This window comes from Miscanthus floridulus, chromosome 15 (genome assembly GCF_019320115.1).
Source record: "Miscanthus floridulus cultivar M001 chromosome 15, ASM1932011v1, whole genome shotgun sequence".
NCBI classification, from domain to species: domain Eukaryota; kingdom Viridiplantae; phylum Streptophyta; class Magnoliopsida; order Poales; family Poaceae; genus Miscanthus; species Miscanthus floridulus.
The window spans coordinates 40,126,771-40,195,184 of record NC_089594.1 but is presented as its reverse complement, the minus strand read 5'-3'; the positions used below and the strand labels follow the sequence as shown (position 1 = coordinate 40,195,184).

General features: G+C 42.5%; 2 protein-coding genes, 2 non-coding genes and 1 pseudogene across 4 annotated transcripts; 1 reads left to right on the top strand and 4 right to left on the bottom strand.

The window, feature by feature from the left end:
* Positions 1-15,820: 15,820 nt before the first annotated feature.
* LOC136508219 (uncharacterized) lies at positions 15,821-17,140 on the top strand. Its single transcript, XM_066502864.1, has 2 exons — positions 15,821-16,737; positions 16,843-17,140. The coding sequence occupies exons 1-2, from the start codon at positions 15,821-15,823 to the stop codon at positions 17,138-17,140; spliced, it is 1,215 nt and encodes a 404-aa protein (XP_066358961.1).
* A 5,901-nt stretch (positions 17,141-23,041) lies between these two features.
* On the bottom strand, positions 23,042-28,899 carry LOC136508785 (disease resistance protein RGA2-like; annotated as a pseudogene).
* Positions 28,900-30,171: 1,272 nt separating this feature from the next.
* LOC136508570 (coatomer subunit delta-2) lies at positions 30,172-36,360 on the bottom strand. The gene is made up of 12 exons (XM_066503279.1): positions 36,224-36,360; positions 35,154-35,214; positions 34,929-34,968; positions 34,401-34,624; positions 33,757-33,999; positions 33,161-33,326; positions 32,059-32,363; positions 31,488-31,674; positions 31,258-31,411; positions 30,762-30,824; positions 30,574-30,670; positions 30,172-30,482 (listed from the first exon to the last, which is right to left on the bottom strand). The coding sequence occupies exons 2-12, from the start codon at positions 35,154-35,156 to the stop codon at positions 30,393-30,395; spliced, it is 1,572 nt and encodes a 523-aa protein (XP_066359376.1). The 5' UTR covers positions 35,157-35,214; positions 36,224-36,360; the 3' UTR covers positions 30,172-30,392.
* Positions 36,361-57,564: 21,204 nt separating this feature from the next.
* On the bottom strand, positions 57,565-57,670 carry LOC136509774 (small nucleolar RNA R71). Its single transcript, XR_010772514.1, has one exon. It is a non-coding gene; the product is annotated as a small nucleolar RNA R71 (small nucleolar RNA).
* A 1,924-nt stretch (positions 57,671-59,594) lies between these two features.
* On the bottom strand, positions 59,595-59,703 carry LOC136509699 (small nucleolar RNA R71). The gene has a single exon (XR_010772447.1). It is a non-coding gene; the product is annotated as a small nucleolar RNA R71 (small nucleolar RNA).
* Between the last annotated feature and the right edge of the window lie 8,711 nt (positions 59,704-68,414).

The window sequence follows — 68,414 nt, the reverse complement described above, 5'->3', positions numbered from 1 at the left end:
ATGAGCGCGGTCGGTAGCCCTATCTGACATGCCATTGGTAGCAGTATCATGGCCGTCACCGGCTGCTCTGTGACCTCTGAAGGTGACCCTTGAACACCTACGTCCGCCCGTCCCACCGAGGGCACAGGCACCACCATGGGCGGCGCCTGACCGGCCAGCGACGCGGTCACACTGGCGCCGCTCCCACCCAAAATGTGCACGACACCAGCCGATGGCCGCTACCCCATTTGGAGGGTGATGCTCTTCTTCGGTGCCAGCACCAAAGGATTCCACTGCCTGCCGACGCTGCAAGGGACAAAAAACATAAGTCACAATAAAATCTGACTAAAACAGGAAAAAAAAACAGAGGAATTGATAACTCACCTCAGTGCCGTAGGGCGGTAGATACATTTGGGGGATGAACCCCCCAACCTTTGCTCTATCTCATCAGAATGAGGCGGTTTCGAGCCTACCCCCTGCTCCTAGGCAGAGGGGCTCACCCCTGGTAGCTCCTAGGGCACATTGTCGGAACGCCCCACTCCCCTTGGCTCTTAGGGCACGATGGTGGAGCCACCTGCCTCTGCTGGCACCTCGGGCGCAATGGCAGAGCCACCCACCTCTATTGGCTCTAGGGGTAGGATGACGGTATGTCCCTCCTCCATCGGTTCCTGGTGGGTGTCATCGGAACTGCTCGCCTTCGCCAGCTCCCTAGACGTACCCTCCCCTCCATGGAATGGGAAGGGTCCCGACACCTGCAAGAATGAATTGATGCCTGTCAGCGCATCCTTGTTCTCTAGGTTGTCCCACTCAATATCATCGGCTACCATTTCTTCTTCCTCCATCACCTCGTCATCGTTACCATCATCATCCTCATCATCGTTGTCAGTGTCCTCCCCTTGTTCTTACGCCTGTAGCTTCCGCTGCTTCTTCCTCTTCTTGTCCTCATTCGCCTTCCTAAGCCGCTCGCCCTCAGCGTGATTCACCGCCCTCACAGCTGAATCCCTCGATAGTGGCACCGGGTGATCCATGAGGATGAGGTCCCTCAGCTGGTCCTGCCCCTCTCAAAGTTAGTTTCACGGGATCAGGAAATCAATTAAAGAGAAGGCAAGAGAAAGGAAAACTTACAAAGACAACATAGCCTGGCTCTGGCCGCATCAGAGGATTCCCCGGCACTGGGTAGACGAAGTCAAGGGCGGCACCCACATCATCCCGCAAAGGCTTCATTGCCTCCTTGCACGATCTCAGAGTTGGGGAGCATTCCCTCAGCGAGCGCCATTCCATTGAACGACGCCTTGGGCGCCATCGCATATAGTGGGAGCGCGCGTCATCAACGACGCCACCCTCCTTGCGTGGTAAGCCCTGATGACACCTGACCCTTTTTAGGCCGTTCTCCTTCAGGATGTGGATGGCAATGATGTGGTCTCGGATCTTCTTGTCCTTCTTCGGGACACCCCACTTCCTCCACTGCTCTAGGGCCTCTTCGATCAGGCGCCCGGTGAACATCGATAGAGGGGCGGCGGCATCATTCTTGAGGTAGAACCACTGTGAGTGCCACCCCTTGTTGGACGTCAAGATCCACATGGATGGGTACTCGCTGACCTGATTGTTCTGAAGTTGGATGCCGGCGCACCCCATCGGCATGTGCAACTCCTGCCCGCTGCCCTTCTCCCTCTTCTTCTGGAGGTTGATGGCGAAGAAATGCCTCCACAAGTCGAAGTGGGGGCTGATCCCCAGGAATCCTTCGCACAGCGCGACGAACACCGCCATGTGCTGGATCCCTTTGGGATTGAGATTTTACAACTCAATCTTGTAGAAGTGCAGCAGCCCCTAGAGGAATTTGTGGGCGGGGGTCACGAGCCCACGCTCGTGGAAGTGGGTGAATGACACCATGTAGCCGTCGGGTGCCGACAGCGAATCCTCGTCATCAGGTAGCAACCACTCCTCGGCCGAGGTCCTCCATGCGCTGGAGGGTGATGTCAGAATGGCACCACGGATCCATTAGAGGTGGGGGCAGATGGATGCGAGCTCAACGGTGGTGGAGATGTGGAGGTAGGAAACCTAAGCGTTGGCAGTGGCAGTGTGGCTTTGGATGTAAGGATGCAGGTGTGCGTATGAAACATGTAGGGCTAACCCTTTGGTTTTGTAGGGGCGATGGGTGCGAGGAAACCAACCGCCTGTCGAGATCTCCGTGCCTACCACGACCTATCACCACGTCTCGTCGCGGGGCATGCGCACGCAACCTATGGCCATCCCATCAGAAAATATGCCGAACGTTTCGCCTCCTCAAACGGGCCACGACCCATCACAGGTAAGAGGGATACGGAGCTAAAAATGGTCCTACGGCCCGTCTAGGCCTAGGAGTTCAAAGGTGGGCCCACCATCAGGTTCGACAACCGCTCCGGGCACCTTTAGAGTGAGGGGTGGGAAGTGATGGGCCCACTAGCGGTTAGTACCCGGGTGCACAAGCGTCGCGGGCATCCCAGCCCACATTCGAGTCTCGGCCAGATATGATTCATGGTTTTTCCTTGAAGAAAGGCAGAGAGCCCTCGGGATCGGTCGAACGGACCCGAGAACTATATGGATTGACCGCTGAGAATCTGAAGTCGGTCACCGGCTGACCCAAGCTGGACCCCACTCGGACTAGCCCGTTAACAACTCACCGATCACCATGATTCGTCCATAGAGGAAAATCATGACATGGCTCAGCCCCTCCATTTTTATCGAAAAAATGCTTGAGGGAAGACAATCACAAAGAAGAGCCGACCTCTGACCAAACCCCTGCAATGGGCGGGGACTCGAGGAAAGTTGGACTCGCAAGGAGACCGAACGAGCGGTCGCAGAACGACAGATCCCCGTAGGGGTCGGAATCAGGAAAGACCTTTTCCGACCCACCAAATCTCATGGCTATACCTCCGAGGGGTCCGATCACGACTAAAGGGAATCACCGTCCCTAGGACACGCCGTGGGCGACCAAAGAAGGCCAAACCCCTCAGAGTCCTCCTATTCGAAAAAGCCTCCGAAGGAGTATTCTACTCCTCCGTAGGCTCTGGGGCTACTGTCAGGGACCAATACTAGGGTACCCAAAGAGGAGGAGCTAATGGCCATCAACATTAATTCATCCGAGCAGTCAAGAGCACGACTACAGCTCCAACCAACCCCCAGGTGCTCGGGCTCCACCTCGCCCGACCTCTGGGGCGGGCTCTGTCTTGCCCGACCCCGAGGCCGTGGGCTCTGCCTCGCCTGACCCCGAGGCCACGGGCTCTGCCTCGTCCGACCCTGAGGCCCGACCCTGAGGCCGTAGACTCCACCTCGCCCGACCACAAGGCCGTGGGCTCCACCTCGCCCGACCCCGAGGCCGCGGGCTCCGCCTCGCCCGACCCAGAGGCCACAGACTCCGTCTCGCTTGACCCTTGGGTTTGTGCTCCGTCTCACCCGACCCCTCGGGCGTGGGCTCTGTCTCGCCCGACGGGGACCCATACCGCCGCCAACCACTCCAGGTCCAAGCGTATGTGCCTGGGTCAAAACTCTGACACCGAGAAAGAGATCGACATGCCCCGATGTAACCCGTGGCCATGATGGGCCATACCTAAGGATTCACATCAAGAACAACATCGGGCGTGCCGGTGCTGTTCTGCCTAACCCTCGTACGAACGCTGATAGGCGCGTCAGTTCACCACGACACCCCCGGGACGGAATGGGACACCATGACCAGCAAATGACGCCTGCGCATGGCGCCAGTGATGAACAAGTCCGCGACGTGGGGCCGTCCCTATTGATATCTACAGGGTCGGTGGGACCCGCATGAAGGAGAATAAGGACCCGGTGATCCTAGAAGCCTTCCTCTTTCTGGTTCTTCTCCTTTTCCTCCGCTGTAACCCACGCTTTCCCTTAGCCTATAAAAGGGAAAGCAGGGCGCCCCATGAGGGAGATCCATATCCGCACAGGACCGAACCACGAGATAAAAAGACAAGAGCACGACACGAGCACACGGCTGAGCAGCGATTGAGCTCTCAGCACCCGCTCATTCCTTTCACCAGAGAATTGTGATAATTTCCCTCTCTTACCCGTTTGTAATCCCTACTACAAACTTTCAGTGCTAGTAACACAAGCAGCAGCGACGAACTGGACATAGGGACTTTCTGCTCGAACCAGTATAAACCTCGTGTCCTCTAAGCACATCATCCGAGCCAGACGCACAATACTAGAAATTTACTCGTCGGTGGTAACTCGAAACACTGACATATGTGTTTTGGTTTCTTTGACTTTCTAGTGGAGTCCTGCTAAAGCTAACTGTATGAACACTTTCATGAGAGGGCAAAGCCATTTTTTACAGCAAAGAAGACACCACCTAAAAGTGCCTTTTTCGGCTTCTCTGGCTTCTTGTGAAGCCGATTACAAAGAAGCTCTACCAACCATGTCCTAAAAAAGCTTCCCAACAAGATGATCGGTGCTGATTATCATTTAACACTTCAAGAGGTCTTGCTAGATGTCAACCCAACAAGTTCAAAGTTTGTGAACACGACATCACATAAATATGGCCTTTCTTGTTTAGCTTGCCCCCGCATGGGGCAAGGCAGAAGCATGTCATGGAGAATTCCAAATGTATTAGGGTCCGATTGGTTACTTGTATTAGAATAACATTGCATTAAGAGTTATGCAGCTTAATCTTAACCTGGATAAAGCTTTGCAATTTGTTGTTGCTTTGCACGACTCAAGGAGCTTGCTGATGCAGGCCCCACACGCCCCCAAGTCAACTTGTGCTTTTCCAGACTCAGGTGTGGCGAGTTCCCGGGCGAAAAAGCCTTCGACGAAAACCTGGGCTGCGATAGACTTTGCACCAGCTCGATTGGATAGGAAACTCGGCTGCGACATCCTTTACATGATCTCTTTTATTCCAGGAACGTTAACACCCGTTAGTTCCCAGGTATTACGAAGGATGTTGTTTATTAATTTAGCACTTATGGCATCTAATCTCCTTGCATGGCTTGACTTTGTAAGAATAGGATTTTAAAAACAAAGCCGTTCAAGGATCCCAAGCAGCGGTGGACTTGTTCCATGCATCCCTTTCGTATGATTCAACTCAACCAGTTAATATCAAATTAAATAAATCTATTTTATAATGCAAATGCGAAAAGGAAAGCAACAAAGCACCTGTAATAACAGCAGGTAAAATACCCACTTAGTTTGAAGGCCCTAATAAACTACCTGCAACCCAGCTATTTGTCTGTCTACCGTTAAATGGCTAGCACACAACATGCATGTTTGGTCTCGATCATTGCCGGAGAAGGCTTGCGATGTAATAACCCTTCTTCATCTGGTTCACAGTTTCATTTATACATGCCGGCCCCTCGTGGTTTCGTTTTAAATGTCGTATTTTCAACAAACCTTCAAACATACTCAGTTTTAAAACACAATCTAAGATCAACAAAACTAGCCAATACTCGGAATCAGCTAAGTGCAATACATGCATAGGCACGAGTGTTTATAAGAAGATAAAGTGTTATCAGACTGTTAAGTACTAGTATCCATCTAATAATTCAAATATTTGCTTAAAATATACTCAAACACCATGCCAACACATATTAGCACCGGAGCATACTTAAGCATCTTCTCCACCTGATAAGCACTTAATTGGCGTGCATGTTATGCTATGCAAAAAAACCAAACTTTTTACCTAATAAAAACATGGTTAACAGATCCATTGTACATGCCTTTTTTTTGCCACACAGCAGGTTTATGCTTGGAGCATCTCGGATCCAAATGCTTCTTAAAACAACTCCTTAATTCATTTTTTGGTAAAATAGAAAAAAAAAACAGTCTCTCTATAGTTTTGTGTGAACTCTAAATCTCCCTCTGAACTCACAAACATGCGTGTGCATTCCGTGCTTGCTATTTGTCTAGGCGCCTTCCTCCGCCGTGTTTTTGTGCAGTTTCTCTAAACCCCCCCCCCCCCCCCCCCCCCCCCCCAAAAAAAAAAAAAAAATCCACCCGGTTTTTGGTCCTCCCACTTTTTTTTGAGTTTTTAGGAAGCTAACTATTGAACAAAGATAAAAACGGAGCTCTCTATTTTATTCACTTGGTTTAATAATTGGTTTACCAAATATTTTTTAAGAAGCTTTCGAGAGATGCTCTTACAATATAGTTGTGAGCAAACTTTTTATCTAAGAAAATGTTGCAGGATTTGATAAATATTCATGCAACTGCTGAATTGGTTCATCAGTACTCAGTCCATGAGCAACGCACAACAGCAAAGTTTGCCCTAAACACGACAGAAACAGCTGGGTCATGCATGCCTAATAAATTTGGACCAGGGCAACGAATGATTGTTGCAGCATGCATCATACTTCAGTATTCAGATATGGAAAAGTTCATTCCGGCTAAAACAAGTATCTGAGAGCAACACTAGTCTTCTTGAGCGAGTAAACCAAGTGTGGCATCACTACTGGAAACCGGCACTTTACCGAGTGCCGGAAGCTTTGCCGAGTCTATTTTATCGGGCACTCGGCAAAGACGGCTTTGCCGAGTGTTTTTTCGGCACTCGGCAAAGATGACTTTGCCGAGTGTTTTTTTCGGCACTTGGCAAAGATGTATTTTGCTGAGTGCTATTTTTCGGCACTCAGCAAAATGCGTCTTTGCCGAGTGCCTTTTTTCTGGCACTCGGCAAAGATGTATTTTGCCGAGTGCTATTTTTTGGCACTCGGCAAAATGCGTCTTTGCCGAGTGCCTTTTTTTGGCACTCGGCAAGAGGCATTTTGCTGTGTGCATTTTTTTTTTTTTGCCCTCGGCAAATCATTTTTTCAAAGCAATTTTTGAGGCCATAAATGAATTCAAATGAAAAACTTTTCAACTACAAAGTTGTATAACTTCTCAAGATCTATAAAGTTTATTTTGATCATTTCTTCATTTGACAAAGCGACAATAACGTTGTTCATAAAATCTACATCTCATATCTCTCATATTAGTTTCATGAAAGTAGAAGAGAGAGATATAAGATTTGTGAATAATATTACAACCACTATGTCGGATGAACAAATGACCAAAATAAACTTTGTAGATCTTGAGAAGTTATGAAATTTTGTAGTTGGCAACATTTTGATTTGAAATCATCTTATCATGCAAAAACGACGTTTGAATTTGAAAATTTTAAAATTTGAATTTTTCAAAAGACCTCGGATGGAAAAACTTCCTAAATAAAAATTGTAGATCTCCAAAAGTTACGAAACTATGTAGTTGACAACTTTTTGATTTGAAATCATCTTATCATGCAAAACTATGTTTGAATCTCTCAAATTTGAAATTCGAATTTTTCAAACGACCTCGGATGGAAAAACTTCCCAAATGAAAATTGTAGATCTCGAAAAGTTACGAAACTTTGTAGTTGACCATTTGTTTATTTGAATTCGTTTAGGGCCTCAAACAAGCAATTTACTCTCGGTTTAGTATAATATACGAGGATAGATAACGAAATCTAGACACAAGTGACAGTGTAATGTAGTGGTAGAGCCGTAGACATGCGAGGGAGAGGTTGTGAGTTCGAATCCCGCCGGCCGCGTTAGCCGCGAATTTTGCGCAAAAAATGCAGCGACTCTAGCCGGTGGTGGCCTTCCTCGAAAAAAAATATTTGCTATTATTTTTTGGTTTTTTCGTATTTTCATTTTGCCGAGTGTAAATCTTTGCCGAGTGCTTTTCCGGCACTCGGCAAAGGCTTTGCCGAGTGTCTGACAAAAAACACTCGGCAAAGGCTTCGTTGCCGATTAATTTTTTTGCTGAGTGCCCTTTGCCGAGTGCGGCACTCGGCAAAGACTCTGCCGAATGTATTTCGGGAGGCACTCGGTAAAGTGCCGGTTTCCAGTAGTGCATTAAGAAACAATTTGAGGGATAACCAGAAATAAAAAAACAAATGACCAACCGCCCTGAGCAGAACAAGTCCAGTGTAAACAACACATCAATCTACACCTACAAATGGCTCCACATAAGCGAGTACAAAAAACCGCTGTCCTTAATGCTTTTTTTAGACGATATAGGACAATACAAGAATCGAGAGAGGGAATGTTTCAGAAAGGTTCATTTCGCAAATTAACCGCATTATTAATTAAAATAATGAAATATACTGGATCAAAGAGGTGACAAAGACAACAAGAAAAACAAAAACATACAAGTCTTATTCATGCATCCATGTACTAGTAGTTCACCAATAAGAGCTAGGTCAATCCCTAAATAGATTTGAAGAGTTCAGTGATCTGGTGACAAGGCCTACTACTACCAGCTGCATACAAAAGAAGTTTAACTAAAATAACTGATAGTATGACTTCATCAAAACCAAACAGGGTGCAACACAACAAGAGCAGGTTAAGAAAACATAGTATCTTGCTTTAGCCACCCTCCTACCTGAAGAAATGATAAAAACTGTGGAATTTGTAATCCGTCGCTATTAGAGTGACTTAATCTAGATAGCCAGTTAGCAAAACTAAGTAACATAAAAAAAAACACCTGCAAATGCAAAACGGATCAAAGAACAAGTCTCTGTGATTTGGTAGTTCCATTTTTAGCTCTCACTGTCCTTAGACAATTCTTTAGGAGTTCATTTTTTTAGATAATTTAGTAGTTCATTTAAGAACACCTTAGACAAATGAATTGATGGCATACGAAATTGTATACTAGTAGAAGACTATTTCGTGCACTGCTTCGACTTCTAGAGGCTGTAGAGTCTAAGTTAAAGTTTTAAACTTCATAACCTTTTCCGTGCCGGCTTCAGGAGAACGATCAGCCAGGCGCTGAGGTCACTGAGGTCGACATGCGTGCAAAAGGTAGGGGTCTAAGAGCATCTCGGACAGTTCCACAATACAGCTCCCCCAATAAGATGGTATTGGAGCGGCTCAATATTATCTTTTGAATTATTGAGGAAGATGCTACAACATACTACTAATAATCTCTCTCAAAATGTGGGACCCACCCGTCTCCCTCCCCTCGATTTAACTTCTACCGCTTGGAGATCGCATCGACGCCGAAGCTCGAAGGTGTCAGCCGTCGCCGTGGGATTATGGCTCTAGCCGGCGTCCTCCGCGGGTGGCGCGTCCTCCGGGGTCGTCCTCTGCCACGGGATCGAGTGTGGGCCAGCGGCGTCGCCGCGGGTGGTGCGTCCTCCGCCCTGAGATCGAGCGCAGACCGGCGCCATCGCCGCGGGTGGCACGTCCTCCACTGGCGTTCTCCGCCTCGGGATCGAGCGCGGGCCAGCGCCATCGCTGTAGGTTGCGCGTCCTCCGCCACGGGATCGTCGGCATCGTTCTCCGCCCCGGGATCGAGTGTCAGGTCTCCGACTCCACCATACGCGAGATCTCCGTTGGCGCGGCAGGTCTCCGGCTCCAGCCCCGATTCCAGCCCCGCCACGCACCAACCCTGATCTGGAGCGCCGCCCTTGCAGATCAGCCTCGAGTTGCAGTCATGGCACAAGGCGAGCTCTGATGTGGGTAGTGAGCAGAGAGGTGGAAAAAGTGGTAGTTATTGTGGGGCCTAGCATATTGGAGGAGATGGGCAAGATATTAGTGGCTAAAAAAAGAGCTACTGGGGACTGCTGGAGAAGAAAATGTGAGCTATCTCCCCTAAGAGCAGGTTCAATAGTTGAGACAAGTGCTTGGCTATAAGATAAGTCATAAGAGACAAGCTATACAACAATATTCTTTTTCTTGTCTATAACTATTTAATGTATAATTCTTAGGCCTTGTTTAGTTCCGGGGTGTAAAGTTTTGGGGTGTCACATCGGGTGTTACATGGGGGTGTCGCATGGGAGTGTTCGGATACTAATAAAAAAACAATTTACAGAATTCGTTAATAAACCGCGAGACAAATTTATTAAGCCTAATTAATCCATCATTAGCACATATGTTACTGTAGCACTTTATTGTCAAATTATGGCCTAATTTGGCTTAAAAGATTCTTCTTGCTAAGTAGTCGCAATCTGTGCAATTAGTTATTTTTTAATCTATATTTAATACTCCATGCATGTGTCAAACATTCGATGGGATATGATATAAACTTTTAGAAACAAACTAAATAAGGCCTTAGTACTAATATGGACCCACCCTTCATTCTTTCCATACTCTCTTTTTTACCCTTCTTCTCACATACTCCCTCTGTCCCGTATTGATTGTCGCTCTGGCACACTTCAGCTATGTCCACGTTCACACCTTCTTTTGTGCATCTGGAGCATCCCTTTGTCCACATTCACAGGTTTTGTGCTGCACCTTCTCAAAAGCTACAACGACACTGATAAAGGGACAGAGGGAGTATGCATCAAAGGCAGCGACTTTCCTTTTGGGAATTCGTGATCAGCTAGTCGACTGCAAGAGCGCCGAGCAGTCTCCTATTTTCTCTCTCTTTCAGATTGGACAAGATCTCGACATGCTTGGCGATACGACAACTATTGTATACCTGCTATGACATGACTGTTTTATGGGGATGAGAGGTGAGATTGGACGACCGCTCCGCTGGAGATGCTCTAAACATATAATATAATACAAATATATAATTAACAGCAAACAATTCTAATGGTGAGCGCCGTCGCCGTACATTTTCGAGCTTTGAAATCCGTTACGGAGTGCAAGAGAAACAGCAACGCGCCATATAACTTTTGAGTTAAAGTCTGAATTTGAACTTGAGAGATTTTAACAACTATAGCAAACGCCCATAGGCCAACTACGGCCCATCTTAAAGGGCACCAGGCAGCGTTGTATCCTATCCGGTGCCTGGGCCGGGCTGCAATCCAGGTCCAACCCAGGTATATAGCGCCAAGTACATCAGTCGTTCACCAATATAAGTCCTCAAGGCTAGAAAAAAAAAGGCCCAGCGCCACTTCATTCTTTTTCTCACGGATAAATTCTTCTGACCTCCTCTAATAATCATTTTTATGGTTTGATTTATACTTTTGAACTAGAAAACCAGACATTTTGGCTCATGCAACCACTGAAATTGGTTGTTTTTGCTCCTTAGGTGGTCTAATCATCTAGATATTTTAAAAAAAAAGTTATGTAATTAAACCTTAAAATCTGATGTAATCTTATAAATTCATAGGAAATTTGTTTTAGTACAGAAAAATATGCTCTATATTATGGTATTTTGGAATTATTTAAATCATATATAGTCCCCTTTTGGTGTCTATTTGCTAGTACATAGTTTTTAAATAAATTGGGTGGTTCCTTAGTTTAGCTTCAAATGAGTTAATTGAGAGGACAATACTTGCTTAGTTTTAATGAATTGGGCGGGTTGTCACATATACGACATTATGACAACAAAATTGATTCAAATATATTTATGAATTTCTTTCCTAATGTTATATAATACTAATTGGAAGGACTAATAGTGTAAAATACTGCCGAAGTCTCTTCCCAATGAAACAAAATATACCCAACATTTTTGGATGGACAGATGGAGGAAGTAAGATGTAGTATTGTTTGATCAGTCTAATGCTTCCCAAGATCATATTACATTGGGAAAACAAAAAGAAATAGTTTTGGTCCATGTCCATTTAGATAACAATAGGTAACATACTCCTTATGTCCAAGCATAACATTTATGGGACCTAACGAGCATGGACAAAAAATGGGATGGACTCATTTTTTTGACACAAGGATGGACTCATTATTGTTAAACGTTATGAAAAAAACCTGGCTCATTAAACCGTGGATACTTAAGGGCTAAATAACAATTGACGTGTAGTGGCAAGCTACCTAAAATGTCTTGTTAGTCCCATGCGGGAACTCTATAAAAGGTGAAGGAGCAAAGGACTTTGGGACTTAGGAGGCCATCCTTTCATACTTCTTTAGTTAGGTGCAATTAGTTATAGTTAGATTTGATAGTAATTTTTAACATTGATTAGAAGGAGTAAGCTTTTTGTATATTTATGTTTATACTATTTTGATTACTCCATATTTCTAATGTTTGGCTAAGATTTATTGTTTCTTCATGTCTATTGGGTGAGGCATATCTTACTGGGGATGGTGGAAGAATGAGATACAAGTCCGCCCACTAAGATACTGAATCGGGGGCTCATGTTCACAATAGGATTGCATTATGGTTTCATTTGTGACACTTGTAATTATGTGTGGTGGTGGTGTCTTCATGTGTGTTATCCTTGTAGTAGAAAAACGGCCCTTTCCGGTGCAATTTCTATTCCAATTTACTCATAGAAAGGGTGCAAATGGTTCCAAATATTATAATTACTTATTCCGATTTACTCATAGAAAAGGGTGCAGCAACTCAGCTACTTCTTCAATAACTATGTATCTATTGACTATGGATTCATCATGTGATACCTCATAGGTACTTCATCTCTTGTTCTCTATCTTCATCATGAAATATTTTTCTTTGATTTGAAACAAGATTCTATTTAGTGGTAAATTTTGTAAGCATGAGCTTTAACTTTTCCTTCATGAAGTAAGAAACATATTGATAACCACTGCTTTCACAAAAAAGTCATGCACTTTGAACTTTACTTTTTGGGTTATACAATATGATAAGTTATCTTTAGTTTACAAAGCATAGGTGGTCATCACGAAAGTTGTTGATTTTGTTTGTATCATGCATGGCGTAGTCTCTATAGCTAGCATATATAGCCAAAATACACATGTAAAGGAATCACATCATTGTTACAATAACCATGAATACAACACAAAGGAGATGATGTAGGATAAATGCGTGCATCATCTATGAATAGATGAAAACAATACCGGAAAACACAAAGGTGCACTATTTTATTGTTGATTTCATCTTTTACAGTCACCTCAGGTGTAAAGGTATGTTTTAAAAGGTTACCTTTTATATCTTTACATCGCAAGCATACATCCAATGTATTAGTTTCAATAAAAGAAGAAACTTTTCTCTACCCATAAATAAACCACCAGTTAAAATTTACCTAAACCCACCCTAAATTACCTGCTCCCTAGAGATAACCTTCACAACGTCCATCCAAACTTGTGCACTCAGAAATACAACATTCTAAAAACGTAAGCACATGATCTTCTCTCAGCCATTCTCTCTCCTTACTCAACCATATCCAACGGCCATTGTTGAATCGATCTCCATCTCCATGAGACGATCTCCCCCTCCCGCAACCCTACCGCACATATATGCAGGGGCGTGACGATTCAGTTTCCCCTTGCACGTCTTCACAATGTCCATCCAAACTTATGCACTCAGAAATACAACATTCTAAAAACGTAAGCACATGATCTTCTCTCAGCCATTCTCTCTCCTTACTCAACCATATCAGTTTCACCTTGCACGTCTTCACAACGTCCATCCAAACTAATGCACTTAGAAATACAACATTCTAAAAACGTAAGCACTTGATCTTCTCCATCCAAACTTATGCACTCAGAAATACAACATTCTAAAAACGTAAGCACATGATCTTCTTTTAGTCATTCTCTCTCCTTAATCAACCATATCCAACGGCCATTGTTGAATCGATCTCCACCTCCATGAGCCGATATCCCCCTCCCGCAACCCTACCGCACACATATGCAAGGGCGCGACGATTCAGTTTCCCCTTGTGCGTCGCTTCATCTCCTGAGTTTGAGTCACGTGCCGCACATCCTTTCTTTTCCCTTTTTCTGCTCCATCCTTTTCCTTCCCTCTCTCTCTCTCTCTCATTCCCATACAGATTCGGGAAGCAGGCCGGTCGCGAGGGGGCGCCAGCCGAGGGCGCGGCAGCCACGGGTGCAGGGCCACTACGAGTGGATGTCGTCGCCGGCTGCGTGCTCAGGGTCGCCAGCTCGGGCTGGCGGCGAGGAGAGGCCGGGCTGGCCATGGCGCGGAGGCCGCAGGCCATGGATGCTAGGCCGCTGGCCACAAGCGCACGGAGGTTGTGCGTGGCCATGGCACGAAGTAGCCAGCCGCCTAGCTGATGGCATAGAGGCCACACGGGGCTGCTGCCCACGGGAGCCCTTGGCGCTGGCTCGCCGGCTATAGGTGGGCTCACTAGCCATGAATCCCGTCGCCTAGCCCCAGCGAGGAGCCGACCCAGGGCCGAGCAGGGCCGTTGGCCGCTGGACTAGGCAGCAGGGTTGTACCAAGAGCGAGGAGCCGATGCGCTCCTTCCCTGGTGGTCTCTCTCCTCCCACAGCCGTAGCACCGCCGTGGCACCATGCCCTGGAGCGGCGCGGCGTTCAGCGGGTGGCTGCAAGCATCCGTGGCGGTGCGCGCGTCGTACGAGGCCAGGGTAGGCATGATGGCGACCAAGGTGGGGATGATGACTTGCTTCGTGCCGGAGACGGGAAAGCCGGTGCCGGTGACCATCGTCGAGTTTCGGGAGGGCGGGACGTGGTGACGCAGGTGAAGATGGCCGCCATAGGCAGGTACGATGCCGTGCAGGTCGCTTTGCAGAATGATATTTGAAAAAACATAGCTAATGAATATCATCATTATTGCTTAATGTTCATTGTTGTCCTAACTTGTTGAATTTTATTTACTTGCATTTAATCTTAACATGTAGCACAAACGATGAAACAATAAACCATATTTTTGTTGGACGTGACTCTTTACTTGTTGGGGGATTGATTTTTTTATGGTATATCAATTAATTATTTTTTCGATAATGATATCAATTAATTGTTGGATCACCGGAACTGTCTCAGATCATGTTTTTGATATTGTCAAGATTGTTTTGCTATTATCTTTGGCATGGATTATGTTTTTTGACTGAAACAATTATATTACCTTTTTTATGCAATGTAATTTGGTTGTTTTAGTGCATATATTTAAGTTCTAACTTGTGTACACCCGAATGTTGTCGTAGTGTTAGCACGAGTAGTATACTAATTAATACATAGATTTACATCTCGAATTATTGGAAAAAAGATATAAAATAAATGATATAAAAGTGCACCTTTTCTATCATTGGTGCACTTTAAACTATAGGAAGAAATTTAGTGTAGTAGTGCCAATAAAAAAGTTAACCTTTTAAAAGATACCTTTACACCTCAATTGGCTAGAAAAGATAAGACCAATGACAGAAAAGTGCACCTTTACACCACAAACAGACATCCATTGTGGCAGTTTCGAGTAAGAAAAAGATAATTTAAGGAGTATTTATAGTTTGCATGAAAATCGGCTTCACCTCGAACCATGTATTCAACATGCACCTCTCCGGTCCATAGCACGAATCCAGGTAGTAAGATACTCTCACCCACTTTATCATGTGAGTTGTCATCCATAGTGCACAAGTAATATCTACAAGTACCAGAAAGTTGTTGGATCCTCCTTTAACAAAGCAACCGTCAATAGATAACAAAAAAAATATGGTTAATGACAAATAACCTCTAGCAAGAGGACATAAAGCAAGGAGCATGGATATACTCAACCATGAACTCATGCGTGAAAGCATGGACAATGCAAATAAGTGGCAAACATGCTTATATATTTAAAAATAATAGCAAGAATTTAGAAATCAATCAAGAAGCAACAACCTCATAATTTTAGCGTGTCTTTATTTTCTTTCCAACAAAAAGGTGATCCTTTGGTTTCCTATAAAAACCACTGTACATATGGTACCATCCTCAGAAACAACCAATAGTGCTATCAAAGTATCACATTCAATGCTTTCAGAGTTCTAATCTAGTAAGGTACAACATCTATCTTGTTGTTCTTGAAGTCTTGTATCTTAAATCCTGCACTTTGCGAAAGCATGTTGTCTTAGCAAATTTATCTCATTTTTTCATTTACAGCAGAATAATAGAAGTTGTTTGTTAAATTAATAGTAATTTCTGCATTACAACATCAATTGTAAGAAATAACTATATAATTGTTTCATATCTAGGTGCATCTATCACGGCCACATAAGAAAGAAATGGACCATCCTGATGGTAACATTTCTACACCACAAAGGATGTCCATGCCATCATCTGAGCAACAAACGATAGATGAATTTTGGAGGAAGAAACAAGATGAAATTGAGGCAATTGAGGACTTCAGCAAGCGTGTGATTCCCATGACCTGTCTAAAAAAGGTCCTATGTGCCGAGAAGGGTAAAATGATGATGACATTTGACACGCCATCCTTCGTCACAAAGGCATGTGAGATATTTGTGCAGGAACTTTCACTTCGCTCTTGGATGTGTGCCAATTCCCACCATCGGGATATCATACTAGACTCTGATATTGCTGAGGCTATTGCCTCCATGGAGTCATATGATTTTCTGAATGATGTTCTATGCAAACATCAGGGAGAACACAACTCAGCCCATCATCCAAAGTCTATTAAGAAGCGTAATCACAATAGGTTGACAGATCAACCACAGACATCCGGTCATCGTCGTTCTCCTAAGTACCCAATGCCACAATTTATTTCTCAGTCTGCAAGGTATCCCCCCTTTGCTCTTCCTCCTTTGCCACCAACAAATGATTACCATGTGCCCCTACCCTTGCGGTTCCTACCACAAGAAGCATGCCCCTTGATGGCAACCACAGTCACACGGACACCAGTTCTGGGTGGACCAATACATCATTTGCCTAATATCGCAAATGAAGGCTACATGAGCACAACTCCTTCGATGGATACATATTATGTTGAAAGTGCTAGCAAAAATAATGTTGTCTCTCAAGATGGAGATGTGACATTCCATTACCCTTTTGTTCCTCCTGTTGCATGGGAATTATCATCTATTCCACTAGTTGCTAATAGTAATGGCCCTATTTCTACTGGAATCACTGAGTTGAATCATACAAAACTGTTGGTTGCGCATACTGGAAATACCACACATGCTTCTCATATTGTCAATGCCAACGATGGCATTGATCCCAAAGCTACTATCAGTGTTAACGATGGAGAACTGCAAGGACAACCAGAAATAAGCAATAGTATTGTTGCCCATCATCTAAATGTTATGCGTGGAAGGTTAGACACAGAAGTCGTTTCTACTACAAATCTGAATGGGAGGAATAACGGACATATCAATTGGGATGAAACTGATTTGGCTGACGATTCCCTACTGATGGAGTTTTGGGAGGACGTCATGATGGATGAAGACCGATCACCTTTGCCAGACACTACCTCCACTGTTGGTATTGTTCCTTTTCCTTGTGATAAGCCAGAACTTGAGGGATTTGATCCCGAATCATATCTTGTTGATGACATCATCTCCGGTGAAAGTACCAGCAAGGAGGCATAACTAGCTAGAAGGATTGTGGTGATGGGAAGCAAGAATAGAGATGTAGGGACAAGTGTTTTGTACCAGGCTTATCTCTATATATGTAAGGGAAGTAAAATAATGTATGTCTTTTCTTGATTGAAACCATTTCTCTATATATTTCCTTGTTGCGCCCGAGTGAAGTTTTTTTTACTTCAGATTTATGAAGAACATTATTTTAAGGAAGCCAGCAAACGTTGAGTATTGTTTTTCTTTAATGTCCATCTCCAATGACAGAAAAGTGCACCTTTACACCACAAACAGACATCCATTCTGGCAGTTTCGAGTAAGAAAAAGATACTTTACGGAGTGTTTATAGCTTGCACGACAATCGGCTTCACCTCAAACCATGTATTCAGCATGCACCTCTCTGAGATAAAAAAAAAAACATGCACCTCGCTGGTCCATAGCACGAATCCAGGTAGTAACACACTCTCACCCACTTTATCATGTGAGTTTTCATCTATAGTGCACAAGTAATATCTACAAGTACCTGAAAGTAATATCCAGCAGTACAATTAATGTCTTACCAGAAAGTTGTTGGATACTCCTTTAACAAAGAAACCGTCAATAGATAACAAAAACAAATATGGTTAATGACAAACAACCTCTTAGAGGATATAAAGCAAGGAGCATGGATATACTCAACCATGAACTCATGCGTGAAAGCAGGGACAAATAAGTGGCAGAGATGCCTATATATTTAAAAATCATAGCAAGAATAGAAAGAAATCAATCAAGAAGCAACAACCTCATAATTTGAGCTTGTCTTTATTTTCTTTTCAACAAAAAGGTTATCTTCCCAAGTCGCCAAGCCTCGGCCGATGGGAGGGGAGCCTGAGCCAAGACTGATTCGGTCCCCAGGCGTTCGGGGCCAAAACGGCTTCCTACCCCTTCTGACCGCCAACCCACATCGGCGAGTATGATGGGGAGAACAACCACAACCACCGGCTCGAGGACTACCGGTTCGTGATGAGGGCCGGGGGTCGGACGATGACTTCATGGTCCAGTACCTGCCCTGCTCCTGTCAAGCTTAGCGAGGGCATGGCTCGAGTCTAGAGCTAGGCCGACCTCCGCTCGACCTTCATCAGGCACTTCCAAGGTACTTACACTCAACCTGGTAACTCTTGGGATTTACGCAATTGCAGGCGGAGGTTGGGCGAGACCCTCTAGGAGTACATTCAGCGCTTCTCCAAGAAGCACAATGAACTCCCCAATGTCACGAACGCGGCCGTCATCAATACCTTCACCTGTGGCACCACCTGCGAGGCGCTCATCCATGCGCTCGGGCGTGAGGCCCAGCGAACGACATGGGAGCTGCTGGACGTCGCCACCAAGTACGCCACATGAGAAGAGGTTGTCTTAGCCAACTTCAGCTGCAAAGGCAAGGCCAACGCCCACCACAACAGTGGGAACGACAACGATGAGGCCAACGTGGCTGGTCGCCATCGCGATAAGAAGGACAAGAAGCGTCGTGAGGAGGAGATGGTGGCCTGGCTGACCGCGCACACCCGACCCCTGCCCAGGGGGCCAACGCCTTGAGCACTTCAAGAAGGTGCTCGAGGGGCCCTGCTACACGGCGGGTAGGCCAGGCCCTCCTCAAAGACCGCGGGATGATGAGGAGCTACATTCGAGGAACCCTTGACCTAAAGGGCAAGGATAGAAGCCTGCCCACAAGGTCGACGTGGAGACCGACGACGGACAAGAGGAGGAAATCGAGTTCCTCAAGGCCGAGCAGTGCCTGATGATCCCTAGAGGCTCCCAAGCCTACGAGCAAGAGGTGAATGTCATCGACACCATTGTCGCCCAGACGTGGCTTCGATGGTCGGAAATGGCCATCACCTTTGATCGGGACGACCATCCCGACCACGCCCTCACCCAGGGGCCGGGAGCTACCTGCTCGTGGTCAGCCCGATTGTGGGCACCACACGCTTGTCCAAGGTGCTCATGAATGGCGGCAGCTGCCTCAACATCCTCTACGCTAAGACCCTCGACAAGATAAAGATACCCCAGAGCAGCCTCCTCCTGAGCAAAGCGCCATTCTACGGGGTTATCCCGGGCAAGCAAGCCGTGCCGCTCGGGCGCATCCGCCTGAACGTCATGTCTCATCCACCCTTTGGTCCCTTGGTCCAAGCCTTCTCATCTGCCCTTCACTGCTCTCGGTTCATCGCGCCTAGACTCCGCATCTAACCTTCCCATTGTCGTCAACCGTTTTTAGCACACCCAACACCTGCACAATCACAAGCTAAGAGACATGCTGCACAACACACATGGCACAACTCAACATGACACATCCCATTAGCCATTAGCATAATCAAGCACATTTAAAATATGACTCAACTGGTAAGCCTCAGACCTCTCAACTCCTGTGCCATTCATTCATCACACGCACATAGGCATATCTCCACCATGTGTTCACATCAATGTATAGTTTAGCGGGTGTAGCCTCATTTTAGCCCTGCTATTGACCTACGGCGGCTTACAGACATGGTGGAGGTCTTGTCTTCCTCTTTGGCTGTGCAGCTGACCAGCGTGTATTTTAGGAGAAGGGAGGTTCTAGTTTGATGATGCTTTGTGGAAAGAAGAATCATATGACGGTCATCTATTCAGTTGTTTCGGTCACTTTTATTGCTATGTGGTCACGTTCTTAGAAGCCATGTTCCCACGAGGGAATGGGAACGGGAACGGGAACTTTGGATGATATTTTATAACGTGGGAACGTAAATGTTCCCGAATTGGGAACGTCCACGTTCCCAGAACGACATTCTCGGAACCAGGAACATGGCCATGTTCCATGTTTCTGGCTGCTTCCTTGACTCATGTTACTAAATGACCGGTTGGCGAAGAACAGGCAAACTTTGGAGACATATAAGATGCTTAGATGTACCGTTCATCACCTTGTTTTGTAAGACGACGATGGTGTTTTAGAGGCCTTGTCTATATCACTTCATGGTACAATAGAATACAGGTCGATAGACCAGTTGCCCGTGTCAAGTTATTTGTACATAGTTGGATTGTAGGTTGATACACAGCTTAGAGCATCCTGGGTCTCATTCTTCTTTCTTTCTTTCTTCTTATATTGTAATAGTTGTGTGTAATACGTACCTTGTTACACAGAGGCCAGAACTTTATTTTAATAAAGCTTCCTTCATCAAAAAAAAAAATTGTTGGAGAGGCTCTCCACTAAAACCATAGCTAGAGATTTAAAACACTATTTTCTAAAAATTATGTCACTCCTCCTGGTCTAAGCGTTGTTCACACAAAAGCAAAGCAACAGCTAAAACCTCAAAACGCAAAGAGTATGATGTACCAGAGCCATCGTACAAGAAGAATCTAGTAAAGACATTAGCAAGCACAACAATAGTACCCCAGATTTGAATTACTCGGAGTGAAGCAAGCTTATGCTTCAATGATTTATTGATTACTTCCTTCACGTATAGTCAGTGAAAATCAGTGGCTATGTAAGTTCTGGGTGCTCGTGGTAAATCAGTGAATATCAATGGCTATATAAGTTCCCAAGGCTAGCACCTAAAGATCAACCAAGAACGACCCAAAACCTTCAGCTCCAATATGTTCAAGAAAGTCACCAAAAGAGGCTAGAAAAGAAGAGTTTTGGGGATTGGGGCCCTGTTCACTTGAACTTATCAGCCGTACCGTTTCAGCGAAATAACAGTATTTTTTTTCTCATAATAAATCAGCATCAGCATCAGCCGTTTTTCCAGTCAGCCGAACAAGGCCTGGAACTTTGGAGATAGGTGTTGGGCTTCAAGCCATAATTTGAACAAGTTCCAAGGGTCCCAAAACACCCCAAAATAGATCCTACAGTTCAGCAGATCGAAAATCACAAAAAAAGGCTTCGAAAATCCCCCAAAAGACAAATTTCAGATTTGGAGAGGAACAACTTGAGCACGAATTCAATCACCAAGAAGGATTGGATTAGATCAAGATAAGCCGGTCAAAGTTTTGGATGGCAAAAAGCTTAAGAACAACTCTCCTCTCTCTATCACTGAGAAAAACTCTTAACTAGCCAAATGAGAGCCTAATCCCCAAAGGCTTCCAAAGCCTAATCCCCAAATAGGCAGTTGGCTATTTTCCAAGTTGCCTTTAATTACATGAATCACTTAGCCTAAATACCCCATAGGGGTGCGAATTGATCATAGATCAGTTGGTTGGGTTCCTTGTGGTGGAACCTGCCCACCCGGATTCAAATCCTCGACTTGGCACAGGTGCTCGTATTTTCCTAGACTTATTCTAGGATTTAACGGCACTATGCTTTAAGTGGTAGGCAACGGCCCCGTCGATAGTGAGGCGCTCGTGGTGACTTCGTGAATCTCGAGAACTGTCGGCTCAGTCCTTCAAATGTGCTCATAGGGGTATGTTTTACGTACGTGTGTTCATAAGGGTGAGTGTGCGTGCATGTTGTGGGCGTCTACATTATACTGTATATTTCTCTACAAAAATACCCCCTAGGGGTAAATACATCCACGTTTTTCTTCAGCAATCCAATGGACCGGACATCTTCTTGACTTTATGTTGACGCAAGCTCCAAGATTCCACCACGTGTCTGCCAATCCAATACTCTCCGGTTTTGAGGTCCAAACCGGTCAAACCGTCCATGCTTGGTTCTGAGGCCCAAACCAGCAAAGCCCTCCCCAATGGTTTTGAGGCCCAAACAACCGTCCATCCCCGGTTTTGAGGATGATCGGCAAACCCTCATCTATGCCTCACAAGGCGTGACTCACCGATCTTGACGTATATCTGACCTCCGTCAAGCTTGACACCTTAACCTTCCTTCTTGACTTAACCGATGCCATCTTCATCATCCATGTAGATGCATATCCGGCCTCCACCAAGTGCCACGACACCATCGTCCTCCTCCTTGATTTTGGTGTCATCTTCACCACCCATGTACTCTTGCTCTTTCTGTGCCCAATTAATGTGAGATGCACATGGTATGTCGTATGGTCTTTGGTCCCTCAGTCCAAGCCGTCTCATCCGTCCTTCACTGCTCCCGGTCCATCGCACCTGGACTCCGCATCTGACCTTCTCCATTGCCGTCGACCATCTTGGCACACCCAACAGCTGCACATTCACAAGCTAAGAGACATGTTGCACAACTCAACACAACACCTCCGGATAGCCATTAGCAAAATCAAGCATATTTGAAATATGACTCAACCGGGGAAACCTCAAACCTCTCAACTCTTGTGTCAATCTTTCATCACACACACATGGGCATATATCTTCACCATGTGTTCACATCAATGTATAGTTTAGCGGTTGTAGCCTCATTTTAGCCCTGCTATGTGCGATGTTGATTGTTGATAAACCTGCGGCGGCTTACAGACATGGTGGAGGTCTAGTCTTCGTCTTTGGATGTGCAGCTGACCAACCTAGTTTGATGAGGCTTTGTGGAAAGAAGAATCACATGACGGTCATCTACTCAGTTGTTTCGGTCACGTTTATTGCTACTGGGTCATGTTACTAGATGACCGGTTGGCGAAGAACAGGCAAACTTTGGAGACATATAAGATGCTTTAGATGTACCGTTCATCACCTTGTTTTGTAAGACGACGATGGAGTTTTAGAGGCTTTGGCTATATCACTTCATGGTACTATAGAATACAGGTCGATAGAGCAGTTGCCTGTGTCAAGTCATCTGTACATAGTTGGATTGTCGGCTGATAGACGGCTTAGAGCATCCTAGGTCTCATTCTTCTTTCTTTCTTTTTTCTTATTGTAATAGTCGTGTGTAATACCTTGTTACAGAGACCAGAACTTTATTTTAATAAAGGTTCCTTCATCTAAAAAAATAGCTGTTGCAGAGGCTCTCCACTAAATACCATAGCTGGAGATTTAAAACACTATTTTCTATAACTTATGTCGTTCCTCCTGGTATGCACTGTTCACACAAAAGCAAAACAACAACTACAACCTCAATATGCTATCGTGCACAATCACAAAGATTTTAAAGTACCAGAGCTATTGTACAAGAAGAATCTAGTAAAGACATTAACAAGCACAACAATAGTTACCCCGTATTTGAATTACATAGTGAAGCAGGCTTATGCTTCAATGATTATTGATTACTTCCTTCATATATAGTCTCTTCACTGCATTCTTTTCCATAGATGAAGTAATAATCACCTATATAAGTTTATGTTCAGTCATTAGATAATAGGTAGTAAAAATAAGTAATGAAAATAGAGTATTTAAGGTAAAGACTGCAGCCTAGGAAATTCCTCACGAGTCCACTCTACTTTAAATTTCATTGCCTACAAAGAAGCCGGCTTCTTGGTGTTCTGTTTTTCTTCCCCTGCCCCCCGCGAAAATAGTTTATGGTAAACGTTATCCGGACATACAATCTACATAGTATTAGGTACGGATGCAAAACTGCCAGATAATATTACCCTACCAAGATATTTGTTTAGTTTCCGCAAAAAAAAAAAAAAGATATTTGTTTATCCTTCAGAAAGAGAAACAAAGCTTAGATAACATTCTAAAACATAGGTAAATCACAGGCCTATTTAGTTTTTAATCTCTCTACACACATGGCATAGAACAATGGAGAATTGAAAAACTCAGCATTCGCATGTAAAGCAACTGTGTATGCGGATCAGAGAGATGCATATATATACCATGAAAAATATGACAAGACTGAACAGTCTTGGCAGCAGCTATGTGAACTTTGGGAATTGTGGAGATCTTTTTCCATTCAGGGCTGTCCTTCACTCTAATCTGGGTCACCAACTCTGGACAGCAGCCTATGACATGGAGCCATCGCAGGGAGGAGGGCATGTCTGGAAGTGATGTAAGTTTCCCAGCTCCTGACAACAACAAGAAGTTGAGCGCTCTCAGGTCTCGAATACTTAGCGGCAGAGACTCCAATGAACTGGCACATAACACCTTCAGTGACTGGAGTTCTTTGTGGTTCTGCAGAAGCCATTGCTCTGGCAAGCTCTCCAGTTGAGTTCCGCCTCCAATTACCAATCCTTTCGTGTGGCAAAGATTACTGAGAGGTTCAATGTTCAATACACATGGGAGATCAACTTCAAGGTAATCTATCTGCAAGGAACTGACAGGCAACACCGGATTTTCCTCTTCTATAACATCATCATCATAATCATTAGCCAGACCAGAAGCGGCACCACCCAATACAGGTGGAGCTGCAAGCTTACTGCAGGAGCTAATCTTCAGCTCAACAAGGGAACAAAGGGAACTGAGTCCACCAAATGATGAGAGATCCTCACACCCAATTATCTTCAAGAACTTCAGCGACGTGAGACTCTTGCACACATCAGCTGACGGAAGGGATAGAAGGCCGGGGCAATTTTCTAGTACCAGCTCAGAAAGGTTAACGAGACCATGCAGTGACTTAATCAGAAAATGCACTAGATCACCACACTGCTTGATTATAAGCTTTTTTAGTGATGGCGACAGGTTCTTGCCTTCAGTTTCACTTGATGCCCTCAGCTTCGGGCAATTTCTGATACTAAGCTCCCTAAGATTTATCATTTCATCAAACAGGGGTGCAGACTCCAGTTCTTTACAGTCACTGATGTGTAGGACATGGATCGTTCTGATGTAGTGTATTTGCAACAGAAGGCATCCTTTAGGTAAGGTCAAACTTTCGCATTCTTCAACACTGACAAACTGCAATTTAGATGGCCTGGTTTCAGTACTCTCACCATGTAGGTTGCCTATCCTTGGGAATTCGGTCAACCCGACCTTACATATTTCCATATGAACCAAGCTGGGTGGTAGGATAGGTAACTGCTTCAGTTCTTTGCAACGTCTTACAATCAACGTGTCAAGATGTGGAGGAAGGTATGAACCAATGCATCTAATGTTGGAGAGTTGAGATGGATGACCAATCTGTTGTAGGCTAGGAAGGCACTCCAACCAAAGTTTCTTAAGACAATCTAATTCTCCGAGTGAAGGCAGCTGTTCCCAATATATGCATCTTGCTAACTCAAGTGACACCAGGTTCTTGACACGGAGGTTTTCAATCCAAATAGGAAGTCTTGCACCACAATATCCAGAAATTTTCAAGTTTCTAATGTGAGCATGTGGCTCAAGGTGATCAAGAATCAAGTCATCTTTCCCATTTTCTGCATCAGCACGTCCTGACCACGTGAGAGATAGAGAGTTGAGATACGGTTTTTCTTTTAACTTGGCATTATCAGCTTCTTCAAGACTTTCAACATTCTCAATGCTGAAAACCTCTAGTTCGCGGATAGCCTTCAGGTTCTTGATAGCACTTATTTTGTTACCTTTACTTCCTTGTACCCGGTAGTTGTGCAGCTCCTGAAGTGAAGTGAGTCTTCCAATTGGAAACTCACCAATTCCGCGCAACCCATAATTTACATATCGCAGATGATCAATGTTCCCTAAATACATCACTTGCTTCAGTTCTTCCCCACAATCATTCAAACAATCAACTAGCTGTAAGTGATAAAGTTTAACAAGCCCATGCATTCCCTCAAGTGATATCCTATGCAGATAGACATAACGAAGGTGCTTTAAATCAGCAAGTTTAGGAAGATGGAATGTGTTCTCCAAATTTGATCGCAGTAGACGCAAGGATTTTGATTTTTGTATAGCATTCTCAACCATGCCTAACATATCGTTGTCAATCAAACCTGGACCATCAATAATAGCGGTGCGCAGATTCTTAAAACGTGTGATTTTCTTGACCTCTTCAGTAGAAAATTTGTTAATGCAAGCAATACGCAAGTGTCGGATATTTTCACTCTCATTTTCCAACATGCTAGGATCAATTAATGTTGTGCATTCTCCAGCAGAAACATATTTTGCCAGTTCATGCATCAGGTCATGCATGACGTAATATTCTTCTCTTCTCTGACTATACTGAACTACCTTGAATTTCATTTCAAAGAATGACTTCCTAGTTAACTCAGCCAAGATCTGATACCCAATATCTTCAATCCTTCTTGGTTTGTTTCCATGTTGTGATATCAATCCTGAGCCCATCCACATCAACACTAAATCTTTCTTTTTAAATTCGTAGTCCTGCGGAAATATGCTGCAATATCGAAAGCAAATCTGGACCTGTGCTGGCAGGCAGTAGTAGCTTAGTCTCAAAGTTTCCATTACAACATCTTCACTTCCATTAAAATGTACCAGGCCTTCTTGTAAGAAATCAGTCCAGCTGTCAGGATCCATATTGCACTGCAAATAACCGCTAACAACCTTTGTTACCAAGGGACATCCTCCTAGTTGTTTTGCAAGTTGTTCACCTATGGGTTTTAAATTTTCAAAATCTTGTGGATTCCTACCAGAATATACGTGATGATTGAATAATTTAAGATTTTCATCTTCTTGCAGCCCTTCTAATTCCAGGTATTCTCTTTCAACCCCCATGGCATTTGCAGCCATCTCTGCTACTGACTGCATTCTGGTTGTTACTAAAATTTTGCTCCCACTCTCTGCTTTCCTCAGTGGAGCAAATATATTTTCCCATTCCTTTTTATTCTTATCTTCCCAGACATCATCCAAAACAAGGAAAAACTTTGCAGACCTGAGTTCTTGTTTGAGCATCTGCTGAAGCGTCTCTAAATGATCTGCACAAGATTTTACCCCTCTGACGGATTCCAGCAGTTTACTTGTCACGGAAGTTGCATTGAATCTAGTAGAAACATGGACCCATATAACCTTGAAATTATTTACAACCTCATCCTCTTCACATACATATTGAGCCAATGTAGTCTTCCCCATTCCACCATGGCCAACTACCGAGAGAATAGGAACATGGTGAGTACTTTTCACAATTTCAGAAGCTTCCACTGGTGCCTGAGTCAGCCATCGAATGATCTTTTTTTTTCTCCTCTTCTCGTCCAACAAAGTAAGGTTCAGTTAATGTTGAACCAGTGTCATGATCCCTGTTCATAAAATTCACCTGCCTCTTACTACCTGAAGCAATGTCTTTGAGATGTTGTGTGACTGTGAGGATAGCCACAATTTCGGTGGCTGCCTTTTCTAGTCCCTCCAAGACTTTCCTCAGCCTCTTGAGCGTGCCATGGTGAGTAAATTCTTTCAGTCTTACCCATGACACCGACATGTTTAACAGACTTGACAATCTTATGCTTCAGTTTAGCAGAAGAGGAGCCCCAGTCACTGACCTTATGATCCTTTGCCTTCTCTCTAAGCTCGTCGTAGTGCAGCTCATCTATCACATCCTCTGCTGCCTCAACTGCATCTCTGAACTGCCACAGCCAAAGATCCAGGGCAGAGCTTTGTTCCTTGATGTGTTCGGGGTCAACGATATCAAATACAACCTGGACCTTCTTCACTGACTGCAGTACCCTACCCTTGACATCTTCCAAGCCATCAGCCTTCCAGTAGTCAGTCAGGCAGGTGAAAGCTTTGCTGATCCAAAAGGAGATGGTTGCATTTGCCACCGAGTTCCCGGCCAACTTCCCAGCGATGATTGCGGCGGCGGCAGCCATGGTTTTGTGCTTTTGTAGGGAAGATATCTGAGGAGAGATCAAAAGCATATGAAACTCGACCTCATTGTTTGATGAGGAAATTGTTAAACACCAGAATCACAGAGATAGTCTTCACCTATTTGACGGCTGACTTGAAGACCTGCTAACTGAAACTCAGATGCGCCGGGGCCAAACTTCGAAACAAGGTAAATCTGGCAGGGTGCACAGTCTGGGTACTTGGAGCAATGGCATGTTCTCTCCGCAACGTTCTTAAGCTGTCATGATGGTGACTGAACTAGATGCAATATTTTCGTGGAAACTTCACGGTTGGCTTTCCCGAAAGAAAAGTCAATGTTAAGCATCAAGCTCTGCCAATAGTTACATCCGGATGAGACGTAGACAGCAAAGCCCCTTTGCATTTTACAATAGCTACCTGCAGTACTCCATTGCTGAGTCAACTGATTCTGACCGCATATTTGTTTGTATATAGCTGAAACCTTGACTTTCTCAGAGGAGAGATTTCCCTGTAATAAATAGAGAATCCACTTGAAATTTTACTTTGCAAACTCCTAGTATGACAGATGGTGCTCAAAGTTTTCCGGACATAATGCCGTCATTTGAAGTTTTAATAATTGATAAGAATACAAAAGACTACGTTCAGACTCCTACTAGAGCCTAGAGGGGTAGGTGTTCTTCATTCTTAACTTCTGTAATAAGAGAACTTACTCTCCTGACATGTGAGCAGTCGAACTCGGAAGACCAGTGCTTGCAGCAGTGTAGTTTATGATCTATCTACTACAAAATTTTCAACTAGTCATTTAAAAAAAAATTGCAGTACTGCTTCCGAGTAATGAATGTGCACGCAACGCACCCAAAAATTTACAAAAAAAAAGATAAAGAAAAAAGAAAAAAGAAAGAAAAAAGCGCACCCAAATTACTTCTGCTACTGGAGATTTCCTCGGAAACTGTTTGTCTATTTGGTAAGAGAACTGCATCACAAGTTTCACTGATGCTGATGGCGTCTGTGTCAAGATGGGTCCGCTTCATTCATGGAGAAATAGAATTATTCCCGGAAAGAAGAAGGAAAAACAGAAGAAACGGAGGCGCACATACCGTTTCCCCTGTTACAATGCACTGTGCGATGCGCCTCCGCTGCCTCCTCCTAGGGCTCGTCCGCTGGCGGTGATGGACCGAGCGGGCGAGCGGCCGTCGCTCGCCGTAGAAGTCGAACCGTGGGAGCCTCAGCCTGTCAACCGCTCGACGGAGTTCAGGGAGGCAGGGACCGACGAGGGATCTGGCATCTGGGATTATGCCAGCTCAGTCCGTTCTGCACGAGTGGCCGAATTTTTTTTAATTTAACCCTTATTTTTAAAAAAAAATACGTTTACACTACCGGCGGTCGTAAATCCGTTTTTCAGCCAGAGGTCAGCACCTGGTCCATAGGCCACGGCGCTGAGGTATAACGCCTCGGCTCCATAGCCTATAATGATTTACGTCTAAAAACAGTTGTAAATATCCACAGAGTTGTAAACGTGAATTTTGAATAAAAAAAGGGTAAATTAAAAAAATTGGCACCAGTGGGTCCTACGTTGCCTTGTTGTTTTGCCACTAGGCCCGAGTGAAATCATCAACCAAGCTCTCTTGTTCATAGATCTTGAAAGTGGATCATTAGAAATTTCTGAAAGGATTTATCTATAAAAAGATCTAGATCTCTATCAACATCAATCTCTATACCTAAATATATGGAAGAACCCTCCAAGCTTGTCCTGACGACAATGCCCCCTGAGTGAAAGGAAAGGGGCCGCCATTTCTTTACTCGAATCATTCCGATCATTTCTCTCATTCCTTACGAATTGATATTACAGTAGTTTTTTTTTTTTTGTATTTACAGCAGAATACAGATCGAATACGTTGGATATTGATATCTGTATCATATATGTATTAGAAATCTAATATTAGAAAACGGCTAATAATACAACCGGCTGGTGACTGTATGAATTCTTACAGCCTACCTCTCAGCCCACCCATATAGTATTTATATTTTTACTATTAATATATGTTTCACTTATCTCTCACACAAAATTTCAAGTCGGCTCTAACTTAGAACCCACTTCTCTCTCCTTCACTCTCTCCACCTCAGCATACGGTCGACCTACAACCCTTTACTATACTTGCTCTTAGGTATTTTGATTTTGATACGGTACAAATACTGAATGAATGTCCGGATTCCATTATCCGGGTTTAAACCCTTTCAAGGCATTGAGCTTTAGAAAACTATCCTGTCGTGGCCTTGTGGGGCGGGGGCGCGGCCAAGAGTGGCAGGGGAAGATAATAATTAGACACTGATACGTGAACCCTACATGTCAGAATAAAAATTAGGAACAGCCTTTTGGCAATATATGGGGTGAAGATCTCTCATACCCAAAAGTTGTTTTTGAGAGATCTTAGGAGAATGAGGATAAAAGATCTGGTGGTGGAGATGCTCTTACACCAGCAGATCACATTACACGATAACACTGTCCTGACAAGATTCTCAAGAGGGGAAAAAAGACGGGTACAAAACGCTGGCAAACGAAATGCAAGAACATTACTTATTTCTCTGGTAGCAATACATCAGAACAACATTTGTCAACATGCTAACAATGAGAAGCATATTTTTCCAAACGCAAAATGATCTTCCGTGCCATGGCTTGCAAAAGTCCATGGCAATAACATGTCATATCACAAATATCTGCTATTGGAAGTATTTAAGTGGATCAACACTCAGACTGTGGTACAAGCATTAATTAAACAACTTGATAGTTAGCAGTGAGCAAACGAGCCCGCTGAGAAAACTTCGGAGGGTTGCCTTCCTTCAGAGGAAGGATTCCAGTGACCTGAAAAGTTTCAGGTGGGCAAAATTAACAAGGAATGAATAGGGATACAACAAGCACGGTGGGCTCATTCGACAATTATGTGGGAACCAACCTTCAGATCACTGAAAGTACTCGATGCAGAAAATCCAACAGAGATGGGGAAAAATGATGATGGGTCAGCTGGGGGAACAACAAATTCCATGGAACCACTGCAAACGGTATAGGAGGGAATAGTTACAAGCAGAGTCAATCTACAAAATTGGACGATAATCGCAAGTTAAATATTCAAATATTTCAGACCTGCGATTCGACTGGTCAATAAGGAGAATAGACCATTCCAACACGGAGTTTCTTGAGTCCAACCTGTTTGCACAAGAAAAAATAAAACTAAGACAACAAGGACAAGCTGAAGTGCTCAATTCTATAAAACAAAGAAGGTATTGTGTAATGCCACGAAGAAATGAAGTAATGCAGTAACATAGCTTATTCAGATCTACAGTGCAGAGCTTATTCAGATCTACAGTGCAGAGCATACTCAGATCTAGCGTACTACGTAGGATACAGCAGTCAAGTTATATACACAAAGTCCACTGTAACAGCTTGATATACCAGTTATAACAGCAAAAGTCTTGGGGGTATCACATTTTGACTTGTTAAGATTAACAATAAAAAGGCCTCACTTAAAGCAGGACAGCAACCAAGTGGCATAAGGTCATCCACTAGTCACAAAAAGTTTATGCAATATACTTTAGTAAAACATAAGCATGAATAAATTGAAGAGGAAAGAAAATTTTACTTCCACTCTCCATCTATCTGTCTGACACTTGGAGGCTCCCTAAGTGCTGGCAGAGGTATAGATATGACAACATTGTGCAGATCAAACATCTCAGAAGCTTCATACTCAATGTTCACATAGGTTTCATTTCCAGATACCGACGGCCAGCAATTGACTGCGTCAGAAATAGTATGTTACCAAAAGTCCAAATTGGTAAATTGTTAGACAGAAGAAAACAAAGAGATTTCCACCTGACAGAGGTAAAGATGACTCATCCATTCCCTGGATTCTCCATTTCACCAGAGGAGTTTCATTTTGACCACTTGGAAATGGCCTGTTTGGATCTTTTGCTCCCAAAATTTGCTGACCATTAAACAAATCCTTGTTGATATTTGGGTGTGTTTTGAAGCTAAGCCCAGGAATATCTTGGCTGTCAATCTACAACAAATCATATATTAGAGAAATCAGCTCATAAACTAATTCATACGATGATATACTGCTGTGCAATGAATTTGATTATCGGCAAATAAAAAAATAGCATAACCTAAATGAAGGCGAATGTCATACTAATATAAAATAATGGTCTTTCCATGGGGAAAAAGAGCAGTAGAGGAATTATTTTAGGTTGGAAGGTGAAGGTAATATTCTTACCTAAACAGATTGCAATATCAGTATAGATTCACGTGATAAGGAAAATAAAATAAAATAAAGTTTTATACTATTATGAACTTTCTACAGTTAAAGCTTTCTATTCGCAAATGTAAAGGGACAGAAAAAAACAAGTACAAATGTAAAATGCTAGAATTTAGGAAAGGGCGTTACCTGCAATTGGATGAACCCATCAGTATCATTAAGAACCTGAAGAGCAAGTGTTCCTTGAACATCAAAGTTATTAATACCACCATCTCTTTTAACAACAACATTGAGCTTCTCTTCTATAGTCACTGTGACAGGGTCACTTGGTGGAAGAGCAGATGATCTTGTAGAAACTGCACTTGGTTGTACATCCTCCAAAATGACTTCTCCTTCAGCTTTCAAAGATTCGAGGAATTGATTTGTCTTCTGTGTCTTGCCTAATTTCATACCGAAACCTTTACCAGGTGCAGTAGCTGCTGTAGATGGACGACCTGTAGAAATATTGCTTGCAGTTAGAACCAAATATGGGTCATATGCTAACCCTGTACTGTCTCTAGCATTTTGACTGGAAATAAGGTAATCTAGTCCTGTTGCCTTAATAAAGGTCATGAAAGATTTGAGAACTTAATTACATAATGAGCAAAAGAAAGACAAGATTGAGCTATCACTAACCAACAATGGAACACAACAACAGAAGACTTATTTGTATTTACTATATAACCCTCCAGTTTTTGTTTAGCTAACTTGAATCTAACTCGTACCCCACTATATGATTAAATTAAATAGTTTACCACAACAAGATTATAAATGTATCATGAAAGAGACAAAGTGCACTGGTACATAAGTTCATTTGCTATTTAAACAAGTCCTCATCAACTTGTTTTGTAAACTAAGTACGAGTTACAAAGTTCAACGGATTGATAAGCCTAACAATCTGGGTGTCTGCATGCTCCCTAGATATGATGTGACTGCGGAGTTATAATAAAAAAATTAAGGTGTATATATGTACTATACATGATTCAAATATCCACTTATACAAGAACTGGGAACAATAAAATATCTCAATACATTTCCATGAAATAAAAAATTCATGGTTGACCAAAAAACACAAAAAAATTGTAATATATTTCCTAGATATCTGGAGAAGAGCAGGATGAAACAGAACTAGATGCAAATACCAAAAGAAAGAAGAAATTTAAATCATCAACATAAACTGATCACTGGTGCAACAAGTTTGGTTTTTCTAAAATAAAATATTTATCAAGAAATGCAAGAGGAGCCACCTTACCTTTGGGCTTGCTGGCAAATGAGTCCATGTCAGTGCTCAGTCCACCTAATCCAGAACCACTACCAAATCCAGAACCACTGATGCTCATGTCACTGAAAGTTTTTTCAATCATGCGTGGACCAGATATTGATGAGTATCCTCCTTTGTCAAGTTTGCCTCTTTCCATCTGCAATAAACACCACCCAAAAAATATACAACCTTAGACAATAATGAATTAAAGCCAAAAAAACATGATTGCAGTAATTCATACCCAAAATAGCCTGGCATGAAATTTCAATTTATACATCTTGGTGATGGAACCTAACTATTTTTTTCTCTAAATAGCTTGTGTTTCGCTCTCATATGATGAAATTTTCATTCTACTAATCATATCTGAAGGGGTCAGCAATTCATCTTTTCTTTATGCTTTTGCAGAAGTCTAAAATTATTTTATGAGAAACATATATTGCCAAAATATTTTTTAATTGGATGCTTTACCTTTACTGTGGCATTGCTTGAAGCATAGTCAAATAAGACTAAATTGACAGATAAATACCCATAACCCTAACTTAAACGGAATTTCGATGTATTTTAAATCTGGTAAAAAATAGTCAGACCTTCATTTTGTCAAGCTCATTAGCCCTCTTCTTCATGAGATCCTTGGTATCATTGATTTTGGTTTGCATCATCAGCTTGTGTGCCTTCTCTTCATGGCTCTCCATCTCACAATATTGTTTGACTTGTTGCACTGTTACATTTTCCTTGTTCCCAAGAGAGATGGCTTCATCGAAAGCAAATATAATCTCAAATGCTGTTTTACAAATACCCTCCTCATCCAGGGAAGGGGAGTATTCAGGCACCTTTTCAAATGTTAAGGAGACAGTTGTGAAAGAACACACCACAGAATAGTAAAAGAGTTGATATATACAGAGCACTCAAAAATGAGATTCATATTGGTAAAGGTTTTGCATAGATAGCATCAGATGCTTAAAGTGGTCGCTACTTTTACGTTTTCCCCCTCAGTAATATGTAAAAATCTAGATTAGCTTGGATGTAATGTAAACCTAAAACTTCCATTTACTCCACAGGAATAGACAGTACAGTTATCTTGTACTTATCATTATGAAGGAAAAGGTCAAGACCAACCTTTTCCCCACCCCCAACCCCTAGGTTCTATTTTTAATTCTTAGACTAAATAGGATTATATAAATAAGGTAAATTCCAATGAGTGAGAAGATTAATATTTGTCAGAGTAGGATACAAGCTTGGAGAGGAGCCTCAAAGTGTCCAGATCTTCAAGAATATTGCTCTGCTTGTTTGTGATGAGTAGAAGATATAAACCTTCAATAGGTTGATAAACATAACGCACATTTTCAGTTTCAACATAAGTGTGCTGTTTCCCAGTTCCAACCAGTTTCGGGAACGCAGCAAGTAATCCTTCAATTCTTATCCGAGACATGTCAACGAACTGTCTTGAAACAAGTGCTGCAATTGAAAACAGAAAAAAAGAACAGCCCTCAGCCAAGTCCGTTCACTTCTTTAAAAGGATAATTGGGGGGAAGCTAGATAAACTTAAACACATAGTAGTTTCATATTATGTCAACCCAAAGACTTGTTATATAAGAAAAGGATTGAGTAGTTAGCAACATGATACCAGATATTGCACCAAATTTGTTAGAGTGTTATAATAGATGGTGACTAGAGTTATTATAGCAGATAAATAAATTACAAAATCAATTCCTTTGTGAATCGGCAATAATGAAGGATCTGATTAACTGAAGCACCAAACCTTTTCCCGACTTCGAAACGATTGAAGCTGCAAGAACCACCTAGGGGTACACAAACGAAAAAAAATCAGACCTATAAGAAACAAGATACAGTAACTCAATGATAGCAAAAGGAATAAATGTATAGAGATTCCTTGAAATCAGAAGATTAAATAAGTTTATTAGCGCTACCTAGCGACTAGCAATAGGATTAAAAGTAAAAACATAATGAAACCAACTAGCCATACCATTTTTTATCGCTTTTGTTGATGACTACAATTATTCAAACCAAGCCCTTAAACTATGAACCTGTCACATGAAAACAATTACACAATCAGCAATCACAGAGAGAATACAACATGACTAATGATTGTCAGAACTGGGAAAAATGAAGGGGTAATCGCAATCACTTAAAGCAATTTATTTCAGCAATCAACAGTAGCTATCAAAGACATGAACAAGGCAACCGATTTTCCCCTGTGATGCGATCTCAAATTAAACATGCCACTAATCAACACTAAACAAGGTATCAATCAGTTGTATCACATGATGCAGGGAACGATTAGAGAGGGCCATAATGGTTTTAATTTAGTTACCCAACAACACGTACATGGAAACAAATCAAGGTGCTCAAACAGCCATTTTTTGCATCGTATTCGGTTCAACTGTATTATTAACGCATTATCAGGGACATATATCTACCGCATAGCACTGGTGCAAAGCTGATGTGATTACCAGTATACTACAGGCATCACATCGTCCGAGGTCAATGAAAGTAAAGAAAGATCAAAAGGAGTAGTAATCCAAAAGAACACTACCCTTGACATCATTCAGAATTTCAGATTCGGGGTAGCACATTGTAAACGGGCCGGGAAAACGTGTGGACGCGCATTGTACCTGAACCTACAGGAAAATTGACAAAAGCAGCCCCGGATCTAGGAGAGTACACCGAGAAGAAAATTGGCAGAGGCGGCCTGGATCTAGAGGAGCAAATCTAACCATGACGTGTGGTGGTCGCCATGAATGAAAGAAAAAAAAAAGGATTTGGCATAACAGAGCGGCGAAAGGACGCCTGGATCTGGCCAGAATTGGCGTGCTCGGTTGCGCATGACCGTAAGGGAAGCTAAGGGGCGGCCTTGCCAGTTTTATTATGCTCGTCGCCGGCAAAAGGCCCGGCGGAGACTTGGCGAATCATCTCAGATAAGCTAAATGGAACTACAAACCAGTGCTCCACGCGGTTGGACTGTTGTTGGTGATCGAAATCCAGCAAGAAAATGGTGAAGGGGAGAGGAAAGGGAGACCGAGGGCAGGAACATACGTTGGAGGAGTGCGTGCGCCGGTGGTACGTCTCCACCGGTGGCTGCGAGTTCGTCGGAGTCGACACCGCCTCTGTCGCGCCTCCGCCTCCGCCCCCGCGAGATTCGTCGCCACTGCCGGGTGCGAGATCTGTGTGCGTTGGAATGGGGAATTTTATTAGCCTGTGCCCTGTGGCGGGCGGTGGGCTAGACCGATGGATATATATATGGAACGGGCCGGCCCGGTACGGTACGGCACGGTCTCGTGCCGGCACGGCCCGATAGCCAAAAGGCCAGCATGGCACACGGGTCTGGTTTTCGGCCTAGGTATGGCTCTATGGGTTGATTTTTGTGTCGGACCGGCCTGCGAAGCATGGCTAGAATCATGGGCCGTGCCAGCCCGCGGCCTGTTACCTTTTACATTCACAAACAGATAATAGTTCACAGTTTCATAATTCATACATTCATAGTTCACATCAATACATCATCACAGTTTCTTACATTCACAAAATCAAAGTCCAAAACTTGTTCGATACTGTCACATTTTCATACATTCATAGAATCAAAGTCGAAATATCGGATACATTCATAGATCACAAGTTCATACATTTACTGATTCATAGAATCAAAGTCCAAAGCCGACAGACAACAGAAATAACGAAAATGAGCTGTTTAGTGCAATGCTGCCTCATTAAAAACATTTCTAGATAAAACTCACCGAGAAACTCTAGAAAGAAAAAAAAGAGTGCAGTCAGCTTTTAATTAACCATTGTTCAAATGATAGACAAATCTTTCACATTCACTGAGTCACACACACCCTTTCACAGTCACAGATCACACACACACTCAGGAGGCAAGTCTCAACCTCAGTACCTCACTAAGTATCAGTCAGGAGCACCATCAGCAGGTCCATCTTCATCAAGGTACAAGTTCTGGAATGAGTCTTCAAGTTCTTGGTTGTCAACAGCATGTTGTTTTCTTTTTTCTCCTAACTCCCAGTCCTTTAAGCAGGTCAGCATCTCCACAGTCTCTGGTGACAAGCGTCGCCGCCGTTCCTCAATTATTCTACCTATCAAACTAAAATAAGACCCCAAAGAGACAATAGATACAAGAACTGATAAGATATCTCTAGCCATTATAGACAGGATTGGAAATGTTAGCTTGTGGTCACGCCACCACAGAAGTAGGTCAAAATCATCCTCATAAGAAATGACATTGTCACTGTCTAAGTAAGTTGATAGCTCAGAAACAGCAGTAGATGAAGATGAAGTGGCAGGGAGAGGGGAAGCACCAACAATACCTGATCCACAGCCAAAGATTCTTTCCCAGACCTGCTTTTTCTTACTTGTATGATGTGATGGTTGTGCAACCCTTTGAGACCTAGCTGCACCAAACTTGCTCTCATATTTATTAAACAGTTTATACAATTCAGTTTTAACATTAGCATAATATGAACTGTACTCAGAACTAGTGTATTCACCAAGTAATTGCAGCACATTAAAGAAACCACTCATCTTAGCTTAGGATCAAGAATGAATGCATATGAATATAACAGAGGTATGTCCTGCCAATATTTAAGAAACTTAAGCTTCATAGGTAATACAATAGCTCTCAGATTATGCTCTTTTTCACATGCATGCAAATAAGAAGCAATCTCTAGGATATGGTGCAGAACAAGTTGACTTGTAGGATAATAAACACCAGATAGTACAACAGTGGAGTTATAGAAGAGTTCCAGGAACTCCAGTAACTTCTCAGCAAAATACCAATGATTTGTAGTCAACAATTATGAATCATAATGGGAATTAATGAACACAGAAAAGATATTCTTGTATGAAACCAAGTGTTTAAGCATTAGGTAAGTAGAATTCCATCTAACATCCATATCTAAGCCAAACTTTCTAGGTCTAACACCTTTAGCATTACAGTATTCCTTGAACAATGCAATTATTTGATTAGAGGAATTTAAGAAGTTAATTGCAGTTCTAAAATTTTCTGTGTAAGGTTTCAACCTCTTTAATCCAGATTTTACAATGAGATTAATGATATGACAAGCACAACGTTGATGCATAAGACTGTACTTACGGTTACTAGGATCCAAAGGATCAGGTGAAGGATCAGGACCCAAGTAACAAGTAAATAGAGGTGTCAAAGTGTTCATAGCCCTAGCATTAGAAGAAGCATTGTCTAGAGTGATAGAGAAAATCTTGTCAATCAGACAATACTCCTCAATCACAACAGTAATTCTTTCAGCAATATTTTCACTAGAATGTTTAACCTCAATCAGCCTAAGACCAATAACCCTTTTCTATAACTCCCAATCAGCATTCATATAGTGAGCAACAATACTAATATAGTCCTTCTTAGCATTACCAGACCAAATGTCTAAAGTCAAAGCAACAGAAGAAGTAGCAAGCAACACAAAATTTTTAAGCTTATTACGACGTTTAGTAAACAGCTTACCAAGATCTCTAGTAGTGGTCTGTCTAGAAACCTTGACAAACCTAGGGTTATGAGCAAGAACAATGTAATCCTCCCATGCCTATGACACACCTATACCTAATGGAAGGTCAAGCCTAGCAATCAATCTACACAACTCAGAGCGAGCAACAGCAGGATTGTAGTCCCAGTTATGCACAGATTCATCAGGATTGTAAGAAAGCCTAGATTGAACCCTAGTAGCATGATCAACCTTTTTTCTACAAGATTTCCGATGCCTAATCAAATGGCTAGTGCCAACAGCAGATCTAGCAGATAATCTACTCTTACACATTTTACAGATAGCAGCAGTTCGAACCTTTTGACCATTCACAGTCTCATAGATCTTATCAAAATCAACCTAGACACTAGATTTACGCTTACTAAGGCATGAGGTACCATCTGTGCTGTTGGAGCCGACCGATGTTGAAAGGTCCTTGTGTGGTTTTAATAATTGAGTGACAACCTAGGTGGACTAATTATGTTTATGTGAGATACATAGGTGATTAGTCCACGGGTATATATGTGTGAGCAACATATGCCATGAAGATGAAAATGGCTTGGAGATGTTGCAAAGCTCACACATATGATGATGAAGAAGCTCATTACAAATGAGACATGACATTGAGTCATGTGATCAAGTTAGAGAAGATCAAGACAAGACTTGGCTTGATGGACCGGTTGCAAGCGTGTAGGATAAGTCGGAGGCTTTAGAGCGATGGACCGCGTGGCGGTGAAGCTTGAGCAAGACTTGGCGCCGATGGACGAAGGCAACGGTGAAAAGCAAGTGAAGTCAAGATCGATGAACCAATATGATCACGTGATGATATGAAGTGGATCATATCATTATTGATCATGTTGGTGCATGTGTTGTATCGACATTGGAGAAGATTGAATGGAATGCGCAAGGCAAAGGTATAACCTAAGGCATTTCATTTCACCGGTCATAGATGTGTAGAGAAGTTGATGACCGGATTTATGATAGATGGTTATACTATCAAGAGGGGCAAACTTGTTTGCATATCAGTCATCTAGTGCCACTTGAGTGATCTAACTTTGCATCGTCGCTAGGATTGAGTGGCATGGCAAGTTGAGTGGCTAATCCTTTAGAAAATGATTGTGAAAATGCTAACATACATACATATGGTGGTGTACACTTGGTGGTGTTGGTACATTTGTAAAGAAGATGAAGTTGGAGTTGATATGGATCAACTCAGTAATGAAACGGAGGTGAGAAAGGTCCCATAGAGTGGACTGGACTCTGGTCACGTAGTGACCAGACGCTGGGTTCCAACGTCCGGAGTGGCAGTCAGCGGGCTGGTGTCAGTCATCGACCGGACGCTGGCGCTGGAAGTGACTGGACGCTGGCCGTATGCATCCAGTCATGGTGACGTGTGGTGAGGCAGGTAGAGCAGAGAAACTAGAAGTGACCAGACGTTGGCGCTGCGTCCGATCACGATCGATCGAACACATCCGGTCATGTCTAGTACCTTACTGGAAACGACCGGACACTGAGGTTGCTACGTCCGGTCAGTTCAAGTTGCTACGTCCAGTCGATAGATGACCATTGAGATCGGGCGATCAGCGTTTGAAGAAGGGGACACGTGGCGTACATCGCACGACCGAAGCGTCTGGTCGTCCCGAGTTTTGCCCAATGATGGGGTAACGGCTAGTTTAGCCCATTGGGCTATAAATAGAATGTAGCCTCTGCCATGGCTGTTGCTGAGCACCTCGAGGGACTTTGTGTCCATGCTTATGAGTGCTTGGGAGCCCTCCATCTCACATATACTTGATAGTGATCATTCGATTGTGTGAGAGAGCGATTCTAGTGCGATTGCATCGTGAGGTTGCATTGAGTGGCACTAGGTGATCGAGTTGCAAGCCGGTGGTGCTTGTCACTCTTGGAGGTTGCCACCTCCTAGATGACTTGGTGGTGGTCTCCGTCGAAGCCCGTAAGAAGCTTGTATGGTGCTCCAGAGAAGAGCTTTGTGATGGGTATTGTGCTCACCCCACGAGAGCCATAAAGAGCAACTCTAGTTGAGCATGTTATTGAGCTACCCTCACTTTTGGGGTAGGTTCTTGCGGTGCCCGACGTGCGGGCTTGGCGAGTGATGCCAATTAGCCGCCGAACCACCAAGTGAGCGGTTGACACAACGGGGACTAGCGTGTTGGCAAACACGTGAACCTCAGGAGAAAAATTATCGTATCAACCTTGTTCTTCCCGTTGGTTTGCATCCTTGTTACATAAGCTTGTAATTACTTTTGCATACATTGTGCTTGTATAGTTGCTCTTCTAATTGGTTAGCTTGTGTAGCTTACTAGTTACCTTCTTGTTTGTGTAGCATAGAAGTAGCTCTCTTGCGTTGCTAATTTTGTTTGTGTGACCTTGTTAGTTACATTGCTTAGTTTGTGTAGCTAAGTAATTGTGCTCTCTAATTTGGCATTGGTTACCTTGTTATTGAGCATTGTTAGTAAGCATTAGGTGGCTTTGTGCTTTTGCTTACTAGCATGTGTAGCAGCTCCCTTGTTGCTTAAAGTACTAGTGGCATAGGTTTGTGTGACCTTGCTTCTAGAATTGGTTATGTAAGCTCTAGCTAGCCCGACACTTTTGTTGCTTAATTAGTATCTTTGGAAGGTGCTAGAGAACATAGATAGAGGGGTGTAGTCTTGGCTAGACTGATAGTTTTAATTCCACACTTGTTTCGGTTAGCCGACGTGATTAATTTTAGAAAGGACTATTCACCCCCCTCTAGTCCGTCATCTCGACCCTACGAGTGGTATCAGAGCTAGGTCTCTCATTTGTGGTCTTCACCGACTCAAGAGGATGGCGTCTAGTGGGCTAGATGTTTGTGAAACACATATTTTTTATGGCACAAACTTTGCACTTTGGAAAAATCACATGCTTAATCATTTTTGTGCAAAGGGACCTAAGTTTTGGTGGATTGTCACTAGTGGTCTTACTCATGTCTTAGATCATAGAAATCTCACCAAAGCTCAAAGAGTTCTCTATAAACTTGATGCACATGCTTGTTGTTTTCTAATGGATGTTTTGAGTTTTGATTTGATGAAACAAGTAAACTATACGGGAACCGCTCATGAGATATGGGAGTCCATCAAGCGCACCTTCGGTGATTCCTCCACATGGGATGATGGCAAATTCAAGAAGGAGGATGAGTCTAAGAAGGAGGCACATGAGTGTGTCAAGCATGATCACAATTTGGTGATTGTGAAAGATTGCTCCCCCTCATGGTCAAGTGATGATGATGATGATCGATTCACCACAAGTTCACTTAACAACGTTGATGATGATGCCACAAGTGTTGCACATGAAGATTCTACCTCAAGCACACTTGGTGGTGATCTTGACGATGTTGGTTCATGCTCAAGCCATGATGATGATGCTACTACAAGCTCTTCTACTACACCATATTGTTTCATGTCATAAGGTGACACCAAGGTATCAAATAATAATGTGGTTGATCATGTTGATTCATATGATAAACTTGTTAGTAGACTTGCAAGCATGACCGTGTCTTTAGAAAATGAGAAAGCTAAAACAATGAAATTAGAAAATGAAAACTTATTTCTAAAGAACTCTTGTGAAGAACATAAGAAATTACTTGATGCTTTTAAATCTTCACATGATGAACTAAAATTGAATCATGAGACACTACTTACATCTCATGAAGAATTATTAGAACAACATGCTTCTCTCAATAAAGTATTTACAAAGAAACTTAAAAATAATGAGAGCTCATCACATGAATCAAATGATAAATTGCAAAATATTGCTAACCCTTGTGATGTAGACAAGAAGCATGTATCCACCTCTTGTGATGATTTATTAGATATGCCATGCTCTTCACAATTATATGCTTGTTCTACTTCTATGTCTTATGAGACTAATCTTTTGAAGGAGAACAATGAGCTCAATGAACAAGTGAAGAAATTGAGCAACAAGTTAGAGAGGTGCTACAACTCTCAAGTCACATTTGAGCATATGTTGAAGACTCAAAGAAATGTTGGTGAAAGAGTGGCGTCGGCTTCAAGACTAGCAAAGTCAATCATCAAGAAAGCCACAATGACATAAGTGGCATTGGCTTCAACAAGAGCAAGATCAAGGATAAAAGATGGGACAAAAGAAGATATGAAAGAGAGATGAAGAAGCAAGAACAAGAGAAGCTCTCTCATTTCATGTGCTTCAAGTGCCATGAAGTGGGACATCTTGCAAATAGTTGCCCCAATGAAGAAAAGCTCAAGTTGAAGGAAGAAGAAGAGAGGCTAAGGCATGTTAAGTGCTTCAAGTGCCGCACTTGGGGTCATCTTACCTCAATGTGCCCAACCAAGCAATTAGTAAAGCAACTAGAAGAGGCTCAACCAAAGCCACAAATTGAGCAAGAGAAGACACCCCAAGAGCAAATCAAGATCAATCATGAAGATGGTGGTGATTTGATGATAAAGAAGAAGAAAACTAGAAGGGGTGGAAAAGCAAGAGAAAGAGCAATGCGTCCAAAGATAAATCAAGATGCAAAGCAAGTGAGCAAGAACCAAGAAGAGAAAATGGAGAAGATTGCTCACATGAGATGCTATAGTTGTGACACATTGGGCCACCTAGCTTTGGGTTGTCCAAACAAGATTGAGAAGAAGGGTCAAGCAAACAAGGAGAAGCAAGGCAATGAGAAGCACAACATGAGCAAGGAAGAAAAGGCTCAAGCAAACAGAAAGTGCTACTCATGTCGGGAAAGGGGACACATGGCACATTTATATCCTCTAGGTAACACCCCTAAGCATATTTCAATTAATGATGATTCTATGCCTAGGAAGGGTGGTAATGGTACTTCTATGATTGCTATTGCAAAATATCCCGCTATTCATACTAAGGCTATGCCTAAGTATGTTGCACCTAACTTGAGAGGACCCAAAGTTGTTTGGATATAATCAAAAAGTTGATGATTGTTTGTAGGTACCATCGGCATTGGAGGCTTGGTTCAAATGATATTCATCTTGTTGATCATACAGTTGAGCCAAGTATTGCTAAGTGATAATCATTATCCCAATGCCATGACAAATTGAGTAAAGTCCAAATGTGCTACATCATACAAGTGCTATAATTCAAGTTGTTGGTGATTCATTGGATATATTTGATGGCTTGCAAATGATTGAGTTGAAGCTTGCAAGTTGGATGATCATGAGTTAACCAAGGTATATCTCTTGTTGATCATTTCATTTGGGTGCATATGAGTTGATTGAATTGGACAAATATGCAATGTTGCTTGCTATAAGATGTTTGAATGGATAATTGATTAGTAGTCAAGTTTGGATTAATTTGTATTGGATAAGTTCATAAGATGACATTTAGTAAGTGGATTGAATGGATTTATGTCTTGTGAAAGTATTCAAACGAGTTAATTTCAAGTTTGATTCATATTTGATGAAGTATAGCTCAAGTGATTGAAATATGTCCTATATTGAAAATCTAAGTGAGCTGTGATCTTAGCCATGTTTGAGTAATCAAAACTTATTGAATTGGCATAAAAATTGATGTACATGCTCTAGACTTATGGTATAAGATGCTATAAAATTTTCATGAGAATTGGATAAGAAATACTTCAGTTTTGGAGTGGATCTTGTCAGCTATAGTGCAGCAGTTTTCAGTATGTAGCAGTGGTTAAAGAATTGAAATCTGGTAGCAATCTAGAAGTCAAATGAATCTCAAATTTTTACAGCTACTAGATAACTTAGTAACGCATACCTCCACCAAATTTCGTGGTATTTGGGTTTGTACTTTGGGAAATATACATATTTTTTTGAAGGGTACAGAATCTGTCAAAAAAGTGACAAATGTTGGATTGATCTAGAGTCACTTTGATTGAAAGGTCCTCAAGTTGGAAACATGTTTACAAGTGTTTGAGGTACCTAAGTTTGGTTTTGAGATGATCTAAAAGCATGACAAGATATGAGTACAAGGCCATTTGATTGTGGAGTGTACTTTGCACTCTTTTGGTACTCAAGATGAAGATCAAGATCAAACTCTAGTTGAAGATGAAGTTTAAGTTCTAGATATGATTGGAGATCATTTGGTAGAAATAAAAGGACTTAAACAAGTAGAAAGAAAAGGACTTAAAGAAGGATTCAAGGTTACTTATCAAGTTAAGTCCATCACTTGAATCAATCAATCATGCTATTTCAAGTGAGTGTCAAGAATGGTTCTTGGAGAGAGGTCACTTCTCCCTAGTGTAGGGGCTTGCCGCCTATGCGTAGGTGAACCAAGTGTGGTACTTGGAAGGCTAACATGAAAGTGGTGATCCGAGGAATATTTGAGATGCTTAGTTGAAGCAATCAAAAGGGTTGATCAAGAAAAGCAAGCAACATAAAAAAGAGAGCTAGTCATGATATTTGAAGTAGTATTATCAAATTGATGCTCTCACACAAGTAAAGATAAAAAGAAGAAGCAAGCCAACTACAACAAGAAAGTGCACTTGATCATAAGTGGTATTCATTTCATATGGGTGAAGAATGAAATTTAAAATAGTATCTATTAGTCTTCACCAACCTTATAATTGGACTTCACATTGCTATTGGAGTAATAAATTAGAATCTATGTGACTATCCTCTACTTCAACATAGCAAAGGTATCATTGTAATGTGCATGATCATTTCATCCCTTACTAGTATGCAGTTAGTGCATATAGTACATGCTTCATAGGATCCTGCATAACAAATAAAATGTTTAAATTCATAGCCTACCACTATTATTTGAATGATAACTTGATCTAAGTGATTAGTACATGAATTTGTTCATGAGCTAGTGAACCCAAGTACTTGACTCAATTTGGATTGCTAACAAGTGACAAGTACAACATTGGCAAGATAACCCTTGCAAGAGGTGTGAAGAAGCTTAACATTGGTTCAAACCGGACTTGGAAGCTTAGGCAAATCAATTTAGTTCAAGTCAATTATAGAAGCTCATGATAGTGATAAGAGTATAAGCATAAGACAACAATGCAAATGGATATCTAATTTGTTTGTTACAAGTGGTATCTAGACTCAAGTATTTCATCAAGAATTCATAAGTGATGTCTAGATCAACTCACAAGTGATATCCTATAAGTGGTACTCATAAAGATAACAAAGGTGCAAGAAATGGTTTTTATTGAAAAATCCAACAAGTGGTTCCATACTAGAAGATTCTTTCAAGTGAAATCATATCTACACATGGTATCAATCATGCAAGACGATGGTTCTACAAGTGATCCTCAACTTTAAGTGATCATCAAATGAAGAATGCATCCCTCACCTACAAGAGCTCAAGTGTATCAAATGGATGACCCATGCTATCACATAAGGGGAGGTGTCCCACAAATTGATCTCAAGATTAAAAAATCTTATGTGTGGTATCTCAAGAAGCCCTACACAAGATACAAGTGGTATTTACAAATGGTGTCATTCCAACAATCAAGTGCTATCCATCAAAAATGCAAGATTCAAGCCTCAACCATCTACCCCAAATGCATACCTTTGCATCAATGAGAAGCACACCTTTTATGAAAATTGATGACAAAGGGGGAGAGATTGTACAAAGATATGAAAGCTTTGAGATTGAGATTGTACAAGGAGGAGAGATAAGATATAAAAGCTCAAAGAAGTAGAGGTTGAACATGGACATGGACAAAGAGGGAGCAACATTGAAGAAAAGAGATGGATCAAAATTCTTGGACAAGAGAAGCACACAAGTAGGGGGAGCAAGCTCATGAACTTTGATTGATTGCATTTGATATGTGCATATTCATGTGCTTGCTTGCATTGCATAAGCTTTCAAATTCAATATGCATGCTTGTGTGGTGTATGCTAGTTGTAGAACTTGAATGATGATTTGATAACTAGCATGCATAGGATGATAGCTAGACACTTGGTATGCTTTTCAAGTAATGCTAGTACGTTGTTTTTAATGTTAATCTCACAAGGTATCTAGTGCTTTTATTTCCAAGTGATATCTAGCTAACTATGGTGCTAAGGATGAACTTAAAGGTACAACTCCGATTGGTACATGCTTCAAAGGTTTATTCTATACACCTTAGCATCATTTAGTAGTAATTACTCTCCTACAATTTCAATCTATGCATATATGCAAGCTTAAAAACAAACACTCTAGCACATATGTAGGGGGAGCTAATACTACCATCTCGGGTTTGTGGTACTTGTCCAAAATCATTTTCACATGGTAAAATTGCTTGGGCAAGCAATATGAATCCAAAAGAGCTTAATTTCTATATCTTTGTAGAGTTGTCTACAATTACCAAAAATGGGGAGTTTGAAAGGTTCTTGTGTGGTTTTGATAATTGAGTGACAACCTAGGTGGACTAATTGTGTTTATGTGAGATACACAGATGATTAGTGCACATGTACATATGTGTGAGCAACATATGCCATGAAGGTGAAAATGGCTTGGAGATGTTGCAAAGCCCACACATGTGATGATGAAGGAGCTCATTACAAATGAGATATGACATTGAGTCATGTGATCAAGGTGGAGAAGATCAAGACAAGACTTGGCTTGATGGACCAGTTGCAAGCGTGAAGGGCAAGTCGAAGGCTTTGGAGCGATGGACCGTGTGGCGGTGAAGCTTGAGCAAGACTTGGCGCCGATAGACGAAGGCAACGGTGAAAAGCAAGTGAAGTCAAGATCGATGAACCAATATGATCACATGATGATATGAAGTGGATCATATCATTATTAATCATGTTGGTGCATGTGTTGCATCAACATTGGAGGAGGTGGAATGGAATGCGCAAGGCAAAGGTATAACCTAGGGTATTTCATTTCACCGGTCATAGATGTGTAGAGAAGTTGATGACCGGATTTAGGATAGATGGCCGTACTATCAAGAGGGGCAAACTTGTTTGCATCTCGGTCATCTAGTGCCACTTGAGTGATCTAACTTTGTATCGTCGCTGGGATTGAGTGGCGTGGCAAGTTGAGTGGCTAATCCTTTGGAAAATGATTGTGAAAATGCTAACACACATACACATGGTGGTGTACACTTGGTGGTGTTGGTACATTTGCAAAGGAGATGAAGTTAGAGTTGATATGGATCAACTCAGTGATGAAACGGAGGTGAGAAAGGTCCCATAGAGTGGACCGAACTCTGGTCACGCAGTGACCGGACGCTGGGTTCCAGCGTCTGGTCAGTAGTGGCAGTCAGTGAGCTAGGCGTCGGTCATCGACCGGACGCTGGCACTAGGAAGTGACCGGACGCTGGCCGTATGCGTCCGGTCGGGGTGACGTGTGGTGACGCTGGCAGAGCAGAGAAACTAGAAGTGACCGGACACTGGCGCTAGCGTCTGATCGTGATCGACCAGGATGCGTCCGGTCATGTCTGGTACCTTACTAGAAACGACCAGAACATTAGGGTTGCTACATCTGGTCAGTTCAAGCTGCTGCGTCTGGTCGACAGATGATCATTGAGATCGGGCGATCAGCGTTTGAAGAAGGGGACACGTGGCGTGCATCACACGACCGGACTATGGGGTCCAGCATCCGGTCGATCGGACCGGAGCGTCCAGTCATCTCGAGTTTTGCCCAGTGAAGGGGTAACGGCTAGTTTAGCCCATGAGGCTATAAATAGAAGGTGGCCTCAGCCATGGCTGGTGCTGAGCACCTCGGGGGACTTTGTGTCCATGCTTGTGAGTGCTTGGGAGCCCTCCATCTCACATAGACTTGATAGTGATCATTCGATTGTGTGAGAGAGCGATTCTAGTGCGATTGCATCATGAGGTTGTATTGAGTGGCACTAGGTGATTGAGTTGCAAGCCGGTGGTGCTTGTTACTCTTGGAGGTTGCCACCTCCTAGACGGCTTGGTGGTGGTCTCCGTCGAAGCCCGCAAGAAGCTTGTGCGGTGCTCCAGAGAAGAGCTTTGTGAGGGGCATTGTGCTCGCCCCGCGGGAGCCACAAAGAGCAACTCTAGTTGAGCGTGTCATTGAGCTACCCTCACTTTTGGGGTAGGTTCTTGCGGTGCCCAACATGCGGGCTTGGCGGGTGATGCCAATTAGCCATCCGAACCACCAAGTGAGTGGTCGACACAACGGGGACTAGCGTGTTGGCAAACACGTGAACCTCGGGAGAAAAAATCATCATGTCAACCCTTGTTCTTCCTGTTGGTTTGCATCCTCGTTACACAAGCTTGTAATTACTTTTGCATACATTGTGCTTGTATAGTTGCTCTTCTAATTGGTTAGCTTGTGTAGCTTACTAGTTACCTTCTTGCTTGTGTAGCATAGAAGTAGCTCCCTTGTGTGGCTAATTTTGTTTGTGTGACCTTGTTAGTCACATTGCTTAGTTTATGTAGCTAAGTAATTGCGCTCTCTAATTTGGCATTGGTTGCCTTGTTATTGAGCATTGTTAGTAAGCATTAGGTGGCTTTGTGCTTTTGCTTACTAGCATGTGTAGGAGCTCTCTTGTTGCTTAAAGTACTAGTGGCATAGGTTTGTATGACGTTGCTTCTAGAATTGGTTAGGTGAGCTCTAGCTAGCCCGGCACCTTTGTTGCTTAATTAGTATCTTTGGAAGGTGCTAGAGAACTATAGATAGAGGGGTGTAGTCTTAGCTAGACCGATATTTTTAATTTCACACTTGTTTCGGTTAGCCGATGCGATTAATTTTAGAAAGGACTATTCACTCCCCTCTAGTCCACCATCTCGACCCTACAAGGTGTCCTTGCCGCCGTCGCCGACGGCGTCGGCTCCGCCCCTCCACCACCGTTGCCACCGTCCAGATCGATCAGAGTAGAGCCGCTACCGACATCGATACCCAACAATGCAGTAGCGTCGTCATGGATGTCGTCGTCGTCCTCTGGAAGCAGCCCTACCATGATCAGGTCATCAGTTGCCTATGAGTGGATAGACAACATCATCATCATCTGCCATGGCGACCTTGACCGCGGACTGACTTATCTCTAGCACCGTTCCTCAATGGTGCACGCGGCCGCCAGTGCCCGGTCTATGCCACAGGAAGAGGATGCCGAGGCATCAGGCAACCGACCTGCATGAAGGAGAAAAATAGAGTCTGAGAGATAGAGCCATAGTGGTATAGATCTAGAGTCAGTGGAAGACATAGAAGAGACACAAGAAGTGGAGAAGACATTAGACAGATCTAGGGTTAGGGTTAGGGTTAGCAGAGTACCTATGCAATCGGAGCCCGGTGTCGGGGATGATGAGGGCCACCCAAAGGCGAGAGACCGATTAGAAACGATGGCAAACGGCGGAGGAGGGAAGGACGAGAACACGGTCATGAACTCACATAGTTCACCGAGAGCGAGAGAAGAGAGAAGGAGAAGGGAGGAGAGAGGGAGAAGGGAGGAGAGGCGAATCGAGGTCATCGGAGTCAGAGACGACGGATGAGATCAGTAGATCACGAGAGAGAGCTCAGATTCACCAGATCGTGGATGCGAGCCAGCAAGCGAGTGGGGATTAGGGTTAGGGTTGGCAGCGGACTGCGGACTAGGCCACCAGTGAGGCTAAGGCAACTGGGCTAGCAAGGCTCGGTTGCGCGCTTGTGCCGTGGTGAGAGAGTGGGGAACTGGGATTAGGGTTAGGGTTTGGAGCAGACGAGGAGGTGAAGGCGAGGCGACTGCTGACTACGGTCTGCGGAGAGGAGAGTGGAGACTAGAGACTAGAGGGTTAGGGTTGGGAGCGGGGGCCGAGGGGAGCCGCTTATATGTGGCCATGCGGGGGCGTGGCGGCGCGGGGGGGGGGGTGGCTGGGGCGCTGGCAGGTCGGGCCGTCACTAGGCCGGCTTCTTTGTAGCAGGCCCTACCATGCCAGCCCATGTGCCTGGGGTTAGGCCTAGGCATGGCCTGCTACTCCGGGCCGGGCCAGCCCAGGCCCTCTTGCCTCCATGCCAGGCTGTGCTTGGGCCAGGCCAAAAAACCGGGCCTTGGGCCAGGCCGATGGGCTCAGGCTGCATGGCTTTCTATGCCGATGGATGGGCACTTCCGCACTTGGGCAGTTGGGCCTGGGTTGCGGTCGCCTTTGCGCTTCCTGGTCTTCTTCTAACACTATCTCCAACAGAGTCGACCCAAACACATGACCTATTTCACCGTTTGGGTCACGTATAGTGAAAGACAAAGGCAACCAAAATCGATGAACTCCAATAGCTAACGCAAAAACAGAGCTTGCGAAGCACGCCATCGGGGATGGAGCAGTGGATGACCTGGCGCCGCTGAGGCCGCACCCTCAACCACGCCCACCGGGGCCGAGGCTGCGCCCGTGCGAAGGGGTCGCGCCCTCTACCGTCGGGATCGGGCCACGCCTGCACCCGCCCGCAACCGCGCTCGGCAGAGCTCGGGGCGATGTCGCGAAGCCGCGTGAAGGGGCTACATGCGCGACCACCGGATCTGGGTTTGGGGCAGCGCTCGTGCACACCAGAGTCGGAGGGGAAGAAGCGCCACCAGAGGAAGCCACTGGATTGGATCTCACGCCAGCGGCCGGACATGGAGCTAAGAAAGAAGCGCCGCCAGCCATGGAGGAGCGGAGCTTGTGCTCGTGGCAGCCCTATTTCTCACGCGCACGGAGATGGAGGTGCGCGAGGCGACGCAGTTTTGGGTGCCCTCTCACTGTGGACGCAAAATAGGTAATCCATATGCGTAGTCCGTTGGAGGATGGTTTTTCACTGTGAACGATGCATTTTAGTATGGGTCACGTAATGTATCGTCCGTTGGAGACAGTCTAACTCAGCAGTTTCTGCTAAAAAAACTAACTCAACAGCTCGACATAGGTTTTCTTTATTTCTACCTTCTCCCTAAATAAAAAAGAAAAAAATGTCTTGTCGGTGTTTCGAGTAAACATAAATTTCTAATATTGCGCGTCTGGCTCGAATGGTGTGCTAAGAGGACACGAGCTTTTATACTGTTTCAGGCAGAATATCCTTACGTCCAGTTCATTGCTGCTGCTCGTGTTACTAGCACTGAAAAGTTCATAGTAGGGGTTACAAACGGGCAAGAAAGGGACATGTCCCAAGTCTCTGGTAGAAAGAACGAGTGGGTGCCGAGAGCTCGGTCGCTGTTCGGCTGTGTGTTCGAGGTCCGATGCTAGCGATTTCGATGTGTTGCGATGCGATGGGGTTCGAGTTGTTTCGATGCCCTTTAGTGGGACACCCTGCTTTTCCTTTTATAGACCAAGGGAAAGCAGGGGTTACGGTGGGTGAAGAAGGGAGATCGAGAGGGCCCGAAAGTCCTTCAGGGTCACCGGGCCTTTCTTTTCCTCTGCTGCGGGTCTCGTTGACACGGTAGGTGGTGACAGAGACAGCTCCACGCCAGGCGCCTGTCCGCCGATGATGCCATGCCCTGGTGTTGTCAGCGGGTCGTGACGTCATATTCTGCCCTAGTGGGCGGCGTGGCGAACCAGCGTGCTGATCGGCGGCCGTACAGGGAGTAGGAAGCATAGTGACCACACGTCTGTCACTGTGGGCGATGTGAGTTCTCTAGAATGACATGTCACGGGGACGGGTCGTATTGAGACGTGACCGCTCCCTGCACGATGCCAGAAGTTTGACCTTGGGTTGTACTTTCTAGCATGTAATGGTTGGTGGTGGCGTGAGCTTCCGTTATGAGCCGTGCCCAAGGGGCCCGCCCTCAGAGGTCAGGCGAGGCGGAGCCCGCGGCCTTGGCGTCGGTCAGGAGCTGCAGTCGCACCCTTGACTGCCTGGATGGATTAACGTATAACGACTATTAGCCCCTTCTCTTCGGGTACCTTGGTATTGGTCTCCGACATGTCTTGAGTCAAATAATTTCAAATTTAAACAAATATAAAATATAAAAACACTAATATTTATGACATGGAATAAATATTATTTGATTGATAATATAATATATTTTTATAATACACCTATTAAAGATATAAATGTTGATACTATTTTATTTTTAATAAACCTAGTCAAATGAAGATAGTTTGACTTTTTGGAGGCCAGATTTTCATTTTTCTTGGGACAGAGTTGCCGTTACATCACTCATATGATGGCTTGGTCTTCTGAGCGCGTTCACGTTGCGGTACTCATGTCAGCATGTGACTTGCTTTTTAGCTTTCTTGAACTCACAGAGAGTGCATACAATATCCACCTATTTAGATGAGTCAATTTTGTATACGAGGTTAATCCTATATGTACTAGCATTTATTATAAACTTATAATTTATTTTATTTAAGGTTGGGATAAACCCAATTAAATTTAACAAAAAGAGCTAGCTTATTATCATGTCAACAGAACCGCACACCGCGGAACAAAATGTACCTACCATTGCAATGCAAACGTATGTTTCAGTGTTTCCTAGTTTCTTAAAAAAAATAAAAAGGTTAATTTTAGTTTTATTCTAAGTCAATTTCCTTTCTAAATTTGGCCAGATTTATAAAAAAATAAATCAACAACAATAAGTTCAAATAAATGTACTATCAAAATTAAGAACATATCTCATGGAGAATTTTATAAGACTAATTTGATGCTATATATGTTGATTCATTTTTCTATAAAATTAGTCCGAGATAAAGAAGTTTGACTTTACACAAAGATTAAGTGAAATATAACTTGGAAAGGAATGAGCACTTCCGATTTTGCCATCGTACTTTTAGAAAACTAGAAATATATCCTACATGCTGCTATGTATATCACAGATGATTTGAATTGAAATCAGACTGCTTCTATTTACTTCTATGAAAGTATAAACTATCGTAAGTGAATACTAGTGGATAGTGTGGCATGTAGATGTGAATAACTAAGTGTATGTTAATGGATGCTATGGTTCGCTAATGTCAATAGCTGAAGATATAACTATTATAATTGCATATGCTAGTAGGTTTCCGATGTGGATAGCATGTACGGAGAGAGAGGCGTGCTAGTGGGATTTATAAATGTAAGATATATAAATATAGATATAGACACAAATTAAGGCCACTAAAATCACCTGACTAGATGATATGATCATTAACTCTTATGATTTGTGGAGGCTAGAGACCAAGTGAAGGTGTAGACAGTAGAGACGACCTCCAAGCCATCCAAGAGCATTAGTTGTTCATCCAAGTGATATTAGCACTTTGTGAGAGGGATTAAGAGTCATATCACTACTAGAAATATCCACTTCTATGACAAATAGCTTTCATCACAGAAGGTGCCAAATTCGTTATAATTTCAATTTTGTGACGAATTTATGACGAAAAATGGTTCGTCATAGAAGTCGTGTCATTCTTATTATTCTATGACGATTTTAGAAATTCGTCATAGATGTGGCTTGATCTGCGACGGAAATAGAACATCATAGAATTGCTCTAGCATGCCTGGCAGGGGGGCAACCACGCTGGCGGGTGCTTCCATTGGAGATGTTTTCCACATGTACCTACTATAGCCCTGTTGCATTGGAGATGGTTCAGGTACTGTGTCACCTTCTTATTGCACAACGTGGCCATCTCTGGTTCTTGCACGTTTTCAGGTTCTTACTGGACCACAGTGTCGGGACCCTATTGTTCCACATGTCTATTTTCTATTGGCACACTATGTCGTGTTGCCGTTGGTTCACGTGTCACTTCTTCATTGGACCATGTGACATATTTTTATTGGTCCACATGGCATGACCAATATACCCTACATGTCTTTCTTTTACTCGACCACGTGTCTCGATGTTGTACGTTCCGTGTGTCAGTATTTTTATTGGGCTATGTGTCATGCCCTAAGCTACCCACATGTCTTTTTCTGATTCGACCACGTGGTTGGACGGATTTGTACCATGTATTTTGTTTGTATTGGCCCACATGCCCTGTCCAAGCTCTTATACGTGTCATTCACTGGTTCATCCACGTGTTAGATTCTTATTTAACAACGTGCATGTGTCGGATCTACCATGTGCACACCAATCATTATTACATTAGAAAAAATGATTTTAGATCTACACTGTTGCACAAAATGACTACATGCATAATTATATTGAACCTAAAGCAAATAATAGCAGTTCAGCTCAGCAGCAAACCACTGACAGGGTTCACATATCAAGCCACCAAAATTTCACATCAAAACAACAAACAAACTACATGTTCACTGCATCAACTAGACTGAGAGTTACCAGCGCTTAAGAGCATGATATGCTCACGGAGCTTATTGTACTCCTTCTATTGCTTTTTCTTGAACTCCTCAAACTCCCTATCAGTGTTTTCTGCCTTCCTCTTCAGTTGATCCACTTGTTCGGCGAGGATAGCTGAACTTTCTTGATGAGCAGTAAGCCGTTCCCGAAGTCTAGAGCAGCTTGTCCTGCATACCAGTATTCTTCAAAGAAAAGGTGTTGCAGGCTGGTCCTAGGAGAGGACATTGGAAACAACATTAGCAACAGGTTCTGCTAGTATAGTTTCCATAGCTTCCTACAAAAACCAAGGAGTAAACATTAGGAAGAGGACTTAAATTGCAGAACCAAGAGATTATTTTATTACAAGTAATGCATAGGTCTTCCTCAGCCTACTGTCGATAGAGATTCATATGCACAATGCATAGGTAACATATTAACTGTTATTTTATTACAAGTAATGCATAGGTCTTCCTCAGCCTACTGCGGATAGAGATTCATAAGCACAATGCATATGTAACATATTAAATGTTGTAATATGTTGATGGTAGCTAACAACCATTATAAACCATCAAAGAAATATGAATAAGGGCACAATTGTGATCACCAACGAAGGTCTAGGAATCTAAACTAACAAATTCTACGAGTTTTGGTGAATCTGTATTTTCTACCAGATATATCTAGAAAACCGTCAAGGTGGACCTACATGTCAGAATTAATCACGCTTATTCGCCGCGAAACAGACACTAGAAGGCTCTAGAAGACACCAAAGGACACCACACCGAAGTGAGAGGCAAGATGCCTCTAGGCCAGCACCTGCAGGCTGCCCGACCCCCTAGGGCCACCCGTCAGCCCCTCACCGCAATGTTGGTTCTCCACCGCCTCCTAGGTTATATCTAGCCGTTCCATAAGTCAGTTTGATCCAAGGACTCACGTTGGATGCTCTGGCCTATATATACCAGCCCCTGCCACCTCCCATGAGGCATCAAGTCATTTTAGAAGACAAAAACCCTAATCATCCTTAGAGCTCCATCAATTCTAGGGCATAGCAAGTTAGGCTAGGTCTAGAGAGAGGCAAGCAGGCTTCGCTTGGATTTCCGATCTTATTAAGAGCGTGGTTTGGTATAATCTTTGTATCCCATCTCTTTTGTATCTCCATTATTTTATATGCTTGCTACAATTGTTATGACAATATTAGTATTCATCTTATTCATGTTCTTCATTATAATGTTCATCGTCTACCTTGATATACTTATTATATCTACTTATATACTTATTATATCTAGTTTATCATTATGTTTATGCATAAGTTTGTATAGCGCTCGCTCCAAAGTACACGGGGTGAGTGGTCGACAATGTGTAAGCGTAGTGCTTATACATTGGTTACCTATAGATACAACCTATATTCCAGGCCATGTGGTAGATCGCGGATGTGACACTCTCATTGAGTCCTTTATAGTCCACTCCCCAATATAGATAGCATGTAGGATGTGGTTACGAAGGAAGACAAGCTCTGTTCTTAATCTTCCTTAGTAATATCCCTTATGTGTAGATATAAAGATGATCTTAGCCATGATTACTAGGTGTAATTGCACTAATCAATGTAAGCTTTGACTTGTAATTAAGAATGACTTAGGAATTATTCCTCTAATATTCTACCTGACCATGCTAATGCCATAGAAAGGAGTACTCTGAGTGATTTACCATTATTAATGATCAATACTTATCATATATATATATATCTTATCTTTTGACTTACACCTGTTATGAGTAGAATGATGGTTATGATTTACTTCTACATCAATAGTATAAGCTATCAATACATATTCATGCTAGACATTCCCTGTGGTGAAATATAAATAATGATACCTGGAATACTGTTGGGTGAAGTACTACAATGGTATACTATATGTGCGTTTGCAGATTACTTTTCATTCATATATCTTTATATTCCTTCTAGTCACATAAAATGATAAAGAACTACTTAGTATCATTCTAGTAGTGATACTAGGCAGTACCAACAAGCATCTCTGGCACCATCACTAGGGATGACAACCTAGTAAAGTAATGTTTGGAGATATAGGTAATTAATAGGTGGCTACTAAAACAAGTGACAAGTTAATAAATACCAACAAGCATTTTTGGCGCCGTTGCTGGGGAAGGTAGCTAACAAAGGAAGTATTGATAAACTTATATTATTTGATGTGATTGAATTAACCATTGACCTCTGCTCAAATAGGCTTACCCTTTTTTTGTCTACTTGTGTATCTTATGCAGGGTAATGTATGACCAGTTTTGACCTTCCAACAAACTACGTTGACAATCTAGAAGTACTACTCAAGAGAACTAAGGCTAAACTCAAGAAAGTTTCAGCTTTAGAATCGGAAGACAACCGGATAAGGCGGAGCTTAACACCAGAATTTGAAGCCATGGCTAACAAGACTCTTCGAGAATTCTCTGCTCCAACCACCACCAACATTCATACTAGACCTAATATCATGTTGGAGACAATGGATTCGAGGTCAAGCCAGCTCTCATCAACATGGTACAAGCTAGCTAGTTTTGTGGGAAGACACATGAAGATGCGAGTGCACATCTCCAACACTTCCTGGAGATCTACAACACTTTCACCATTAAAGGAGTAACCAATGATGCCATACTACTTTGCCTCTTCCCATTCTCACTCTTGGGGAAGGCAAAGCAGTGGTTCTACGCTAATAAATACAGAAATACTACATGGAATAACTGCTCCACTGCCTTCCTAGCCAAGTTTTTTCCCATAGGCAAGATCAATGCTCTGCATGGGAGAATTTCAAGTTTTCAACAGCAATATGACGAATCTATCCCTGAGGCATGGGAACGTTTTCAAGATTATATATCAAAATGTCCTCATCATGGGAAGGAGAATTGTCTACTCATGCAAACGTTCTATCACGGGTTGACTAACAGTACCTGTGAGACTATGGATGCTGCTGCTGGAGGTGCATTCCTATCACTCACACTCCCAGCCACGACAACTCTCGTGGAGAAGATGGCCTCCAAACAAGGTTGAATAAAGAACGTGTTCAGACCCACAAGAGAGGTGGAGGTATGCATCAACTCAAGGAAGTAGACATGTTGTCTGCTAAGATGGACCTGCTAATGAAGGAGCTCAAAGACTGAGCTAATGAGAAACAAGAAGTCATGAACATTCATAATTCCCGCATGACATGTGAAGAGTGTGGAAAAACTAGGCATTTAGGGAACAACTGCCCTAAAATTCATGAGGATGTGAACTTTATCAACAACTACTACTTTCGTCCTCAACAGAACCAAGGATGGAACCAGCAACAAAGGTTGAACTACCAAGGTAATTACTAAGGTAACCCTCAAGGTAATAATTATAACAATTTCAATCAACCATCCTATTGATAGTAGTTAACAACCAATTTAAACCATAAATTAAACATGTGTAAGGGCATAAATATAATCACCAATAAAGGTTTTAGGGGTTTAAACTAATAAATTCCATGAGTTTTGGTGAATCTGTGATTTTTGCAGGGTTTATCCAGAAAACCATCAAGGTGGACCTACATGTCAGAATTAATTGCGCCTATCCACCTCAAAACGGACACCAGAAGACTCTACAAGGCTCGAGAGGACTCCACACCGAAGTAGAGGGTGAGACGCTAGCCCCACCTGTAAGCCGCCCGGGCCTAGGCCCACCTATCAGCCTACTTGTTGCAATGTCAGTTCTCCACCACCTCCTAGGTTGCATCTACGCCATTCCTTAAGTCGGTTTGATCCAAGGGCTCACATTGGACCCTCAGGGCTATATAATCTAGCCCTTCAATAGTATAAGTTATCAATACATATCTATGCTTGACCTTCCCAGTGGTAAAAATATAAACAACGATACCTAGAATACTTTCAGTTAAAATGCTATAATGGTATATTATCTGTGCGCTTGCGGATACTTTGTATTCATAGATTTATATATATTCTCTCTAGTCACTTGCATTAATAAGAACTGCTTAGTGTTATTCTAGTAATGCTATGTAGTACCAACACATATCTCTAGCATCATCACTAGGGATGACAACCTAGTAAAGCTAGGATGTACAGGTTATCAAAGGTGGCTAAGTACTTAAAACAAAGTGACATGTTAATAAACACCAACAAGCATTTTTGGCGCTGTTGCCTGAGGAAGGTAACTAGCAAAGGAAGTATTGATAAACTTATACTTATTGATGGGATCGAGATAACCATTGACCTTTGCTCAAACAGTCTTACCCGTGTTTTGTCTACTTGTGTATCTTATGCAGGGTAATGTATGACTGAATTTTGACCTTCGGACAAACTACGTTGAAGATCCAGAAGCATTAATCAGGAAGACTAGAGCTAAGCTCAAGAAAGTCTCTACGTTAAAGTCGGAAGATAACCCTATAACGGCAAAGCTTAACACTAGAATTTGAAGCCATGGCTAACAAGACTCTCTGTGAATTCTCTGCTCCAACTACGGCTAACATCCGTACTGGACCGACAGTCAATGTTCGGAGATAATGGATTCGAGCTTAAGCCAGCTCTCATCAATATGGTGCAAGCAAACCAGTTTTGTGGAAAGGCACATGAAGATGCGAGTGCACATCTCCAACACTTCCTAGAGATCTGCAGCACCTTCACCATCAAAGGAGTAACCTAGGATGCCATACTACTTCGCCTTTTCCCATTCTCACTCTTGGGAAAGGCAAAGCAATGGTTCTACACCAATAAATATAGAAACACTACATGGGATAACTGCTCCATTGCCTTTCTAGCAAAGTTGTTTTCCCACAGGCAAGACCAAAGGCTCTGCGTGGGAGAATCTCAAGCTTTCAGCAACAACATGATGAATCTGTCCCTAAGGCATGGGAATGCTTTCAAGATTATATTGCGGAATGTCCTCATCATGGGATGGAGAATTGGCTACTCATGCAGACTTTCTATCATGGGTTGACCAATAGTACCCATGAGACTATGGATGCTGCTGCTGGAGGTGCATTCTTATCACTTACACTTCCAACTACTGACCACTCTTGTGGAGAAGATGGCCTCCAACCAAGGCTAGAATGAAGAACGTGCTCAAACCCACAAAAGAGGTGGAGGTATACATCAACTCAAGGAAGTAGACATGATGTCTGCCAAGATGGACCTGCTGATGAAGAAGCTTGAAGATCAAGCCAATAAGAAGCAAGAAGTCATGCACATTCATGATTCTCGCATGACATGTGAAGTGTGTGCAAGCACTAGGCATTCAGAGAATAACTGTCCTGAGACCCATGAGGATGTGAATTTTGTTAACAACAACAATTACTCTCGTCCTCAAGCAGAATCAAGGATGGAACCAGCAACAAAGGCCGAACTACCAAGGTAATTATCAAAGTAACTATCAAGGTAATAATTTTAATAATTTCAATCAACCACCCTTGAGAGAATTAAGTGCTGGTCAATCCAAAATTATGGAGGGATTATATAGAAAGGTAGCTTTCAATGATAAAATTCTAGAGAACATAAATAATATAATGGATAGCTTTACTTCTGCCATTAAGAACTAGCAAAGCTTTAATAAAATGATAGAATCACAAATAGCTCAGCTGGCGGCTGTTGTTCCTCCGTCTGATAAAGGTAAGATTCTGGGGCAACCGGAAGATCTAGAAACTACAATCCTGTTGATATTCATAATACAGCTCACTACTACACGGAGCCATCGATGAGAAGGTGGATAGATTATACCTTGCCTAAGAAGAAAAGCGATCCAGGAAGACCTGTCATCTCCATCGCCATTGGACCTCACATTTTTTAAGAAGCTATCTGTGACTTCAGAGCAAGTGTCAACATCATGCCTAAGGTAATCTATGATTGAATTAATGGAGATGCTTTGTTGTGCACAAATATGCATTTGCAACTTATAGATCAGTCACTCTGTTACCCCAAGGGAATTCTTGAAGATGCCATTATTCGAGTGTGACAATCATATGTTCCCGTAGACTTTTGTGGTTTTGGAAATAGGTGGAGATGTAAGGGCACCCATTATTTTGGGCTGACCTTTCCTAAGTGCCACTAAAGCCATCATCTACGCAGACAGTGCTAAGATCTGCTTTACAATCAAGGATAGAAAGGAGAAGTTTTCTTTCAAGAATCGTATCTTGTAATCTTCCGGACATCCACAAATGCCATATTTGCCCAAAGTGATAACAGTGACCAAAAAGAAGAACCAAAAAAGGAAGAACAAAACTAGTCAGCCACAAGAAGAATTGGTCAACATGATCAACACACTCCGATCTGAGTATGACCACCTCCTCGTTTCACCATTCCTTGCTAAGAAGGATGATCCAGGCATACCAACGATCGAGTGTACCATTGGGCAAAGAATATTCTACAAGACCTTCTACGACATTGGATCGGGCATCAATATAATGTCCAAGGTAACGTATGAATATTTATTCGGTAATGAACTTTTGTTCCCTACATATATGTAGTTACAGATGGTAGACCAATCAATCCAATTCCCTAAGGGAATAGCGAGGGACATTATGGTAAGAATACATGATCACTATGCCCCTACCAACTTCATAGTTCTAGACATGGGTGAAGAAGAAGATGATACACCCGTCATTCTTGGAAGACCGTTCCTCAACACCACCAACGCGATCATCTACATCGAATCTGGATAGGTCCACTTCCAATTCCCTAGAGAAAGGTACGCTGTTATTTTAATAGTTATACTACTTATGAATAGCCAAAGAAGATCCACTCCAGGAGAAGACGTCGATCAGCCCAAAACCAGAAGAATCAATCTCCAAAGAATGAATGGGAGGAAGATAAGGAACCTGAAGGAGTTATAAAACATGATCCTGCTCCACCAAAGTCAAGTTCATAGACCAAGCAGATATGGAGAGAGAAGGTAACATCATCGCCAGAGTCACATGAGGTGCAATCATCAAGGTCTCCATCCTCGGGACCAACTGATGCACCCAAGGAATGAACAAGATAGGAGTAAAGTCCTATTCGGAGGACTTAAAAATCCAAACCCTGGCCGTGAGGTAACATCGGTAGTTATCCATATTTACTTTTAGCATTGCATGAATTATTTTTCACTTTAACATATTTACTTTTCTGCATTAGCATTGCATTTAGAAAAGAAAAATAAAAAGTTCCATTACTGCATTATATCATTGCATCATAAAGCCTAAAGCCCCATGTGAATAAATCTATGGTGTGTAAACACCCACAAGAATATTCACTGTGGTGGCATAAAAATAAACATGCATACATACTTCTTTCTGCATTATATAAATAAGAAAATCTAAAAATATATTAATAGACATCCTGCTAGAACTTTGTCAATTAGGAAATCTGTCTAAACCTCCAAGGACAACAAATCTCTGAATGGCTGACCGCTAACCCCTTATCTTAATCCATGCCACAAGTTTTTGGTGTTCTTGTTAGAGTATTTTGTAGGATGATCAAGAGAAAAGCCATCCATCCAAAGTATATTTTCCCGAGCTGCTGCTACACCCGCTACATGAGGAAAACAACTTTTGGAAGGATGAGAGAGATTTTAAGAAAGACCACGACAACATCCAGCTTGGGGGAGGAGCATCCCCCATGTATCTAGCTAAGTATTTCTTTCCCTTTTCGGTTTTACTATCTTTGAGTTTTCTATATATTTGCTAAAGTCATAAAAAGATGCATAACAAACAAAAACAAAATAAAAGTTTATCTTTGTCATATATATATATATATATATAATAGTAAGGTGTGATCTTAAAAATGAAAACAAAATAAAAAGTGTGTGTCTAGTTTTCTATTTTTAAGAGTTAAATAAAAGGACTCTAAGGATAATCTCTTGCAATGGAAATGATGACTAGTTGCTCTATCATGATTCCTTTCAAGTACCTAGTTTTTAGCCTTGAATTTTCCCAAGTTTTGGATACAACTGTTTTGATATAAGAATTTGCTATAAACTTGAAACTCATGGGTAGCATATGCTTGAGCTAAGTCTAGATAATTGACGGATATGATATGAGAAGGTCTGAGCTGCTATTTATTTTGTTTCTAGTGATACTAAAGTTCTAGAGATTTATCTTTAGAAAAACATAAAAATCCTACATGATGAATTCCTTGTATGACAAAGCTTGAAATTCCTACCAGAGCCATATATGATATTTAGATTAGAAAAACTTTTACTCATATATGCTGCTTGTTTTGCATTGAGTTTAGTCAAAGCTTTGTTGATGCCTTATGAGAGGTTTGTCATGCTCTTAAAATCAAGATCACGTACACACCACCTAAATATGCACTACTCCTACACTGGGGGTAGGCGCAACAACATGCCATTCCATTTAGATCCACCTAAAAATGTTTTACTCGTACACTGGGAGTAAACACAAAAAAAATTCTTCATAGATATCCACCCAATAAATACTCCACGTTCTTCTTGCTATCTCTCAAAAGTTTTTGTTGCAAAAAAGAAGCATGGGTTATGCAAAAGTTATTCATACAAAAAGAGAGAGAGAGTATTGAAAAAATGGACAAGTGTCCGAGTTATCTAAAACAATGGGTACTCAGATGCTCGCCTAAAAAAGAGATGAATAAGATAGCCCTGTTTTCTTGCAAAGTTGTTTCCAAGTTTTAAAAGAGAGATATGTTTTCAAGGAGCATAGTAGAATTAGGTTAGCCACCATATACATCCATACACATGCACATCTTGATTTGATTGTATGACTCAACTCTCTTTGGATCCATTGTTTGACTTTACAATATATGTATTGCAAGTATGCTCTTTTATGTTTTCTCCACTCCTATGAGCTCCACATAAGCCTTATATGTAGGAAAAGAAAGGCATAACATCACTATTGTCTTGGTGAGGATCCATAAATACCACATATATTGAGAGACTGGAGAGTGTCATACAATAGAAAGCTTTGAGTTTTATTTTGAAAATCTATAAAAACTCCAGAGTAATGGTTGAGCGAAGAACTTGAGATATAGTGCTTGACTTGATCATTTTGTCTTTCAATTGCTCAAGGCCCAAGTGAAAGCTGAGAAGCCCCATGGTTGAAGGTAATATGGGTAAGTTTGAAAGCCAGATTGATTTATTCTAATCCAAATGAGAATTCTTGTTTGAATGCATGTGTACTTTTGAGGAGTTGCTTCAATGTTTTCAAAATCCGTAAACTCCAGATTTAGTTACTAAGTTTAGTTTTGCTAAGGGACTAGCAAAAGGTAAGCTTGGGGAAGTTGTTGATGGTAGTTAACAACCTATTTAAACCATAAATTAAACATGTGCAAGGGCATAAATATAATCACCAATGAAGGTTTAGGGGTTTAAACTAATAAATTCCATGAGTTTTGGTGAATCTATGATTTCTACAGGATTTATCCAGAAAACCATCAGGGTGGACCTACATGTCAGATTTAATTATGCTTATCCATCATGAAACGGACCAAAAGACTCTAGAAGGCTCAAGAGGACTCCACACAGCCCCACCTGTAAGCTGCTCGGCCCCTAGGCTCACCTATCAGCCTCCTCGTTGCAATGTCGGTTCTCCACCACCTCCTAGGTTGCATCTACGCCGTTCCTTAAGTCAGTTTGATCTAAGGGCTCATGTTGGACCCTTAGGGCTATATAATCTAGCCCCTGCCTCTCCCCTAGACAGACATCAGAAGTCATCAAGTCATTTGAGTAGATAGAAACCCTAATCTCCTCAGAGCTCCTCCTCCTCCATAGCATAGCTAGTTAGGATAGATTAGAGGGAGGCAAGCAGGACTTCGCTTGGATTCCTGATCTTGTCAAGAGTGTGGTTTGGTATAAACTTTGTACACCTCTCTCTTTTGTTTCTCCACTATTTTTATATGCTAGTTACACTTGTTATGATAATATTAGTATTCATCTTATTCATGTTCTTCATTATGATGTTCAATGTCTACTTTGATTATATACTTGGTATAGCTACTTTATCATTGTGTTTATGCATAAGTTCGTATAGCGCTCACTCTGATGTACATGGGGTGAGTGGTCAACATTGTGTAAGCGTGGTGCTTATACATTGTTTACTTGCGGATACACCCTATATTCTGGGTCATGTGATAGATCACGGATGTGACACTCTCATTGAGTCCTTTGTAGTCCACTCCTCGAATATAGGTGCAAGTAGGGTCCGATTACGAAGGTAGAACGAGCTCTGCCCTCAATCTTCCTTAGTAATATCCCTTAGGTGTAGATATGATGATGATCTTAGCCATGATTACTAGGTGTAATTGCACTAATCAAATATATGCTTTGACTTGTAATTACGAATGACTTAGGAATTATTCCTCTAATATTCGACTTGACCATGCTAATGCTATAGAAAGGAGTGCTCTGAGTAATTTATTATTCTCATTACTTATCATTTATACATCTCTTATCTTATGATTTACCCCTGTTGTGAGTAAAATATTGGCTATGGTTTATTTCTCCTTCAATAGTATAAGTTATCAATACATGTCCATGCTAGACCTTCCTAGTAGTAAAAATATAAATAACGATACCTAGAATACTCTCGGGTAAAATGCTACAATGGTATATTATCTGTGCACTTGCGGATACTTTGTATTCATAGATTTATATATATTCTCTCTAGTCACTTGTATTAATAAGAACTGCTTAGTGTTATTCTAGTAATACTATGTAGTAACAACACATATCTCTAGCATCATCACTAGGGATGACAACCTAGTAAAGCTAGGAGGTACAGGTTTATAAAAGGTGGCTAAGTACTTAAAACAAGTGACACGTTAATAAACACCAACACACTTATCACACCCCAAAATTCCATTTTGGGTTGTTAATAGTTTTCACTGAATAAAATTAATGCTTTTATCATTTTCTAAAGTTTCTAAGATTTAATTAGGGTTTTTGCAATTTATAATGTGAAAAATTTTGATTTTTAAATAACTTTTGTAATATAATGTGAAGGGTGTTGCATTCATGCTGGTTGCATTTGGTGTTTATGAGTGCAAATGGTTTTGAAATATGATAGAGCGACGTTTCTTTCTCTCCAAGAATTTTTTGACCTTTTTTGGAATTAAATTCCTTTTTTTATGGGCTTAATATTTTTCCTTGATCTTTGCAACAATATTTTCGTGAGCTCAAACAAATTTAGTTGAGTTCCTCATCCTTCAATCTATCTCCAGGATTTTTTCGGGGATTTTTTTGGGCTCTGGGCTATTTTTCGTGGCTTAAAAAGCAATTCTGGATTTTTTAGAATTATTTTAATTCGTGAAATTAAAATAATCCCGAAACCCTAATTTTTCCACCGACCCAAACCCTGCCTATAAATACATGTCGGTGTTCTACTCAATGCCCTCATTCCAAAAGTACGATCGATTTAGTGAGCCGTCAATCCGTTTGGCCTACATCTATCGTCGAAGTTGCGACGGCGAACTTTTTCGGCGAACGTTCGGCAAGCTTTTCTGACCAACTCTGGCATCCCCTGTGAATTCTGAGACCACCCAGAGGTAGATCTCTTCGTTCTCTACACCGTGGTATATCCCATTAGACGAATCCATCACCATTTCACTTGTTTCCCATCTCATCTACTTTTTCCAGCAAGTGTTCTCCGTTGCCGGTGTCTTCCTTGCTTCTCTGTTGTTACTGCTGGCCACTGTGCTACCTAGCCGACTGGCCATGCCACTTCCTCGGTCAGCCCAGCCCCCCCATGGCCCTAGCCCTAGCCAAGGCCACCCCTTGCCCCCTCCCCTTTCCTACATAGCCCGGTGCCCTAGCCACTACACGCCCGCTACAGGCGAGCCGCTCGTCCTCCCTAGCCGGCCGCCCTGCGCCCTAGCTAGCCTTGCTTTCCCCTGCCAGCCCCTGCTCCTTCCCCTGGCCGAGGCCACCTATTCCCCTGCCCCTTCCCTACCTGTGCGTGAACAGCAGTCCCTGCCATAGCTGATTGGATCAGAGGTAGAAGAAGGGCATATTCACGATTAAATATTTTCTAAAATCGTAGATAGGTCCCTGGTTCATTCAATTTCCGTCCTTTTCATCTATTATTCCTTCATATCAAATCCGAATTCAATTCTTTTTGTTTCATCTTTTCAATATATATTTCTATCATTGTTTAATCATGCCAATACTATTTATTTCATCTATTTCAGCGCGTTTCATGTGAAATACCTAAAATGCCCCTCCTTTCCGATAAATCTTCTAGAGTCCGTATCTTTTCCGTCTGATCTCTATTTTTAGCAGTTTTTGCGCTCACGAGATCATAGAAACAAGACCTATGCGTAAGTAACCTTTTCATAAGTTGTTTATCATGTTTGGTGTACTACTTTTATTTATTCGTATATGTTTGCTTATATGTCTATGCACCCGAAGATTTACCGCGATGGAAGAAAAGTCATCGGTGGATCTCGAAGACCAAGAGTTGAGTTGTTATGCATTTCTAAGCCTAAGGAAAGTGTCCTTGACCATCGCTCCTACATTTGTTTTACTTTGAGTTAGTGTAGTTAGACCATTAGTTGCATGCCGAGTCATAATTTGAATCCTATGTTAGGGTTTACTAGAACTTGATGTTATCATCCTCTTAACCTGGGTTGGTTGGGTAGCTGTCTTGCTTAGCTTGCAGTCTTGGGTTGGAAAGGTTATCATTTAATATTGATTAATGATTTATGCAACTTGGGTTGGTAATGTTTATAGCAACATGGTGAATAGGAATCCGCCAGGATGGTTGGTTTTGGTGGAGGTTTGTGCCAGATTTTGGGTAAATGTTTTCTAGTCGATTGTTGGAATTAGTGGAATGGATTATGCTCATTCCTACTTGGATTCTAAGGATCGGTTCATGGACAAGTAACCCGGCTTAATAGTGTAACCTCAAGGGCTATATGGCTCTGGCCCTGGCCAAGTAATTAGTTTCCTCCAAGTTATGCTACATCGGGTTGGTTTGTGTGGCACAAGAGGGGGCTTCTACAGTGGTGTTGGTACCCACTGTTAGCGGTTAGAAACCTTAGTGAAGGTGTAAAACAGACTTGGAGGGACTTTGTAAAGGCCTTGTAGTGTGACCCCGCTGAGCACCTAGGTAGTGTGAAGCAGTGATGGGGAAACTAAGACTCGTGGTGAAAGTGTGCAACCTCTAGCAGAGTGTAAAACCTGATATATCAGCCGTGCTCACGGTCAAGAGCGGCCTGGACTTCTTCTTGATTAGATGGCTCTAGTTCAGTTGGGAGGCTTGGATGGAATCCAAGTGTTGGTTTGCTTGGATGGGATCTAGGTGTGGTGCTTGGATGGGATTCGAGTGTTGGTTACAGTGGTTCTCTGAGGTGAAGGAAGATCTCACCTAGTTAAATAGGTGCTTAAGGTTTAAGGTAATAGGTGTGTTGCTTAAGGGCTTGTGTTAAACCCTATTAGCCTTTCCTTGTGTTGGCCTGCATGTCATACTTTCCTACACTTGCGGAGTACATTTCGATGTGCTCACCCTTCTCTTTATCCCCTTTGCTACCCCACCCAGCGGTTCGGACTAGAAGATGGAGTTTCTAGAAGATGGCGTTTCCTAAAGACGGTGTCGATGCTAGGCTGGTGTACCCCCGGTTAGCTACCTAAAGGGATGGAGACCCTGCTCTGTTGGAACTCTGATGTAAT

Coding starts and splice junctions, on each gene's coding strand:
- LOC136508219 (XM_066502864.1), top strand. CDS start 15,821: ATGGACCATCCTGATGGTAACATTTCTACACCACAAAGGATGTCCATG. Junction 16,738..16,842: donor GGAAATACCACACATGCTTC/TCATATTGTCAA, acceptor TATTGTTGCCCA/TCATCTAAATGTTATGCGTG.
- LOC136508570 (XM_066503279.1), bottom strand. Junction 30,671..30,761: donor ATTGACCAGTCGAATCGCAG/GTCTGAAATATT, acceptor TACCGTTTGCAG/TGGTTCCATGGAATTTGTTG. Junction 30,483..30,573: donor GTACTTTCAGTGATCTGAAG/GTTGGTTCCCAC, acceptor GAAACTTTTCAG/GTCACTGGAATCCTTCCTCT.